The sequence below is a fragment of the Coregonus lavaretus genome (genome assembly GCF_964263955.1).
Source record: "Coregonus lavaretus genome assembly, contig: HAP1_SCAFFOLD_1485, whole genome shotgun sequence".
NCBI lineage: Eukaryota > Metazoa > Chordata > Actinopteri > Salmoniformes > Salmonidae > Coregonus > Coregonus lavaretus.
Window position 1 is genome coordinate 52,161 of NW_028164039.1, and position 65,217 is coordinate 117,377.

General features: G+C 42.7%; 1 protein-coding gene and 1 pseudogene across 2 annotated transcripts; one reads left to right on the forward strand and one right to left on the reverse strand.

The window, feature by feature from the left end:
- Positions 1–16,799: 16,799 nt before the first annotated feature.
- On the reverse strand, positions 16,800–52,648 carry LOC311117520 (ceramide kinase-like; annotated as a pseudogene). The gene is made up of 13 exons: positions 52,419–52,648; positions 27,712–27,846; positions 24,215–24,337; positions 21,318–21,443; positions 20,563–20,629; positions 20,176–20,321; positions 19,862–19,936; positions 19,207–19,359; positions 18,991–19,096; positions 18,750–18,835; positions 18,433–18,638; positions 17,472–17,653; positions 16,800–17,336 (listed from the first exon to the last, which is right to left on the reverse strand). The product of its transcript is annotated as a ceramide kinase-like (transcript).
- A 3,180-nt stretch (positions 52,649–55,828) lies between these two features.
- LOC311117518 (uncharacterized protein) lies at positions 55,829–58,524 on the forward strand (the record flags this gene model as incomplete). The annotated part of the gene is made up of 6 exons (XM_084192439.1): positions 55,829–56,567; positions 56,669–56,719; positions 56,819–56,890; positions 57,393–57,767; positions 58,260–58,331; positions 58,469–58,524. 6 exons carry the CDS (start codon positions 55,829–55,831, stop codon positions 58,522–58,524), a joined length of 1,365 nt encoding a protein of 454 aa, XP_084048565.1.
- Between the last annotated feature and the right edge of the window lie 6,693 nt (positions 58,525–65,217).

The window sequence follows — 65,217 nt, forward strand, 5'->3', positions numbered from 1 at the left end:
AGAAATCCTCAACAATCAGTCATGGGAAAAAAAAATATAAAAAAATCCAGATATAATTGCATCATACATGTAAGACATTAAATGAATGAAAATAAAATAATGTTTAGCACGCATTAATTTGCATCAAGACTATCTAGAGCGTTTGGCCATAAATTCTCATCCACATCAGTAAATGTCCTGATTGTTCATGCACCGCTGGAGAAACCTTTCGGCATGTTGAATCAAAGCTTGACATTGGTCTGCATTGATGTCATCACATGCCTCATCCATGGCCAGAAGGAGGGTGGCACGCTCATGGGGATGGCGATCGTACACCTTCCACCTCCATGATGAAAAAAATAATTTAATAAGGTTGAGGAAGTATGGGGGCTGGTATAGGGTCACGAATCAGGGAGCGACCTGAAACCATGCCTGAACCACCTCTGAATGGTGGAACCTGACATTGTCCCACACAATGACATAGGTGACCCCTTCACCTTGACAGGCCTGCTCAATTTCATTGAGAAACACAATGAGGTGTGCAGCGTGGTAGGATCCAAGTAATGGTCTATGTCCTACCACACCATCTTCAGAGATAGCTGCTGCTCTTGGAAATGTTTCCCCCACGTTGTCCAGGCACTTGGACGGACGCCCGTTGGTAGATGAGGTTCCGACCACGGCACCCAAGTTTTGGCCAGGTTGAAGCCTGCTTCATCAACAAAGATATACCAGTGATGGTTCACAGCAGCATCAAGCACCATCACCCTCTAAATATATATTTTGGTTAGTTATTTTTACAGTATAGTTCCAATATGATATTGTGAAGTAGCATGTTCATTAATAGTAACAGTAATACCGTATATAGTGCTGTACCTGAACATACTCGGCCCACGGTTGTTTCTCTCAGAAGGCTCCAGGTCAATGTGTTCCATAGATACCTGGTGCCTCTTCAAAAGGCAGGTGATTGTTGGTAGGCTGATGGATGCCACATTGGCAAAGGTGTCATCATTCTCCTCAATGGCCTGCTTTATTTCAGACAGACGTATGTCATTCCTGGCCCTCACCATTTCCACCACTGCCCACTCCTGCTGGTCGGTCAGCACACGGCCACCACCACCATGGGGTCTTCTGTCAATTCTGAGGGTAGAACATAGTATACTGTAAATAGATCATACTGGAAGAATACTGGAACAAGTTATGTGAATTTACATGCATTATAACATGTGATTTATTGTAAATGTAATGGTAAAGCATAGTGCATATCCTTCAGACTTACCGGTTTTCTTGGAGAAAATGTTCTCATGATCTTATTGACAGTTGATCTTTTCAGATTGGGGTGAACTAATCTGACAGCCTCTGCCATGGTAAGGCCTCTGTTTACCACATGGTCAACGACGATGGCCCTGACTTCATTAGACAAAAGAGTTCCCTGCCGTCTGTCTCCCTCTCTCTGATGTCCACCTCTTTGACCTCTCTGACCTCTTTAATGGGGCCCATCCCTCCTCTCTGATTGGCCCCTTGTCCACAAGCTCTTTGATTTCTTCCTCTCTCTTGCTGTCTATCCTGCTCCATGTTGAAAGAAATGTTCATAAACATCCTTTTATATGGTGACCAATTGTGGTTCCCACTATGTGGAATCAATTAGCAATAATGAGCAGTCATTATGTATGGTTATCATGTATCATACATGTTATCTAGATGTTTATACTTTACAAACACATTTTATTTCTGTAGTTCTCAAAATCCTTATATAGTAGACAAACCGGTTTAAAATCTATAGTTTTACCAAACGGTTAAGTGATTAACCATTAAGCGCAGTTAGATTAAGTGATGGTCAAATGTATTTAAACAAATGAGAAGAGAATCATATGAAAAGTATTGTGAGCATTGCATTGTGAAAGGCATTTACTTTATATGAAAGGTATTTCTAGATGAAACACTGATTAGGTTTGGTGAAAATGTTTCTGTGTGGTTTTGTGTTTTATATAATATATAATATGCCATTTAGCAGACGCTTTTATCCAAAGCGACTTACAGTCATGCGTGCATTTTTTGTACTTAGTCAATTGAAAATGTGCTTCAAGTTTTGAAGAAAAAAGTAACAGCCTTTTTAACGATCTGTGATGAGTTTTGTTCTAAGAGTTGTGAAATTTTACCACACACTTGTGAAAATAGTACCAAGACAACACTGGGGAACAGGTTGTCTGGAATCCAGTAACAGTGGAAATTGACCCCCTCCTCTCTCTCTGTGAGTTATCAGTGCTCTGTACAGGCAGAAGTTAGTAAGTATGAGACAATCTTTACTGAACTGATCGGGTCCATTGAGAGAATACTCACTGAGGTGAAAAGGTTGATTAGAGGCCAGGAGAAGACTGCAGTGAGACGGGTTAAAGGACTCCTGGAGCAACTGGAGCAGGAGATAGCTGAGCTGAGGAAGAGAAGCACTGAGCTGGAGCAGCTCTCACACACAGAGGATCACATCCATTTCCTCCAGGTAACTAAACTGCCTTGTTACATGTGATATGAAGTTGCATTTTTTAATAGTGACAGAATTCGAAATGTCTCCTTAGCTGAAGACCAAAGAAGAGTTGTCCCTCTGTAAATGATATTCAAACACCCTCTCAAAGACAACATACATGTTCTTTCTTTTACTTATTGGGTTTTGTTCTTCATCAGTCAGACGTCCTCCAGCTGACATTGGATCTGAATGCAGCTTATCCAGAACTCAGGCTGTCTGAGGTAAACTGGAAGGTGACAGCCACTGATAAAGCTCAGCCCTATCCTGACTACTGGAGACAGCTGCTGTGTAGAGAGGGCCTGTCTGGAGTCTGCTACTGGGAGGTAGAGTGGAGCGTTGGATGGGTTGAAATAGCAGTGTCATATAGAGGGATCATCAGGAAAGGAAAGGTCCCAGAGTCTACATTTCTAGGTAACAGTCAGTCCTGGACTTTGGAGTGCTATCCCCCCCCATTTTAGGGTTTGGCCCAACGCTAATAAAACAGAAATATCTGTCCCCTGCTCCTCCAGAGTAGGAGTGAACCAGGACCACAGGGCAGGAACTCTGTCCTTCTACAGCGTCTCTGACACAATGACCCTCCTCCACAGAGTCCAGACAACATTCACTCAGCCCCTTTACCCTGGGTTTGGGATTGGTCCAAAATCATATCTCAATAATTACCAGTAGGTACAGATGATTTCAACCATTTCAGACATATTGATGGAGAGCTTCTGGGTTATTAACAGTCTTCCAGTAGGCCTATGATTTGGTTCAATTCCCCTTTTTTAACGTTATTGTAAAATTAAAAAAACTTTAAAAATTAGACATAGCACATTCTTTGTAGCCTGGTCCCAGATCTGTTAGTGGTCTTGCTAAACAGATGGCATGATAGCACATACAGACTGACACTCAAGCTTCAGACTTTTACTGTCTACCTGATCACCTCTTGGCTGTTGCAATCCTCTGTAAATGTGTCTCTTTTTCTCTTGATGTAAACTGTAGTACTGGCAAACCAGTCAAATCAGAAACTGGGATCATTGTTGATCCATTTATGATCAGATGAGAATATTTAAATCACCCATGTCCATGTATGAATCCAAATAATTCTGTATTCTGAATCAATTACTGAATCAATGTGATCTTTCAATATAAAAGTCAAAATCGTGACATTGGAATTGCTCTGTTATTGAATTGATTGACACAATGAATCAGCTATTTCCAGTCATCTATGTAGCAGTATATCCACAGGGGGAGGAAGTGCAGGGAGATGCCTCTGATATGACTGGGTGTCAGGTGGAAGGAGATCACAGAGCCTGGAACAGAGAAGAGAGGAAGACTGGGAAGAGAAAGAAGCATTCATTTGGTTCAAACGTCTCTTGTCTGTCTCTAATACACCAGTAGGGGGCATCCTAACCCTAGCTTCCAGAGTTCAGAATAGTATCCTCCATGTTGGCAGTTGGTTCCAACACTCCACATTCTAACTTCATCTCAACTACATATGGTGTCCATTGACATTGTAAATCTCCAACGCAGTTTGTCTCTGTGTATGAATAGTGTAGCAGCAATAGGTGTGTCAGAAATACGTGCTGGCTCTCTGTCACTCACAGGCAGGGGTGACGAGGGCCTCAGCCAGCCCAAGTAGGATGTACTGGGGAGCCAGCTGGAAGCAGGCCATGGAGAACACCTGGAGCACCTTCCCTGACAGGGCCTGCTCCGTCAGAGGATAGCCCTTCCTGTGGACCTCAGACAGGCCCGCTACCAGGACAGACTGGGCCGCACACGCATGATCCAGCACTGAGAGAGGAGAGGAGGGGAGAGGGAGAGAAACAAAGAGAGAGAGGGAGAGAGAGAGACATTAACATTGACTGGCTCATTGATGAGGATGGTATTTGTGCATGTGTGTGTGTGTGGCTGTGTGTGTGTCTGTGTGTGTGTGTGTGTATCTGTGCCGTGTGTGTGTGTGCTTACTGATGACTCTGGCGTGGGAGAAGGGTGTTTTCTCCATGGACAGGTAGCAGGAGGTGACACACTCCATGAGAGGGGCCAGCAGCAGCAGAGGTAGGATGCTGATGACGTTCATGGCACCGATGGGCAGGAGGAAGCTGTTCAGGTGCAGGTTAGAGGTCATGCTCTGAATGTAGTAACCTGATGGAATCTGTGGGAGAGGTCAGGGTAACAACAGATTCTAGGACAACTTTATGGAGCATAAATAAACATTATAGATTTGCCAGTTTTACCCGCAACATCTGAAAAATAATGTATTTGGACTTTCCACTGAAAACAAACAATGACCTGAAAATGTTCTAAAAATCAATGAATGAATGGAACCATATATTTGTCTCTACAGTTTGAAGGAAGTTTCTAACTAGCATTAGCGCTATGAAGTCTATAGGAACTGCTAGCATGCCATAGACTTCCAGTCATTGCGCTAACGCTAGCTGGCATTGGCTCCCAAAACTACTACAAACTTCCTTCATACAGGATGCAGAGACATTAAAATGGTGTCCATGAGTTCATCTGACTCTGGGGAAGTAGTTAAAGGGCTTCATTGCCTAAATCCCGAAGAATCCCTTTAAATTGAGTTTTTCAGTGATTGCAATTATTAATTTTTGCATTTACATTTACATTGTAATCATTTAGCAGACACTCTTATCCAGAGCGACTTTCAATTAATGCAAAATGTGAATCACAATAAAAAAAATGGTATAGAAAAGTATTTAGTATTTTGAAAAGTTTAGTTCAGCCCAGTGTGATTCAAATGACTAAATACTCAGAAGTCATTAAAATACGTATTTCAAATAGATGTAAGAGAAATACTGAACATCTCTGGCTACTACCCAACACTCTGTCACACTTCCTTATCAAAGAAAACACACCCCCTCTACATACAGAGTACACAGTCAAGAAGGAAGCCCATCCCTGTCCTCTGGTGTAGAGTTCCATGAAACACAAAGTCATCTTTGACACTGAACAGAAAGTAATCTTTGACACTGCCATTGCTTAACCTACGGGAGAGAGCACCAAAATGGCAGAGAATCAGGAACTGTTCTGTTGCTCCATCTGTCTGGATCTACTGAAGGATCCGGTGACTACTGCCTGTGGACACAGCTACTGTATGGGCTGTATTAAAGAAAGCTGGGATCAGGATGATCTGAAAGGTGTGTACAGCTGTCCACAGTGCAGACAGACCTTTACCCCAAGGCCTGTTCTGAACAGGAGCACTGTGTTGGCTGAAGTGGTGGAGAAACTGAAGAAGACAGGACTCCAGGCTGCTCCCCCTCCTGCTCTGTGCTATGCTGGACCTGGAGATGTGGCGTGTGATGTCTGCACTGGGACCAGAAAGCAGAAAGCCCTCATGTCCTGTCTGGTGTGTCTGGCCTCTTACTGTGAGACTCACCTCCAATCTCACTATGAATCTCCTGCTTTGAAGAAGCACAAGCTGGTCAAAGCCACCGCACAACTACAGGAGAAGATCTGCTCTCATCATGACAAACTGCTGGAGGTTTTCTGTCGTACCGATCAGCAGTGTATCTGTATGCTGTGTACAATGGATGAACATAAAGGCCATGATACAGTGTCAGCTGCAGTAGAGAGGACTGAGAAACAGGTAAGACCAGAACTACTTGTTGGTGACTGTCTGATAATCAAATAATTAAAGATAGAGTAGGAACTAAGGCTGTTTGAATATGAGATCATTCAAATGATATCGATCCACGGCAGAACAAATATGAACACAAACCTTGATTATATAGATATATTAACCCAGAGTCTCCAAATGTATCACCATTTTATAAAGTCAAACACCATTGTAATTTGTTATCAAACACCCAATCAGCTCCCCTGTTTTGTGCACTGTTAAAACTATAATCATTCACATAACAACATAATAATATAATTTCACACAGACTCTTCCTCAACATTTTAATCCCTATCTTCTATGGGCCCTATGTCCCATTACTATACTATTGATCTACTGGACAAATAAAACTTGATAGCTCATTGAAGAGTGATTCTCCACAGATGCAGCTGGGGATGAGTCAGCAGAAGGTCCAGCAGAGATTCCAGGAGAGAGAGAAGGAGCTGATGGAGCTCCAACAGGCTGTGGAGTCTCTCAAGGTGAGTATTGTTGACCAGAGGAGAGGCATCATTTCACTTCTCTCCTCCAGTCAGAGAGAGAGGGAGAGGGGCCCCTCTCCAATCCCACTGTTGGGAACAGGCTGTCTGGACCCCTTTCAGAGAATAGACTGCTTAATGTAACTGACTGGTTATGAACCAGGTCTACCGCGGGAGAAAGCAACAGCTTGACCGTTACACCAAGAGGACATTCCTTATTGGGCTGAGGGCCGACACTGATTTTGAAATCGCAGGCGGGGCTACTTCATCACATAACTATGAGTAACCATGACTGACTCATGTTCCCGTATACATTAACATGGAGCTCTCTCTCTCTCTCTCTCTCTCTCTCTCTCTCTCTCTCTCTCTCTCTGTCTCTCTATCTCTCTCTCTCTCTCTCTCTCTCTCTCAATTCAAATCCATTCAAATGGCTTTATTGGCATGGGAAACATATGTTTACATTGCCAAAGCAAGTGAAATAGATAATAAACAAAAGTGAAATAAACAATCAGAAATGAACAGTAAACATTGCACTGACAAAATGTTCAAAGGAATAGAGACATTTCAAATGTTATAACTCAAGTGCAAACAGAGTGAGCCATTCGCCAGACTGAGTTCTGGAGGTGAAATGGAAATGAATGAGGGAGAGTTAAGTGAGGTAGAAGGTGTGGTGAAGAGCTCAGAACCAGAGCCTGGCATCAATGGACATGATAAAGAAGAATCTGGTGCAGTAGGAGTTACATTTTTGGAGAAAGTGGATCCATACCTTTTGGTAGATCCATTTGTGGTTTCAGGGTGGGTGGGAAAGGAGTTGGGTGCAGTTGAATCAGTGAAGGTAACCTGTAGTGGACTTGTGATATTTGTTTGTGTTTCTTCTGACCAGAGGGAGTGGGCGCTCCGTGTCACGCAACTTGGGTCAAGATCTGTTTCTTGCTTTGCTCTTAGGAACAGGGCACCATTGAAAGGAGTGATTTCTGGGGTAGCGTTAAGTGTGGAGGTGGAGAAATTGAAGATGAAGATTCCTGGTGTTTGTGATTCCCGCCGTTTGGTGCAACGTAGACCCGGTGGTCTGCGTGGTGAAACATAGGAGTCACTGTCAGTCCTTTTGAGTTTTGAGTCTTTACCCGATAAAGTCATGGTAGGATATATCAGTTATCCTTAGAAATTTGCTGATTCAGGTGCAACGTTTATGGTCATGTTGCAGCAGTTTGTAGGAGGGAGATTCCAAGATGTGGGAAGTGTGCAGGAGGGCATGGGATAGAGGTTTGTGTAGTTTCGGTGGATAAAGTTGTGTGTGTCAACTGTTGGGATGCCCATGTTGCTGGGGATCTGAAGTGTCCGGTGCGAGTGAGGCAGGTTGAGGTGGCTAGAGTCAGAGTAGTGCAGAAGGTGTCGTATGCTGAGGCAGTGAAGAAAGTAGAGGAGGATGGGTCAAGGTTGAGAGATCCTGAGAGGATCCCTGTGAGTAGTAGATCTGTGCCAGCACAGAGGGATAGGCCAACGAGTGATATATGCTTCAGTAAAGATAGCTTCTTAGCGTTCATAGCAATGGTTATCAACTGTACTGCAGAAATTGAATGTAAATCACAGAAAATAGATATTGTGGTGGCAGCTGCAGAGAAGTATTTGACTTCAGAAGATTTGTTGTTTTGTTGTTTTTATTTTTTTATTTTTCCATGCCAACCGCCGTTAAACTCAAAAGAAGAAGAAGAAATGCTAAATTATGGCTATGTACAGTGTTGTAACGATGTCTCTGTCTCTCTCATTCCATCACTTTTACGGTAGTTGGTTGTGTGGGTCTCTGATTATGAATGGGGTGCTGATATACAGTCGTTGATGGATATTTATAGAGCTCTGATCAGGTCGCCAATTGATTACTGGTGTACAGTTTATGGAACAGAGGTAAAGACTTTGCTTCAGAAGCTGGACAGAATCCAGTATATAGCTTTAAGGATATGTATTGGTGCATTTAAATCAACATCTGTATGTGCCTTACTGGTGGAGGCAGGAGAGATGCCTTTGGATATACAGCGTAAAAAATGGTCATTATCTTATTGGGTTGAAAGGCTGTGAGGTTGAGTATCCCACTGCTACTGTTCTAGATGACTGTTGGGAATATACTAGTAGACAAGGCAGTGGTTTTGGTTGGACAGTTGGAAAGCTTGCTGATGAGAGTGGTTTGAGGGAGTTGGAGGTTGGCCCTTCTGTGGTGATAGGGGATGTTCCTCCATGGTTACTCCCAGACCCTGTTGTTGATCTAACCTTGGTAGAGAAAAGGAAAGATTGGTCAGAAGTCAGTGATATAGTGAAACTGGTTGACAATTACATTGGTAGAAGTTTTTATGCTTTTTTACCGCTTTTCACAGATGGATCCAAGGACCTAGATAGTGGGCGCACAGGATCAGGCGTTTACGTTCCTGAATTTGATGTGCAGATATGTAGAAGACTAACAGATGAACTGTCAGTATACTCAGTTGAACTGTTGGTGATAATAGTTGCCTTCCAGTGGGTGGAGGACGTACAACCTGGTAGAATTAAAGTATTCTCAGATTCTCTGTCTGTATTGAATAGTTTATCATCTGGTAAATCTAATAGGAGTGACCTACTATTGTGTGGAAAGGAATGCAATTGTAGACCAGTTAGCTAAAAGAGCTTTGAAACAAGATATAATTGATATTAATGTTCCACTGGGTAGAGGTGAGGCCAAATGTAAGATCAGAGCCATTTTGATAGATGTGTGGCATAAGAGATGGTACTCTGAGCACAAGGGCCGGCATTTATATGTCCTCCAAAGAAAGGTCGGTGGACCAAGATTCAAAAGTCAGATTAGGAAGGAAGAGGTGGTGTTTACTTGATTGCGCTTAGGACATTGTACATTGATCTCGTCATTACATCTGGTTGGCAAGCATGGGAATGATTTGTGTCTGGAGGGTACGTCGATGAAACGGTGGAGCATGTGTTGTTACATTGTTGTAAGTATGTTGAAGAGAGGGAAAGATTGAAGTGTAGGGTCATTGAGGTTGGACGGGGCTGGGGGGGTTTGGAAGGGATTTTGGGGATGGGGGAGGGTCTATTAGAAGTTAGTAGGGCTCTTCTTTATTTTCTCAGAAGTACTGAGTTAGGTAGGAGGATTTAGAAATGTTGGAAACCGTGATTGACTACACACTCCAGCACAGTAGGTGGCGGCATGCACCTTTAACGTTGGTTTGTGGACCGCCATTATATCATAGAAGAAGAAGTTGTAGGTGTGAGACATTGTGGTTCGTGAGGAGGGCTACTATTCTTTTTTCTTTTGGTTCTTGCGTATTTTATGAATGTATTTCCTCATGGTGGAGTGTTTGTTTATTGGTTTCCACTGTTTATCGTTTAGAGTTGAGGGGGGAGTAGGGGTAGTTTGTTAGGGCGGCGTGATGGCCTCAACCGAGTGGAGAAGAAACGCTGTCGCTTCGGGTGCGTTCCGGAGAAAGGTGTGGAGGAAGTTTTGCTCATGGTCGGCGAACAGGTTGGAGCGGAACATCTGCACTCTGCATCCAGAATGAACAAGGCGGTGGTCGTGTTAATGAAAAAGGTTTGTCTTGTTGTGAGTGGGATTTTTGTAAGGGGTGTGTTGGTGCAGATTTCGCCTCTTTCGACAAGAGTTGTGGTGGCTAATCTGCCTCCGTTTATTGCTTACGAACAGACCGCAAGTAGTTGGTTAGTTTTGGTAAATTTGCAAGTGGTTTTCTTGTGCTCTCGTCTGGGTGCCAAGCGGAATCCGTTAAACATGTCTCTTTTCGTAGACAAGTGTTTGTTTCTTAACAAACTTCAAGGTTACATATGGGAGGGGTGGAACACAGGGTTTGCTAGCACAGATAGTTTTCGGTGTTTCTAGTGTGGGGATCATCAGTTATAGGCTACAAGCAGCAATATGATTGATAGGTAGGACAGGTATTGAACCCAAATAATCCCTACTCAGATGTGCTAACCTCAACCCTAGTAAACATGCATTATAAAAACCTTCTATATAAAATGATCATCTTCCAGCCCACCAATAAATTACATAATGCAACCGTCGCGGTTAGCATATTTACCTCAACATGCCCCTCGCTTGCGTGAGAAGGCAGAGTGCTCGATGCTGGTTGATGAATTTGACAATTAATGTACTAGGAAAATACGTTTTTGTCGACCAGAGGTGACTGAATTAATGTTTAGGCTTATTGATAATCATTATAGTAATGAAGTATAATTTCAAAACATGACCATAAAAACAGGTAATAATAAACATGACTCATCATTATATTACTTCACAGTAATGTGTTTTCAGTCCTTCCTCTTACGTTAGCAGTGTGGAAGGGACAGTAAAAAGCTCAGGCAGGAGTTTTCCTGTGAGGTGGAGTGGTGGTGTATCCAGGGAGAGAACTAAACTAATCTTCTGAAATGTCATTCATGGTCTTATGCTGCCATCTATTGGAATTATTAAGCAACTGCAGTAGTACTGAATAAAGTGTTTTTCCTTACTAAAGTAGTGATTACTCAGAATTGCAAAATAAATGGCAGGGGTAACAGGAGGGAGGAGAATATTTTTTTAACATTTTAGTCATTTAGCAGATGCTCTTATCCAGAGCGACTTACAGTTAGTGAGTGCATACATTTTCATACTGTCCCCCCATGGGAAACGAACCCACAATCCTGGCGTTGCAAGCGCCATGCTCTACCAACTGAGCTACACGGTAGTAGTGAATGGCCAAGTGGTGGTGCGCAGGCCGTGGAGAAAGCGGTGGTGGGTTGCAGCTGGGCTACATGAGCTGAGGCAGGTTTCTGTAGTAACAGAGACTCCGGTGGGCAAAGGCTTGGTGGGCTCATCCCAGGAAATATTGCCTGTCATTGGGGAAGAGGCACTGATCAGGGGGGAAGTGCAGGGGGACAGAGACTGGGGAGGAGGAGGACGGTACCGTGCCAATGGAGGAGGAAGAGGAAGAGGGGGGAGGTGAGTCTGCGGGAGCGGAGGACAAGGCGGTCTCGTTTTCATACTGCTCATTGGATCCAGAGCTGACAGCCAGTCAGGCTGAGGGCCCAGTAACTTTCTAGGTTCCTGATGGAGACTAAAGGGGAAAAATAAGGTTCTGCTGGAGTCTTATTTGATTGATCCTGGAAGGTTTGTAAGGTCAGTACAACACGTGATGAAGAATGAGGGGTTTAGTGTCCTCTCACCCAGGAAGTGGTATAGGCTGAGAAAATGGGTCATGGGTTCTTAAGGGCATGTCTTCAGAATCTGCTTAAATGGATGTTTTTTTCTGGCATGGTGGCTTTATGGGCTTCTCTACTGGTTTCTGATTGTGGTGATTTCCCTCCCACCTCTTATGGAGAATTCACGGTTAGACTTCCTTAACATGAACGGCGGCAGAGACTGGGGGAATATGTCAAACAAAAACATTTTAAACTTGATTATTTTAGCAAGAGACACACAGTGATGTGATTAATGAAGTGTATTGGGGGTCTGGTGGAAGGGGGCGCATGTGCTGAGCCATGGCACAAATCTTAGTGCAGGGGTAGCAAAATAGGTGTGTAAGGGTAGGTTGTTAGTGGTTAGAGCCAAAATCTAACCACTAACAACCTACCCTTACACACCATAGATTAGCCGCACCGTTAAAAAAAGCTGCAGGGTCGAAAAACAGGAAAAAAGGCGCGGCTTATAGTCCGAAAATTACAGTACATGTTTCCACATGTGTTATTTCATAGTTTTGATGTCTTCACTATTATTCTACAAGGTAGAAAATAGTAAAAATAAAGAAAAACCTTTGAATGAATAGGTGTGTCCAAACTTTTAACTGGTACTGTATATGTGTAGTTAAATACAGTGCCCTCTGTAATTATTGGGACAGTGATGCTTTTTTTCTTAGTTTGGCTCTATATCTGATTTGAAATGATACAATGACTATGAGGTTAAAGTGCAGACTGTCATCTTTAATTAGATAATATTTTCATCCATATTGGATGAACCGTTTAAATTACATCACTTTTTGTACAGAGTCCCCCCATTTAAGGATACCAAAAGTATTGGGAGAAATTCACTTATAAGCGCATTAAAGTAATAAAACATTAAGCATTTGGTACTATATTCCTAGCATGCAATGATTACATCAAGCTTATGACTCTACAGATTTATTGGATGCATTTGCTGTTTGTTTTGGTTGTGTTTCAGATTATTTTGTGCCCAATAGAAATTAATGGTAAATAATGTATTGTGCCATTTTGGAGTTGCTTTTATTGTAAATGAGAATATGATATGTTTCTAAACACTTCTACATTAATGTGGGTGCTACCATGATTACAGATAATCCTGAATGAATCGTGAATAATGATAAGTGAGAAACGTACATACGCACAAATATCATACCTCCAAGACCTCTTACCATTACAATAACGGGAGGTTAGCATCCACATTCATGTGGAGGTTTCTGTGGCATAGCGGCAGTATCAAGTCCTTAGATTAGAATAAAGAATACTCCACAAGCTGGTCGAGAGTTTCAAGTTCCTCAGTGTCCAGATCACTAAGGATCTATCATGGTCCACACACCAACACAGTAGTGAAGAGGGCACGACAACGCCTCTTCCCCCTCAGGACTTTGAAAATATTTGGCAAGGGCCCTCAGATCCTCTAGACTCCAGCCACCCAAGTCATTGAATGAATGTTCTCTCTGCTACTACACGACAAGCGGTACCGACGCACCAAGTCTGGAACCAACAGGACCCTGAACAGCTTCTAACCCCAAGCTATAAGACTGCCCAAGTAGTTAGTCTGGGTAGCTACAGTGGTTTGCGAAAGTATTCACCCCCCTTGGCATTTCCCGATTTTGTTGCCTTACAACCTGGAATTAAATGTGATTTTTTTGGGGTTTATATCATTTGATTTACACAACGTGCCTACCACTTTGAAGATGCAAAATATTTATTTTTCTGAAACCTACAAGAAATAAGACAAAAAAAAAAAAACTTGAGCGTGCATAACTATTCACACCCCCAAAGTCCATACCTTGTAGAGCCACCTTTTGCAGCAATTACAGCTGCAAGTCTCTTGGGGTATGTCCCCATAAGCTTGGCACATCTAGCAATTGTTTTTTTTCCCCATTCTTCAAGGAAAAACTGCTCTAGCTCCTTCAAGTTGGATGGGTTCCACTGGTGTACAGCAATCTTTAAGTCATACCACAGATTCTCAATTGGACTGAGGTCTGGGCTTTGACTAGGCCATTCCAAGACATTTAAATGTTTCCCCTTAAACCACTCGAGTGCTGCTTTAGCAGTATGCTTAGGGTCATAGTCCTGCTGGAAGCAGGTTTCCCTCAAGAATGTCCCTGTATTTAGCGCCATCCATCATTCCTTTGATTCTGACCAGTTTCCCAGTCCCTGCCGATGAAAAACATCCCCACAGCATGATACTGCCACCACCATGCTTCGCTGTGGGGATGGTGTTCTCAGGGTGATGAGAGGTGTTGGGTTTGCGCCAGACATAGCGTTTTCCTTGATGGCCAAAAAGCTCAATTTTAGTCTCATCTGACCAGAGTACCCTCTTCCATATGTTTGGGGCATCTCCCACATGCCTTTTGGCGAACACCAAACGTGTTTACTTATTAACTTCTTTAAGCAATGGCTTTTTTTCTGGCCACTCTTCTGTAAAGCCCAGCTCTGTGGAGTGTACGGCTTAAAGTGGTCCTATGGACAGATACTCCAATCTCCGCTGTGGAGCTTTGCAGCTCCTTCAGGGTTATCTTTGGTCTCTTTGTTGCCTCTCTGATTAATGCCCTTCTTGCCTGGTCCGTGAGTTTTGGTAGGCGGCCCTCTCTTGGCAGGTTTTGTTGTGGTGCCATATTCTTTCAATTTTTTAATAATGGATTTAATGGTGCGCCGTGGGATGTTCAAAGTTTCTGATATTTTTTTACAACCCAACCCTGATCTGTACTTCTCCACAACTTTGTCCCTGACCTGTTTGGAGAGCTCCTTGGTCTTCATGGTGCCGCTTGCTTGGTGGTGCCCCTTGCTTAGTGGTGTTGCAGACTCTGGAGCTTTTCAGAACAGGTGTATATATACTGAGATTTACATTTACATTTACATTTACGTCATTTAGCAGACGCTCTTATCCAGAGCGACTTACAGTTAGTGCATACATTATTCTTTTTAATTTTCATACCCCATGGGAATCGAACCCACAACCCTGGCGTTGCAAACGCCATGCTCTACCAACTGAGCAACCTCCCTGCCGGCCATTCCCTCCCCTACCCTGGACGACGCTGGGCCAATTGTGCGCCGCCCCATTGGTCTCCCGGTTGCGGCCGGCTACAGCAGAGCCTGGATTCGAACCAGGATCTCTAGTGGCACAGCTAGCACTGCGATGCAGTGCCTTAGACCACTGCGCCACTCGGGAGATCATGTGACAGCTCATGTGACACTCAGATTCCACACAGGTGGACTTTATTTAACAAATTATGTGACTTCTGAAGGTAACTGGTTGCACCAGATCTTATTTAGGGGCTTCATAGCAAATTGGGTGAATACATATGCACGCACCAGTTTTCCGTTATTTATTTTTAGAATTTTATGAAACAGGTTATTTTTCAATTTCACTTCACCAATGTGGACTATTTTGTGTATTCCCATTACATGAAATCCAAATAAAAATCCATTTAAATTACAGGTTGACATGCAAAAAAATTGGAAAAACGCCAAGGGGAATGATACTTTTGCAAGGCACTGTATTTGGTTAACTATTTGCAATGACCATTTCTGCACTAACTTTGTCTCTTCACATACACTGCTGCTACTGTTTATTATCTACCCTGTTGCCTAGTCACTTTATTTCTAGTTATACACTCAGTGGCCAGTTTATTATGTACACCCATCTATACTGAACAAAAATATGAACGCAACATGTAAAGTGTTGTTCCCATGTTTCATGAGCTGAAATTAAAGATCCCAGAAATGTTCCATACGCACAAAAAGCTTACGAAGACAATCCATCCACCTGACATATCAAGTTTTGATGTCTTCACTATTATTCTACAATGTAGAAAATAGTAAAAATAAAGAAAAACCCTTGAATGAGTAGGTGTTCTAAAACTTTTGACTGGTAGTGTATCTACCTCAATTACCTCATGCCCTTGCACATCAACTCGGTACTGGTACCCTGTGTATATAGCCAAGTTATCGTTACTCATTGTGGATTTATTCCTTGTGTTATTATCTTTCTATTATTTATCTTGTTCTCCTCTCTGCATTAAGGGCCTGTAAGTAAGGATTTCACTGTTAGTCTACACCTGTTGTTTACGAAGCACGTGACAAATACACATTTGATAACATTTGATTTGAGATTGTTTGCAATTCTATCCTTCCAAAATCAAGGCAGACTGGAGGTCTTCATCAAGCGCATCTTTTTATTGTTCAAGACACACATCTCAGATCAATCTTTTACTTTCAGGCAGACACTGGGGATGCTATGTGACCTCTACTACTAGCTGCAGTGTTAAGTCAAATGGTACGAGGGAGTATACCAGACGTTTTAGGCAAAATCACTGCACAATAACATTAAACCATCACCACAGCAGCATGACATCTAAACCAGGCTACATCACCACAGCATACAGTTGAGACTAGTATTTTGGTCAGATGGGTAAAACTTCTTTTTTTATGCTATGAACAACCATTAATTGCTACTATTTTCCTCGTCCGCAGCAGCAAAGACCAGATTGCCAGTGCAGGGGAAACGACCCCCAGAACAGTGTGTGCAGAAGGCAATATGATACGCAGGACACCAAGCACTGCGAGTGCAACAAATACACAACACTTTTCTGACAGCAACCTCAGACACCACAGCATATTAACATGGAATGACATCGCAGCAATGGCAGAAATTGCCTGGTAAAAATTTGACTGCTGCGTCTATTTTAATGCTACCAAGTCACATGTTTCAGTGCATAAACTGTGTTGATACTCTACATTGAGTTTTCAGTGTGACTCTAGCCAGTCTGGTGGTATACTGTAGCTATATAGGACATGTGTTTGTGCCATCAGATTTAGTGATGGTTTGTTTCAATGTTACATTACCACATTAAGGTGACAGGCTAGCTGACATCTGGTACCCATAGAAAGTGCTCTGATTCATCCAATATCCTATCATCCACACAAATGTATTCAAATTCATGCTTTTTATGTGCAGGGAAATAATTCCAACAAGGCAAGCAGCTAGCAACATCCTTTAATATTGGTTTTATCCAAATGGATAAATAAACAAACAAAGCTTTGTAACTGTTCATCATTTGGAGCAGAATACATTCAAACACATGCAAAAGGGAGTTGTACAACTGTTGAACAGCACTTTAAGTGCTAGGTTAACATCTCTCTATTGCAAAAGGATAGCAGAAAGGGGGGAAAAGGTTTTCATGATTTCTTCTTCACTATTAGTAAATAGCTGAACCTCTCTGTAAATGTACCAGCACCAGCACTCCTTGACCTGTGAACTTGTGACCTCCAAAATGGCCCCAGAAAACAAAAATGTCTGAAAAACCTACAAGTACATCAGAGAAATGTAGTGCACAGGGCTAAGGAAGCGACAGCAGTGGGAGCATTTGAAACGCAGTAGGACTGTTCCAGTGACTTCGATAGGGTAGGGCAGCGGAGGGAGGAGGGGATCTATAGTGCACACGGGTGGGCGAGGTCCTCAAACAAAGACTGCTCTTCGATCCCTCGCGCAAACAGCTTGATCAACTGGCAGTGGACTCTGGAAGGGCAGAAGACAAAGAAAACATTGTCAGGGAAAAACAAAGGCATGAATTAAATTCAAATGTTGAAAATAGCACAGTGCAGACAAACTTTCAGAAGTGGGTTATATTTCCACATATAGGGGGGTGCATACCCGACTTCGATGGCAGCGTGGGGGAGGATCTCGCCGTCACAGTTCCAGCTGCTATAGGCAGGGTGGCAGATCTGGCTGAAGAGCTGCTTGCCGTTCTCCCTCAGGTCTAGCTCTGAGTCGTTCTGGCGTGGCGTGAAGCGGAAGCTCCGCACACGGTGCACCTCTACAAAGGTCATGTCAAACTGAAGAGGAGAGGGACAGAAGGTCATGTCAAACTGAAGGGGAGAGGGACAGAAGATCATGTCAAACTGAAGGGGAGAGGGACAGAAGGTCATGTCAAACTGAAGGGGAGAGGGACAGAAGGTCATGTCAAACTGAAGGGGAGAGGGACAGAAGATCATGTCAAACTGAAGGGGAGAGGGACAGAAGGTCGTGTCAAACTGAAGGGGAGAGGGACAGAAGGTCGTGTCAAACTGAAGGGGAGAGGGACAGAAGGTTGTGTCAAACTGAAGGGGAGAGGAAAAGAAGGTTGTGTCAAACTGAAGGGGAGAGGGACAGAAGGTCATGTCAAACTGAAGGGGAGAGGGACAGAAGGTCGTGTCAAACTGAAGGGGAGAGGGACAGAAGGTCGTGTCAAACTGAAGGGGAGAGGAACAGAAGGTCATGTCAAACTGAAGGGGAGAGGGACAGAAGGTTGTGTCAAACTGAAGGGGAGAGGGACAGAAGGTCGTGTCAAACTGAAGGGGAGAGGGACAGAAGGTCGTGTCAAACTGAAGGGGAGAGGAACAGAAGGTCATGTCAAACTGAAGGGGAGAGGGACAGAAGGTCATGTCAAACTGAAGGGGAGAGGAACAGAAGGTCGTGTCAAACTGAAGGGGAGAGGAACAGAAGTGAGAAAGTGAAATCCCTGATACAGGGAATTAGCGAGTTAACCATCTCATGCAACCACTCCTATGGACCTGGGTTGGAGTACCCACAGAAATCAAGACACCATTGCAGTAGCCCCATCCAGTGTGGTAACCTGGTCGTCTTTGCTGGTGTGGCGTAGCAGGTGGCACAGGACGTTGAATCGGGAGCACTTGCGTACAAGGATGAGGTCGGTGGTGCCATCAGCGAGGTGGGCGGCGGGGGACAGGCCCTTGGGGCTACGGGGACAGGCACAGCTCATACTGGCCGCGTTGATGGCCAGGAACTTCCCTCTGATCACCCCTCACCCCCCTTCATTTTCTGGGATAGAGCAGAAACAGGTTGGTGCTTTGTGGTAAATACATTGTGTAGGTTTCAGTAGAGACCCATGGCGTGTGGAGTTGAGGTCATTTGGGTGTTCTATGTGCTTACCACTGTCTGAGACATCTGGAGCAGTCTTGCATTTCTCTGGGGAATCCTCTGGATACAGCTGCCCGTCGTGCTGGCATATGAAGCACCTGGAACACAGGAATGGAGTGAGGATGGGACAATGGAGTTTGCTAGCAAAGTGAACAATCTCTCCTTTGCACCATCTAGACAAACATGTAATACTAAAGTACATAACAGGTTGTGTGTATCATTGGACAGGTTGTAAGAGTACAGTCTGACATACCCAGCTCTACACCTGGTCTGGTCTCCTGGTGTTCCCAGTGTGTCAGTTGCTGGTAGAAAAGACACAATCCCTTCATAGTGGTGATGTGTCAGAAAAGTCTTAAAACCTGCACAAACGACGGCATGGCCTTTATTATTAGCAATGGCAACAGTCTACCGCAACTGTACCCAGTGGTGGTATTTCCTAAAAAAGCTAAAGCTAACTCTTCTGACCTACCGGAAAAGTCATATCTGGCTGGTCCCATCCATCGTTTCCTCACGCTGTCTGCCAGCACGTCGCTGTAGAAACCGTATCCAAGCAGGGAGACTGAGTACCTCAGGAATGTGTTGTTGTGATGGACCGAGCACACGTCCATTGGCTGGGAGTCTCCTGTGAAGACACGCACCCAAAGTCTAGTATGAGTGATCCTCCACAGATACTGTGGGGTACAGTGTCCTACAGAGGCAGAGGTGTGACGGCACACAATACGTGCTTTTACTATGAAACACACCAATGCCTGAACACACCCGCACACACACACACCCACCTACTCACACACACCCACCCACCTACTCACACACACCCGCACACACACCCACCCACCTACTCACACACACCCACGCACCTCCAGCAGTTTCCTCTTATCTCTAAACCTTTGAATCAGTAGGTCACGGCTGTCACTTGTTGGTCAGCTGAGTGTACCATAGCGATAACATGGAAGTGACAAACATGACACACATTTCTACTCACAATAAAGCTCCAGGAATGACCTGGAACAGTGATAAAGAATGCTTATGCTGTATAAAAAGGTCAGTTACACTCCATTTTTTTTTTTTAAAGGCAATTTAATTAGAAGTGCTGCCAATATTTCAATGTGGATAAATGCACTGACCCACTATGATGTGTAAGGCTGAGGTCACAGGGACGTTGATGCCGACAGTTGCATAGCAGATGCAGTCCGTCGAACCTGGATACCACACAAAACAAGACATTGATACGTTCTGTTTCTGACTACAAAATCTCTGAATCACGGCCATGGTGCGTGTGTATACACGTGTGTGTAAGATGGAAAAATGGAATGTGAAATCAACACAGTTATATATTGTCAAGACACCGAGAAAAATAATGTATGTATGCTTGCAGATGGCGTGTATAGAATGTGTCCATGCATGTGCTTGTGAATGTGTGTGTTGGGTGTTGACTAACCTGCGGGTATAATGCCGATGCGGAGAGTACAGGGTACTAGCTTCTCCTCCGGGCTGTTCTGGTCCACTCCGTTATCCTTCTGTGCTCGAAAGACCAGGCCATGAACTATCTCGCTGAACATGCCGTCCCCGCCCACACACACACCACTCTGCATAGAGGTCAAAGGTCATGTAACACACAGAGGTCAGAACAACAACAAAACTGATCTTTTTGTTTGTTGTTTGAGAGGAATATACTTGACCCGGGGTGTTTTTAGTTCAACTATGATTGGTTGAATATGATTTAGTGACGGTTGGGCTGAAAACCAGACTACAAAGAGGTCTTTAAAACAGACCTTTGATTACTGTAGCGACAATGACATTGAGAACATCTCCACCCTCGACTCACCCATCATATTGCTTTAACTCCGCCTCTGTCCTCAAGTGGTCCCTGGCATGATTGGCATGCTCTGTAACTATGACAACAAATGACCAGGAAAGAGTTAGAAGTCTCAACATGCTTCCTGTAGATGGGATACACTTGAAAAGTCAACTTGAACAGGTTTACAATTGACTAATTTATATTGCTTGATGTTCTCCTAATATGTAGCATAAATCGATATTTTGGACATTGGGAGTAATCATTCACTCGCTTGGAGCAATATATCGACCAAGCATTTTCCATAAAGAAGTCCCAGATTAAATGACATTTAATCTTCTCTAATCGTTAGACATTGTAATAATTTGTAGCCAAAGGAATAGTTTGATTTCATGTGCAAACATTTTCACATCCACCTTAGAATCTTTCTTTTTTTTTTTTACACAATTGCTCAAATACTGTATCAATATCTTGATATCAACCCAAGCAGCTGTATAGTTAAATACAATTAGTCAAAATTTGGACTTTGAAATTCCACAGTTACAAATGTAAACAGTCTTTCTGTAGTCTGAGAAGTAAACCGGATGGAAGGGGAATCCAGTATTCATCGACATCATCCGTTCCATTAAGGAACTGGGATGATGGATGGCGGCCGTAAATGATGTCATATTCCTGTGCGGCCTGAGAGAGCTTGTGTCCATTTGCCTACAGTGAACAATTTTTACTTGGCCCATAAAGACTAATCTTTTATTAAAGCAAGTTTAATGTCTTTGGCAGGAACTCACCAATCACGTCCGTGGAGATGGAAGCACAGGCGAAGAGAGGCGCGACTTTCTGCTCATAAATACGCTTGCCTTGCTGCTTGCCCCCATAAGGGTTGATGTACACCAGCAAATGCTTGGGTCTGCTGACTGCAAAAAGTCAAGTGAAAGATGTTATTGTATTTTCCAGATCAATTGTAGGCTGTAGGCTGAGTAAGTGTTGAACAATTAGTGCTTTTTGAGGTCAGTTCGGTTTCGGTTCAATTATTGAAAACATTATCACGGTTTTCGATTTCAATCATTAAAAAAAATATGAAATACATTAATAGTGAGCATTCAATTGCAAAAACATTGAAAATATTCCATTGTCTCTGCCAGGTCCACATTGGGTAGACATCAATAGAAAAATAGGAAATTACTATGAAACAATACAATATTTCAGTTGTGTATATTACAGTGGGGAAAAAAGTATTTAGTCAGCCACCAATTGTGCAAGTTCTCCCACTTAAAAAGATGAGAGAGGCCTGTAATGTTCATCATAGGTACACGTCAACTATGACAGACAAATTGAGAAAAAGAAATCCAGAAAATCACATTGTAGGATTTTTTATGAATTTATTTGCAAATTATGGTGGAAAATAAGTATATGGTCACCTACAAACAAGCAAGATTTCTGGCTCTCACAGACCTGTAACTTCTTCTTTAAGAGGCTCCTCTGTCCTCCACTCTTTACCTGTATTAATGGCACCTGTTTGAACTTGTTATCAGTATAAAAGACACCTGTCCACAACCTCAAACAGTCACACTCCAAACTCCACTATGGCCAAGACCAAAGAGCTGTCAAAGGACACCAGAAACAAAATTGTAGACCTGCACCAGGCTGGGAAGACTGAATCTGCAATAGGTAAGCAGCTTGGTTTGAAGAAATCAACTGTGGGAGCAATTATTAGGAAATGGAAGACATACAAGACCACTGATAATCTCCCTCGATCTGGGGCTCCACGCAAGATCTCACCCCGTGGGGTCAAAATGATCACAGGAACGGTGAGCAAAAATCCCAGAACCACACGGGGGGACCTAGTGAATGACCTGCAGAGAGCTGGGACCAAAGTATCAAAGCCTACCATCAGTAACACACTATGCCGCCAGGGACTCAAATCCTGCAGTGCCAGACGTGTCCCCCTGCTTAAGCCAGTACATGTCCAGGCCCGTCTGAAGTTTGCTAGAGTGCATTTGGATGATCCAGAAGAGGATTGGGAGAATGTCATATGGTCAGATGAAACCAAAATATAACTTTTTGGTAAAAACTCAACTCGTCGTGTTTGGAGGACAAAGAATGCTGAGTTGCATCCAAAGAACACCATACCTACTGTGAAGCATGGGGGTGGAAACATCATGCTTTGGGGCTGTTTTTCTGCAAAGGGACCAGGACGACTGATCCGTGTAAAGGAAAGAATGAATGGGGCCATGTATCGTGAGATTTTGAGTGAAAACCTCCTTCCATCAGCAAGGGCATTGAAGATGAAACGTGGCTGGGTCTTTCAGCATGACAATGATCCCAAACACACCGCCCGGGCAACGAAGGAGTGGCTTCGTAAGAAGCATTTCAAGGTCCTGGAGTGGCCTAGCCAGTCTCCAGATCTCAACCCCATAGAAAATCTTTGGAGGGAGTTGAAAGTCCGTGTTGCCCAGCGACAGCCCCAAAACATCACTGCTCTAGAGGAGATCTGCATAGAGGAATGTGCCAAAATACCAGCAACAGTGTGTGAAAACCTTGTGAAGACTTACAGAAAACGTTTGACCTGTGTCATTGCCAACAAAGGGTATATAACAAAGTATTGAGAAACTTTTGTTATTGACCAAATACTTATTTTCCACCATAATTTGCAAATAAATTCATAAAATATCCTACAATGTGATTTTCTGAATTTTTTTTCTCATTTTGTCTGTCATAGTTGACGTGTACCTATGATGAAAATTACAGGCCTCTCTCATCTTTTTAAGTGGGAGATCTTGCACAATTGGTGGCTGACTAAATACTTTTTCCCCCCCACTGTACTTAGTTTTTATTTGATGACTTTATTATTTATTTTTCATTCCTTAAAGTCATCATCTCATCTCAAGCAGTAGCAGTCAGCCAAACCTAACGTTATCTCTGTGCTCTCCATACTGTACTGTCTTTGAGTCATCCTATTTAGGTAGCCTATGCTGCAGACCTGTCTGATGAAATCATTTTACTAGTTCTTCAAAGTAGATAAGGCATACTTTCACGAACGGTCTCTGTCCCTCTCAGCGTTGTGTACATTCCTCTCTCATGCGGTCTGTGTGTATCTCACCTAACGTAGCAGACGTAAAAATGTATCCGTCCATAGATCTGTATATAATTATGTTTCTGCCCTAACAATGGGAGTCATTGTCACAAAGGCAGGAAGGCAGGCGACAATTTTAGGTCCAAAATAAACCCATAGAAACACATTGGGCTTATTTTGGATATATTTTGGCGACCTCTCTGGTCTCCGTCCGAAACAGAAAAAAACTGGCGCAATGGATTATGGGATTGTAGTTAATTACCACATTTCTGAGCTGAACTAGGTTGAATATTTGCTTAATGAAAACGACAACTCCCTTCAGCCCAGCGTCCCACATAGTTGACTTGATTTCTGTTGTGAATTATTTGATTTCTCTCTAGAGAAACGGCACGCTGGGCTCACATAAAAAATTAATTTAAAAAAATAGATGGAATTCAAGTAATTGAACAGACGGCCAATTAGTTGTTTAATGACCGGAAAAAATATGAAATGACGGTTAATCGCTCAGCACTACTGAGTAACTGCACAGAATGACGGCCATACTCATTTCTGAGTTAGCCTTGCAACCAGACTTCACAAAGCATATTCAGTGTCAGTAATACTCAGCCATACTCAGTGCTGCGAGCTGCTCTCTGATGGTCTGGACCCACTGCTGACACAGCGCCCCCTCTGGACAGTGGAAGGTGACGTCACTACACCGCCAGCGGTGCTGCCGCACTCTCTCCACATAAGACACTGTGGAAGAGGGACACAAAGGGGTGACAGGGTACAGAGGCTTAACAAAACAGATTTACCTTGCAGTATCATCTACCATATTGTAGGGCGTTCACTCACTGCTCTAGAATATAGAGAAAAACAGGGCAATTCAAGAGGGTGCTACGAAAGTAAAGTTCAAACGTTGTTTTCTTTGCCCCATGTCATTATAAATCACAAAGAATGAATCATTAGATTGTTCGCTACGATATTATAACCTTAATATACTTGACCACGCCGCTCTTGGTAGTATCTCTTCAATATTTGGGGTTGGGAGGTGGTACCATTTGGAGGTGTTTGCATGGGTTGGACCAATCAAAATCAACTTGATACCCTCATAATTTTCACCTACAGATCCTTGGCTTTCATTGGCGATCAATCTACGTTAAAAAGGGCAGTTTCTATGGTGATTTAAAGAGAGAATCAGAAATAGAGAATGAAAACAGGAACAGATTGTCTTCGGAGGGTGGATATTGAAATTCAGTCAGCATTGTAAATTAATATATACTTAGTCCCTATTTTGTTTTGTATTCTGCGGATTTCATTTAGAAAAAGCATGTTTTCACTAACGAACTTGCTTGTCAGTTGATGTTAGCGCCGTTCTGCCGCGGAGCCGGGCTACTGAGTTCTACTTTTTGATCGTGCCTGTGTAGATTTTTTTTGTCCCTGGCCTACACACAATACCCTATAATGTCAAAGTGGAACTATGTTTTTTTTTTTTATGTTTAAAAGTTAATACAAACTGAAAAGCTGAAATGTATTGAGTCAATATGTATTCAACCTCTTTGTTATTGCAAGCCTAAATAAGTTCAGGAGGAAACATTTGCTTAACAAGTCACATAATAAGTTACATGGACTCACTGTGCGCAATAATAGTGTTTAACATTATTTTTTTAAATGACTACCTCATCTCTGTACCCCACACATAAAATTATCTGTAAGGTCCCTAAGTCGAGCAGTGAATTTCAAACAAACAGATTCAACCACAAAGACCAGGAAAGGTTTTCCAATGCTTTGCAAAGAAGGACACTTATTGATAGATGGGTAAAAAAAAAAGCTGACATTGGATTCGATTTTGAGCATGGTGAAGTTAATTACACTTTGGATGGTATATCAATTCACCCAGACACTACAAAGATACAGGTGTCCTTCCTAACTCAGTTGCCGGAGAGGAAGGAAACCACTCAGGGATTTCACCATAAGGCCAATGGTGACTTTAAAACAGTTGGCAGAGTTTAATGGCTGTGATAGGAGAAAACTGAGGATGGGTCAACAACATTGTAGTTACTCCACAATACTAACCAATTAACAGAGTGAAAAGAAGGAAGCCTGTACAGAATACAAATATTCCAAAACAAGCATCCTGTTTGCAACAAGGCACTAAAGTAACACTGCAAAAAAAGTAGCAAAGCAATTAACTTCTTGTCCTGAATACAAAGTGTTATGTTTTGGACAAATCCAATACAACCCATTACGGAGTAGCACTCTCCGTATTTTCAAGCATAGCATGTTATGGGTATGCTTGTATCGTCAAGGACTGGGGAGTTTTTCCGGATAAAATAAGAAACGGAGCTAAGCACAGGCAAAATCCTAGAGGAAAACCTGGTTCAGTCTCCTTTCCACCAGACACTGGGAGATGAATTCACCTTTTAGCAGGACAATAACCTAAAACACAATGCCAAATGTATAATGGAGTTGCTTACCAATAAGACAGTTAATGTTCCTGAGTGGCCGAGTTACGGTTTTGACATAAAGCTACTTGAAAATCTATGGCAAGACCTGAAAATGGTTCTCTAGCAATGTTCAACAATCAATTTGACAGAGCTTGAAGATAAAAAAAAAATAGAATAAATGGGCAAATGTTGCACAATCCAGGTGTGGAAAGCGCTTAAGAGACTTACACAGAAAGGCTCATAGCTGTAATCGCTGCCAAAGGTGCTTCTACAAAGTACTGACTGAGGGGTGTGAATACTTATGTAAATGAGATCTATGTATTTCATTTTTATTTATTTTGCAACAATTTCTAAAAACATGTTTTCATTTTGCCACTATGGGGAATTGTGTGTAGATGGGTGAGATTTGTTTTTATTTTAATCTATTTTGAATTCAGGCTGTAAAAACAAAATGTGGAATAAGTCAAGGGTTATGAATACTTTCTGAAGGCACTGTATATGGTAGAGACATGGGGTTTGGACTATTGTTTTTCTGAAGCAATTCTCTATTGATAACCAGGTGGCGAATCGCATCTCTGCATGTCTGGCAGACATATCAGTATGGATGACGGATCACCACCTCAAGCTGAACCCTGGCAAGACGGAGCTGCTCTTCCTCCCGGGGAAGGACTGCCCGTTCCATGATCTCGCCATCACGGTTGACAACTCCGCTGTGTCCTCCTCCCAGAGTGCGAAGAGCCTAGGCGTGACCCTGGACAACACCCTGTCATTCTCCGCCAACATCAAGGCGGTGACCCGCTCCTGCAGGTTCATGCTCTACAACATTCGGAGAGTACGACCCTGCCTTACACAGGAAGCGGCACAGGTCCTAATCCAGGCACTTGTCATCTCCCGTCTGGACTACTGCAACTCGCTGTTGGCTGGCCTCCCTGCCTGTGCCATTAAACCCCTACAACTCATCCAGAATGCCGCAGCCCGTCTGGTGTTCAACCTTCCCAAGTTCTCTCACGTCACCCCCCTCCTCCGCACACTCCACTGGCTTCCAGTTGAAGCTCGCATCCGCTACAAGACCATGGTGCTTGCCTATGGAGCAGTGAGGGGAACGGCACCTCTGTACCTTCGGGCTCTGATCAGTCCCTACACCCAAACGAGGGCATTGCGTTCATCCACCTCTGGCCTGCTGGCTCCCCTTCCTCTGTGGAAGCATAGTTCCCGCTCAGCCCAGTCAAAACTGTTCGCTGCTCTGGCACCCCAATGGTGGAACAAGCTCCCTCACGACGCCAGGACAGCGGAGTCACTCACCACCTTCCGGAGACATTTGAAACCCCACCTCTTTAAGGAATACCTGGGATAGGATAAAGTAATCCTTCTACCCCCCCCCCAAAAAAAAAAAATTGTAAAGTGATTATCCCACTGGCTATAGGGTGAACGCACCAATTGGTGAGTCGCTCTGGATAAGAGCGTCTGCTAAATGACGTAAATGTGCCCTTGAGCAAGGCACTTAGCCCTAATTGCTCCTGTAAGTCGCTCTGGATAAGAGCATCTGCTAAATGACTAAAATGTAAAAATGTAAAATGTATTGAATGGACATACTTGTATAAACCTTGAATTAATTCAACATTTTATGGGTGAACACCCTATATATTGAATCCAATATTGCTCTAGATTACCAACAACTCCTACCGGTGAATGCACATGGATAGGCCTCAGTCAGTTTCTGGGGCATTTTCTGCCACCTGCCATCATCTTTCGTCCCGCCGTCCACATCGAGCTCCCGGACTGCTAGGATCTCAGACACGGACACGCTGTGGCTGGTACCTGTTAAGCACACCAAATCAATCTGTCACAATGTGGTAGGAACCAGAGGTTTATCCTTTATACATTAATTTCTTGGAGAAAGGGAAAGCAAACACACACACACACACACACACGCACACACACACGCACGCACACACACAGAGAACTATGGTGCCAGGATCTCAAGCCCTTTTTGACCTACCCAACCAAACTTGGCTGGCTGTTTCAATTACAGCTTGGATAGCTTCATGCTAATAAAGTTAATGTGATGAGATTGGAGCTTTAATGGACTATTAACGGTTTGATTTCAGCATTAGGGTGGAGCTAGTATTGGGCTGAGAGAAGGCAGGGAGGGGGAGAACCATTAGTGTTGTATAGCTGTTGACCACTCCTGCCATAGAAAGCACTACTGATGGATAATGGAAGGGGAGCTCATTTGGAGAAAGATTAAATCTATCACTATAGACCAATACCATATTGTTAGGGCAACTCCTACACTAATGGTGCCTGTTATTACCACCCTTTTCCTGAAGTCATTATCATGATCCGAGTCTGCATTCATTTTGATTTTGTGCCCAGCACAGTTCTATAAAAGCTCTATAGGAAATCAGGGAAGAATGAATTACTTCTGTGCTGATCAATCATTAATGCACATACAATGGCCTGGTGTGGCACCATACAGAGGCCATAAGAGTGACATTATAATAAAACACTGTTTTATTTCTGCCTGCTATCTAACTGCATACCCCAACCCATCAAGCTGACCTCGAATGCAGTTTGTGTGTCGACTGAGAAGTCACTTTTCAGCTACCAAGACCTGTCTACGACCCGTCTATGATCCATTTGTATTTGTATTTATTATGGATCCCCATTAGCTGCTGCCTTGGCAGCAGCTACTCTTCTTGGGGTCCAGCAAAATTAAGGCAGTTATACATTTTAAAAACATTACAATACATTCATAAAAGATTTCACAACATATTAAGTGTGTGCCCTCAGGCCTCTACTATACTACCACATATCTATAACACAAAATCCATGTGTACATGTGTGTATAGTGCGTATGTAATCGTGTGTTTGTTTGCATGTGTCTATGTTTGTGTTGCTTCACAGTCCCCGCTGTTCCATGATCTGTTTTTTAAATCTAATTTTACTGCTGGCATTAGTTACTTGATGTGGAATAGAGTTCCATGTAGTCATGACTCTATGTAGTACTGTGCACCTCCCATAGTCTGTTCTGGACTTGGGTATTGTGAAGAGACCTCTGGTGGCATGTCTTGTGGGGTATGCATGGGTGTCCGAGCTGTGTGCCAGTAGTTCAAACAAACAGCTCAGTACAAATACAAGTAGTGATGAAGTCAATCTCTCCTCCACTTTGTCCCTCTTTGTGGCACCTGACCACACGACTGAACAGTAGTCCAGGTGCGACAAAACTAGGGCCTGTAGGACCTGCCTTGTTGATAGTGCTGTTAAGAATGCAGAGCAGCGCTTTATTATACAGACTTCTACCCATCCTAGCTAATGTTGTATCAATATGTTTTGACCTTGACAGTTTACAATCCAGGGTTACTCCAAGCAGTTTAGTCTCCTCAACTTGCTCAATTTCCACATTTTCCATTACAAGATTTAGTTGAGGTTTAGGGTTTAGTGAATGATTTGTCCCAAATACAATGCTTTTGAAATATTGAGGACGAACTTATTCCATGCCACCCATTCTGAAACTAACTGCAGCTCTTTGTTTGAGTTTGAGTTTGAGTTTGAGTTTATTTTTACAGGGACAGTGCACATTAATCAACGTTTCAGTAAAAGTGCCGTTTTTAGCCAGCCGGCTAATTTTCAACCGCAGTCCCTGGGCAGGTTATTAAAAACAATTACAATATAGACAATAACAACATAGAACAAGACATATCATACAGACATAGCAACATAGGACAAACAAGACGTAGCATACAGACCGAGCAACATAGAACAAAAAGCAGCAAGACAAAATTCATAAAAGCAACAAAGTGTTTCCACACCTCACAAGTTACAGACAACAGACATGGAAAGCGGCAACACACAGCTAGGGACCATGTTCACAAATCTGATTGACCTTTAGCCATGTCTTCAAGCATTTTGTGAAAGTGTGATATGTGGTGCAGTTATGTGTGTCTGATGGCAGTGTATTCCAGACATGGGAAGCTCTCACAGAAAAAGCGGATTTACTAAAGGTGCTTTTCCTTAGGGGAACTACACAGTCACCTCTCATGGCAGACCTTGTGGATCTGCTGCCATATGTTTGGGTTTTCTGTTTAACAAAAATACTGAGTGGAGGGGGAGCCAAGCCATTTAGGATCTTGAATACAAGACATGCATCGGTGTATTGCACAAGATTTTCCCAACTCAGGAGCTCATGCTTTCTAAGGATGTGACAGTGATGATGGCTATTGGGCTTCCTATCAAGCACTTTGAGAGCCTGTTTGTAGACAGACTGAATAGGTCTTACTGTTGTACAGCAAGCTTGGGCCCAACTAGTCAAGCAGTATGTTAAGTGGGGGAGTATCATAGATTTGAAGTACAGTTTTGCTACCTCTGTAGTCAAACAATTTCATATAAATCGGAAATTAGCTAGGTTGAATTTGGTTATTTGAATTACCTTGAATTAAACTCCCAACTACCTTGAATTAAACATTGAACCGCTGTGGTTCACAACAATTCTGATTTCTAAAGGTGGAAGTTGGGAGAGTTTTTGTTCGGGTGGTTCAGTGAAACAATTTTAGTTTCTGAGGTAGAAGTTTTTGGTGAGGGAGGCCCTGCTCTCTCCTCTCCCAGATGCTTAGCTCATTTCATTCCGATCTCCTCTGCATTTTTGTAGCCATTTGCTACAGCCTGTCAACTATGCCTCTGCCTATCCCTGTTCTCTCCTCTCTGCACAGGCTACACAAACGCACCACACCGCGTGGCTGCTGCCTCTCTAACCTGGTGGTCCCTGCACGCACGACCCACGTGGAGTTCCAGGTCGCAGGCAGCCTCTGGAACTGCCGTTCTGCTGCCAACAAAGCTGACTTCATCCCAGCCTATGCCAACCTCCAGTCCCTCGACTTCCTGGCGCTGACGGAAACATGGATCACCACTGAAAACACTGCTACTCCTACTGCTCTCTCCTCGTCTGACCATGTGTTCTCGCATACCCCGAGAGCATCTGGTCAGAGGGGTGGTGGTACAGAAATCCTCATCTCTCCCAAGTGGACATTCTCAATTTTTCCCCTAACCCATCTGTCTATCTCCTCATTTGAATTCCATGCTGTCACAGTCACTAGCCCATTTAAGCTTAATATCCTTGTCATCTATCGCCTTCCAGGTTCCCTTGGAGAGTTCATCAATGAGCTTGACGCCTTGATAAGTTCCTTCCCTGAGGATGGCTCACCCCTCACAGTTTTGGGGGATTTCAACCTCCCTATGTCCACATTTGACTCATTTCTCTCTGCCTCCTTCTTTCCACTCCTCTCCTCTTTTGACCTCACCCTCTCACCGTCCCCCCCTACTCACAAGGCAGGCAATACGCTTGACCTCATCTTCACTAGATGCTGCTCCTCTACTAATCTCACTGCAACTCCCCTCCATGTCTCCGACCACTACTTTGTTTCCTTTTCTCTCTCGCTCTCCTCCCACACTACTCACTCTGCCCCTACACAGATGGTAATGCGCCGCCGCAACCTTCGCTCTCTCTCTCCCACTACTCTCTCCTCTTCCATCCTATCATCTCTTCCCTCTGCTCAATCCTTCTCCCTCCAATCTCCTGATTCTGCCTCCTCAACCCTCCTCTCCTCCCTTTCTGCATCCTTTGACTCTCTGTGTCCCCTATCCTCCCGGCCGGCTCGGTCCTCCCCTCCAGCTCCGTGGCTTGATGACTCATTGCGAGCTCACAGAACAGAGCTCCGGGCAGCGGAGCGGAAATGGAAGAAAACTAAACTCCCTGCCGACCTGGCATCTTTTCACTCCCTCCTCTCTACATTTTCTTCATCTGTTTCTGCTGCTAAGGCCACCTTCTACCACTCTAAATTCCAAGCATCTGCCTCTAACCCTAGGAAGCTCTTTGCCACATTTCCCCCCCCCCAACCACTTTGAAAAGAAGGTTGACGACATCCGATCCTCGTTTGTTAAGTCTAATGACACTGCTGGTCCTGCTCACACTGCCCTACCCTATGCTTTGACTTCTTTCTCCCCTCTCTCTCCAGATAAAATCCTGCGACTTGTGACTGCAGGCCGCCCAACAACCTGCCCGCTTGACCCCATCCCCTCCTCCCTTCTCCAGACCATCTCCGGTGACCTTCTCCCCTACCTCACCTCGCTGATCAACTCATCCTTGACCGCTGGCCATGTCCCTTCCGTCTTCAAGAGAGCGAGAGTTGCTCCCCTTCTCAAAAAACCAACACTCGACCCCACTGATGTCAACAACTACAGACCAGTATCCCTTCTTTCTTTTCTTTCCAAAACTATTGAGCGTGCCGTCTTTAGCCAACTCTCTTGCTATCTCTCTCAGAATGACCTTCTTGATCCAAACCAATCAGGTTTCAGGACTGGTCATTCAACTGAGACTGCTCTTCTCTGTGTCACGGAGACTCTCCGCACTGCTAAAGCTAACTCTCTCTCCTCTGCTCTTGTCCTTCTAGACCTGTCTGCTGCCTTTGATACTGTGAACCATCAGATCCTCCTCTCCACCCTCTCCGAGCTGGGCATCTCCGGCGCGGCTCACTCCTGGATTGCGTCCTACCTGACCGGTCGCTCCTACCAAGTGGCGTGGCGAGAAGCTGTCTCCGCACCACGTGCTCTCACCACTGGTGTCCCCCAGGGCTCAGTTCTAGGCCCTCTCCTTTTCTCCCTATACACCAAGTCACTTGGCTCTGTCATATCCTCACATGGCCTTTCCTATCATTGCTACGCTGACGATACACAACTAATCTTCTCCTTTCCCCCTTCTGATAACCAGGTGGCGAATCGCATCTCTGCATGTCTGGCAGACATATCAGTATGGATGACGGATCACCACCTCAAGCTGAACCCTGGCAAGACGGAGCTGCTCTTCTTCCCGGGGAAGGACTGCCCGTTCCATGATCTCGCCATCACGGTTGACAACTCCGCTGTGTCCTCCTCCCAGAGTGCGAAGAGCCTAGGCGTGACCCTGGACAACACCCTGTCGTTCTCCGCCAACATCAAGGCGGTGACCCGCTCCTGCAGGTTCATGCTCTACAACATTCGGAGAGTACGACCCTGCCTTACACAGGAAGCGGCACAGGTCCTAATCCAGGCACTTGTCATCACCCGTCTGGACTACTGCAACTCGCTGTTGGCTGGCCTCCCTGCCTGTGCCATTAAACCCCTACAACTCATCCAGAATGCCGCAGCCCGTCTGGTGTTCAACCTTCCCAAGTTCTCTCACGTCACCCCCCTCCTCCGCACACTCCACTGGCTTCCAGTTGAAGCTCGCATCCGCTACAAGACCATGGTGCTTGCCTATGGAGCAGTGAGGGGAACGGCACCTCTGTACCTTCAGGCTATGATCAGTCCCTACACCCAAACGAGGGCATTGCGTTCATCCACCTCTGGCCTGCTGGCTCCCCTTCCTCTGCGGAAGCATAGCTCCCGCTCAGCCCAGTCAAAACTGTTCGCTGCTCTGGCACCCCAATGGTGGAACAAGCTCCCTCACGACGCCAGGACAGCGGAGTCACTCACCACCTTCCGGAGACATTTGAAACCCCACCTCTTTAAGGAATACCTGGGATAGGATAAAGTAATCCTTCTAACCCCCCCCCCCAAATTGTAAAGTGGTTATCCCACTGGCTATAGGGTGAACGCACCAATTTGTGAGTCGCTCTGGCTAAGAGCGTCTGCTAAATGACGTTAATGTGCCCTTGAGCAAGGCACTTAACCCTAATTGCTCCTGTAAGTCGCTCTGGATAAGAGCGTCTGCTAAATGACTAAAATGTAAATGTAAAAATGTACCTTTTTCACATGCTTTTTAAAAGAGAGGTTGGAATCAAGTATGATGCCAAGGTACTTAAAATCAGATACCCCCTGGAGCTTCTCCCCTGACACATAGACTTCTGGCTCAGTAGCATCTGTTGCCCCCTTTGTGAAGAACATGCAAACAGTTTTTTTCACATTGAGATGCAAACACGAGTCACTGAGCCACTTTGTAACCTGGACCATTACAGTAGTGAGTTCTTGTGCAGCTTGTTGTTTGCTCTTTGCATGCACATATATCACTGTATCATCTGCATACATTTGAACTTCAGACCCAGTACAGACAGAAGGCAGATCATTAATGTACAGGCTGAACAGGAGGGGCCCCAGTATTGACCCTTGGGGCACACCCACATCATAGCTAAGAGTGGGCGACAGCTCATTGCTCACTCTGACACACTGAGTTCTGCCTTCAAGGTATGATTTCATCCATCTCAAGGCATCGGGGGAAAAGTTGAACTTGGACAATTTTGTGATGAGAATCTCATGGTTAACAGTATCAAAAGCCTTCCTTAGGTCCAGAAACACAGCCCCAACAACGCCCCCTTTGTCCATCTTGGACTTCACATTTTCCAGAAAAAAGCAGTTGGCCATTTCTGTGGAGTGTTTCGCTCTGAAGCCAAACTGCATGGAATGTAATGTGAAGGGGCTGTTGTTGAGGTGGGCAATCAGTTGTTCTGCTACACACTTTTCAACAACCTTTGACACCACAGGTAGTATACTAATGGGCCTGTAGTTACTCACGTCAGCAGGGTCGCCTGATTTAAAGATGGCCGTTATTATGGCCGACTTCCATACCCTTGGAAACACCCCGAGACCAATAGATGTGTTGGTGACCTTAGTAATGGGGCCAATGAGTGACTCTTTGTAGTTTTTAAGAAAGGTAGAGTCCATCCCAAACACATCTTTGGCTTTAGAGTTCTTTAGTGAGCTAATCACCTTGTCTACCTTTGACTCAGAAACCTCCCTTATGATGAAGACAGGTTGAGCATCATTTACTAGCACTGAGCCCAAGAAACCAGTGGAGGGGTTCTGTGTCAGTACCCTGACAGAGTCAATAAAGTAGGAATTGAAGGCTATTGCTATTTCGACTGCATCCTGTGTTAGATTGTTATTCACCATGATTTCTAGTCTTTTTGCAGTGTTACTATGGTCTTTCCCTGTTAACTTTTTTAGATTCTCCCAGATCAGTTTAGAATTTCCCTTTGCTTCACCAATTATGTTAATAAAAAAGTTTTCCTTGGCCTGTCTGATTTCTTTCATCACCTTATTTCTCAACATGGTAAACCTACGTCTGTCATGCTCTAATTTGGATCTTAGGGCTATTTTTAGATAATAATCTCGTTCTTTCATCAATTTCCAGATTTCTCCATTTAGCCAAGGAAGAGTGCTCTTTTGGCCAGGTTTGGATTTGATTTTCTTTAGGAAACCATTTAATGTAGTCTGGATTGTGGATAGAAAAACTTGACTATCAGCTTCCACGTCTGCATAGGACAAGAGATCATTCCAGTTAATTCCCTTAATTGCATTTTCAAAATAGCTTAATTCACTCTTAGGTATTCTTAGTTGATCAGGCTTTCTAACAGTAGAGAGGTTAAACCTGCTCTTAGTCAGCTTTCTGGCTATAAGTGTCAGATTATGATCAGATAGCCCAGTAACCATATTGAATGATTTAGTCACTCTCTCTGGTTTATTACTGAACACCAAATCAATCTGTGTTTTAGAGCAACAAGTCACCCTGGTTGGCCCTTTAACTAGCTGTGTAAGGTCAAAGGTATTAGTGATCCGTTTGAGGGTTTTCCTACAACACTTGTCTTCATAATTAATGTTAAAATCTCCCATTAAGATGACCTCTTTCCCAAAATCACATTCCCTAAGCATGTTATTAAACTGATCAAAAAACACACTTTTGGTGGAAGGTGGCCTATACATTCCAATGAGGGTAAAAGACATTTGGGGAGACAGTGTAATGTTCAGGCCAATACATTCTAGTTCATTATCACACGACCACTCAATTTGTTTACATCGGATATGTTCTTTAATATAAATCATCACACCTCCTCCTCTTCCTTCAGTCCTGTCTCTCCTGAAAACATTGTAGCCAGGCACAATCAAAGCAGCAGATGGAGAGTTTCTATGGAGCCATGTCTCTGAGAGGCAGAGAAAGTCAAGGTTGGAGTCTGTGAGTAGATGTTGAATTTGATCACTTTTTGGAATGACACTACGAATGTTCAAGTGCCCCCCTAGTAGTCCCTTGGGCTTAGCTCGTGGGTCCCAGATGACTCGAGAGTGATTGACACATTGAAAAAAATTAAATTTTCTGTGTTTTCTGACGGCTGGGTTTAGGCCGTTTTGTTTCGTTTTGATTAGGGGCCGTTCGGTAGCGCAATCAACAATCCCTCCCGCCTGCACTGGATGCGGGAAACCAATTAAAACAGCTTGCATACCAGAAGCAGAGTCAGGGATCGCACATAGCGACTTTGGTATGTTTGAAGAGTCAAAATCCATCCTGGAGCCGGGTGAGTCGAGAGAAACCACAGGACCATAGCACTCACCCACCTCCACAGCGGCGACGATCAGTGGACGAGGCCATCCACCGCCCTCCACTCCGGTGCGTATCGCTGGCTCGGTGATGTTGGGCCCAGGATTGAGTTGCACATCCCCGGAGAGCAGGAGGGTAGTGAACAGGTAGTTTAACAGTTTCCGATAAATGTTGGACTTGTGTTTGTTGCGCCTAAGCGGTTCAGTAGAATAAGGAGCGAGGTAGACTTGGCCATTATTCAGAACATTATGGTATGCTGTGTACTGTCCGCTCCCGTGGAACGGTGAACCAATGTGTTTGTGTTTGGTGTTAATATTCTCCGGTAGTAGACTGATTGTGTCATCCCAGCAAGGACGCACTGAGATTATCAGTAGAGCAGCTACATAACTGACAATCATGGCAGAGTACTGGAGATAAAACACATAATTGCGCTTTAACTCTTTGCATGAGTTACTTAGCTGGGGTCGGCGTACACCTGATGGTTTAGATAAAATTACAGCATTCGAATGAGAAGCGGCACCTGCCACACCACCCTGTCTTCCGTCCGCCATGTTGTAGTAAATGTCTCTGTTTGTTAAGTGTTGCTGTCATTTCAGTCACTGTGGTAGCTGACATGTATAGTGTTGAGTCATCCGCATACATAGACACACTGGCTTTACTCAAAGCCAGTGGCCTGTCGTTAGTAAAGATTGTAAAAAGTAAGGGGCCTAGACAGCTGCCCTGGGGAATTCCTGATTCTACCTGGATTTTGTTGGAGGCGCTTCCATTAAAGAACACCCTCTGTTCTTTTAGACAGGTAACTCTTTATCCACAATATAGCAGGGGGTGTAAAGCCATAACACACACATTTTTCCAGCAGCAGACTATGATTGATAATGTCAAAAGTCTAACAAAACAGCCCCCCCAATCTTTTTATCACCAATTTCTCTCAGCCAATCATCAGTCATTTGTGTAAGTGCTGTGCTTGTTGAATGTCCTTGCCAATATGCGTGCTGAAAGTCTGTTGTCAATTAGTTTACTGTAAAATAGCATTGTATCTGGTCAAACACCATTTTTACCAAAAGTGTACTAAGGGTTGGTAACAGGCTGATTGGTTGGCTATATGATCCAGTTAACCTCTACGGGATCAGTGTTCTGTATATGGGACGGTTGAGCTAACGTGAGCTAATGTGATTAGCATGACTGTTGTAAGAAACAGCAAACTCTCCAGGACATAGACATGTCTTATATGGGCAGAACACTTAAATTCTTGTTAATCTAACGGCACTGTCCAATTTACAGTAGCTATTAGAGTGAAAAAATAACATGCTATTGTTTGAGGAGAGTGCACAACAACAACAAAATTATCATGGCAACTGGTTTGATACATTCACCTCTGAAGGTAAATAATGTACTTACATTCAGTAATCTTGCTCTGATTTGTCATCCTGCGGGTCCCAGAGATAAAATGTAGCATAGTTTTGTTTGATAAAATCCATTTTTATATTCAAATGTAGGAACTGGGTTCCACAGTTTGAACCCTTGCTGTCTCTGATTTCACACCCACCCCGCCCGGCCATCTAGATGTGTGAAAGTTAGTGTATAGGCTAATGATCCATCATGTATGACATTCCTGAGAGTGTGTAAACTTACATTTTGTATTACCATATCCTTTTTGTATGTTCTCTATAGTTATGTACTTGAAAATGTATCAATTGACCAATTCGGCACATTTGGGAAGACTTGATACAAAATAGTCCAGTATTGCAATGCTTCACTGGATCAATCTGAAACTTTGCACACACATCTAGTGGCCAAAATCTAAATTGTGCCTAAACTGCAATATTATATTGTGGCCTTTCTCTTGCATTGATGAAAAAAGATACAAATAGAAAACACATGTTTTTTGTATGTATTATCTTTTACCAGATCTAATGTGTTATATTCTCCTACATTAATTTCACATTTCCACAAACTTCAAAGTGTTTCCTTTCAAATGGTATCAAGAATATGCATATCCTTGAGGTCCTGAGCTACAGGCAGTTAGATTTGGGTATGTCATTTTAAGCAAAAATTGAAAAAAAGGGTCAGATCCTTAAGAGGTTAAGGGGGCTTTACTATTCTTACGTAGGTGAATAACTTTTGCTTCCCTCCAGGCCTGAGGGCAAACACTTTTTAGTAGGCTTAAATTGAAGATATGGCAAATAGGAGTGGCAATATCGTCCGCTATTATCCTCAGTAATTTTCCATCCAACTTGTCAGACCACAGTGGCTTGTCATTGTTGATAGACAGACAAAAACATTCACCTCTTCCACACTTACTTTACGTAATTCAAAATGACAATGCTCGTCTTTCATAATTTGGTCAGATATACTTGGATGTGTAGTGTCAGCGTTTGTTGCTGGCTTGTCATGCCTAAGTTTGCTAATCATGCCAATGAAAAAAATCATTAAAATAGTTGGCAATATCAGTGGGTTTTGTGATGAATGAGCCATCTGATTCAATTAATGAAGGAGCAGAGTTTGCCTTTTTGCCCAAAATTCAATTTAAGGTGCTCCAAAGCTTTTTACTATAATTCTTTGTCATTCATCTTTGTTTCAGAGTATTCAGTTTAGTCAAAGTATATCTCAATTTGCAGTACATTTGCCAATTGGTTGTACAGCCAGACCTATTTGCCATCTCTTTTGCCTCATCCCTCTCAACCATACACATGTTCATGTTAATGACATGTCCCTACTGTGACATTGTCATATAGTCTTTGATAAAAGACCACCATTTCTGGAGGTGCCAACAACCCCATTGGCTAAAGAGGGTAAATAAAGGCCACTACAGAGGAGAGGTATGGTGCAGTGACTTGGAGGAGAGGTATGGTGCAGTGTCTTGGAGGAGAGGTATGGTGCAGTGTCTTGCAGGAGAGGTATGGTGCAGTGACTTGGAGGAGAGGTATGCTGCAGTGTCTTGGATGAGAGGTATGCTGCAGTGTATTGGAGGAGAGGTATGCTGCAGTGACTTGGAGGAGAGGTATTGTGCAGTGACTTGGCTCAACAAGTTGAGGTAGAGGTCTTCACGGATCCACCTGTACCCGAATACCCGAGGGGGTCCGGATCCAGAATTCTAACTAATGTCACGGTCTGGGTTGGATCTGATGATGATGAGTCTTACTCTTGGGTATGTGTAATTTTAACTGACATGTACGGAAGGACCCATACGAGACTGCTGCAGGGAGAGAGAGAGAGCGTGAGAGCGAGCGCTTGTATAATTTATGCTGCTGCTGTTGCTTTTCAGGAGAGTGGCACGTGTAGTTTGTTGTTGGCCAATCATAAGGCATGAAAGCGCCAACAGGCTACAGTCATAGAGCCTCAGTGTGTGGCAAAAGTTAAGAGATATCTAAATCAATGGAAGATGGAATTAAAAGTTAAAGGCAAGGAAAGGCTACAGCGACTAAGAGCCAACAGGTAGGCTGTTACTTAAGATCATCAAGGACATCAACCACCCGAGCCACTGCCTGTTCACCCCGCTATTATCCAGAAGGTGAGGTCAGTACAGGTGCATCAAAGCTGGGACCGAGAGAATGAAAAACAGCTTCAGACTGTTAAATAGCAATCACTAGCACATTAGAGGCTGCTGCTGCCTATTGAAATCACTGGCCACTTTAAGAAATTTAACACTATGTAAACATTATTAACGTTTACATATCTTGCACTACTCCTCTCATACAGTTGAAGTCAGAAGTTTACATACACCTTAGCCAAATACATTTAAAAACTCTGTTTTTCACAATTCCTGACATTTAATCCTAGTAAAAATTCCCTGTCTTAGGTCAGTTAGGATCACCACTTTATTTTAAGAATGTGAAATGTCAGAATAATAGTAGAGAGAATTATTTATTTCAGCTTTTATTACTTTCATCACATTCCCAGTGGGTCAAAAGTTTACATACACTCAATTAGTATTTGGTAGCATTGCCTTTAAATTGTTTAACTTGGGTCAAACGTTTCGGGTAGCCTTCCACAAGTTTCCCACAATAAGTTGGGTGAATTTAGGCCCATTCCTCCTGACAGAGCTGGTGTAACAGTCAGGTTTGTATGTCTCCTTGCTCGCACACGCTTTTTCAGTTCTGCCCACAAATGTTCTCTAGAGGACAGGGCTTTGTGATGGCCACTCCAATACCTTGAATTTGTTGTCCTTAAGCCATTTTGCCACAACTTTGGAAGTATGCTTGGGGTCATTGTCCATTTGGAAGACCCATTTGCGACCAAGCTTTCTTCCTGTCTGATGTCTTGAGATGTTGCTTCAATATATCCACATAATTTTCCTTCCTCATGATGCCATCTATTTTGTGAAGTGCACCAGTCCCTCCTGCAGCAAAGCACCCCCACAGCATGATGCTGCCACCCCCGTGCTTCACGGTTGGGATGATGTTCTTCGGCTTGCAAGGCACCCCCTTTTTCCTCCAAACATAACGATGGTCAATATGGCCAAACAGTTCTTTATTTGTTTCATCAGACCAGAGGACATTTCTCCAAAAAGTATGATCTTTGTCCCCATGTGCAGTTGCAAACCGTAGTCTGGCTTTTTTATGGCGTTTTGGAGCAGTGGCTTCGTCCTTGCTGAGTGGCCTTTCAGTTTATGTCGATGTAGGACTAGTTTTACTGTGGATATAGATATTTTTGTACCTGTTTCCTCCAGCATCTTCACAAGGTCCTTTGCTGTTGTTCTGGGATTGATTTGCACTTTTCACACCAAAGTACGTTCATCTCTAGGAGACAGAACACGTCTCCTTCCTGAGCGGTATGACGGCTGCGTGGTCCCATGGTGTTTATACTTGCGTACTATTGTTTGTACAGATGAACGTGGTACCTTCAGGCGTTTGGAAATTGCTCCCAAGGATGAACCAGACTTGTGGAGGTCTGCAATTTATTTTCTAAGGTCTTGGCTGATTTCTTTTGATTTGCCCATGATGTCAAGCAAAGAGGCACTGAGTTTGAAGGTAGGCCTTGAAATACATCCACAGGTACACCTCCAATTGACTCAAATTATGTCAATTAGCCTATCAGAAGCTTATAAAGCCATGACATCATTTTCTGGAATTTTCCAAGCTGTTTAAAGGCACAGTCAATTTAGTGTATTTAAACTTCTGACCCACCGGAATTGTGATACAGTGAATTATAAGTGAAATAATCTGTCTGTAAACAATTGTTGGAAATATTACTTGTGTCATACTCAAAGTAGATGTCCTAACCGACTTGCCAAAACTATAGTTTGTTAACAAGAAATTTGTGTAGTGGTTGAAAAACAAGTTTTAATGACTCCAACCTAAGTGTATGTAAACTTCCGACTTCAACTGTATGTGAGAATGCTGTTCATTGACGACAGCTCAGCGTTCAACATGATTGTCCCCTCCAAGCTCGTCACCAAGCTTAGGACCCTGGGACTGAACAACTCCCTCTGCAACTGGATCCTGGACTTCCTGACGGGCCGACCCCAGGTGGTGAGGATGGAAACATCACCTACACCACTCTGACCCTCAACATGGGGTCCCCACAGGGGTGTGTGCTTCGTCCCATCCTGTACTCCCTGTTCACTCACGACTGCATGGCCACGCATGACTCCAACACCATTGTCAATTTTGCTGACGACACCTCAGTGGTAGGCCTGATCACCGGCGACGATGAGACAGGGAGAAGGTGACCTGGCAGTGTGGTGCCGGGACAACAACCTCTCCCTCAATGTCAGTAAGACCAAGGAGCTGATGGTGGACAACAGGAAATGGGTGGGGGGCGAGCACGCCCCATCCTCTTCAACAGGGCTGCAGTAGAGCGGGTTGAGAGATGGAACACCTTCCTAATATTGAGTTGCACCCCATTTTGCCCTCAGAAAAGCCTCAATTCATTCCACATGGATGCTGGCCCACGTTGACTACAATACTTCCCACAGTTGTGTCAAGTTGGCTGGATGTCCTTTGGGTGATGGACCATTGTCGATACACACGGGAAACTGTTGAGCGTGAAAAACCCAGCAGCATTGCAATTCTTGACACACTCAAACCAGCGCATCTGGCACCTACTACCATACCCCATTCAAAAGCACTTAAATATTTTGTCTTGCACATTCACTCTCTGAATGGCATACATACACAATCTATGTCTCAATTGTCAAGGCTTACAAATTATTCTTTAACCTGTCTCCTACCCGTCATCTACACTGATTAAAGTGGATTTAACAATTGACATCAATAAGGGATCATAGCTTTCACCTGGTCAGTCTCTCATGAAAAGAGCAGGTGTTCCTAATGTTTTGTACACACGCACACACATATTTACATTTTACGTCATTTAGCAGACGCTCTTATCCAGAGCGACTTACATTATTATAATTTTTTTCATACCCCCTGTGGGAATCGAACCCACAACCCTGGCGTTGCAAACGCCATGCTCTATCAACTGAGCTACATCCCTGCCGGCCATTCCCTCCCCTACCCTGGACGACGCTGGGCCAATTGCGCGCCGCCCCATGGGTCTCCCGGTCACGGCCGGCTACGACAGAGCCTGGATTCGAACTAGGATCTCTAGTGGCACAGCTAGCACTGCGATGCAGTGCCTTAGACCACTGCGCCACTCAGGAGACGATATATACACACACATATATATATATACAGTGGGGGAAAAAAAGTTAGTCAACCACCAATTGTGCAAGTTCTCCCACTTAAAAAGATGAGAGGCCTGTAATTTTCATCATAGGTACACGTCAACTATGACAGACAAAATGAGAAAAAAATATGGGGAGAATTTGCACAATTGGTGGCTGACTAAATACTTTTTTTCCCCACTGTGTGTGTGTGTATATATATATTATATATATATATATTATATATATATATATATATATATATATATATATATATATATATATATATATATATATATATATATATATACACACACACACACACACACACACACACTGCTCATTCTGATATTTCTTAATTTCTTTCTTTTTTGGATTTGTGTGTATCGATTTGTATTGTTAGGTATACTGCACTGTTGGAGCTGGAAACACAAGCATTTCGCTGCACGTGCGATAACATCTGCAAACTAAGTGTACACAACCAATAAAAATGTGATATGAAGCAAATTGGCAACAGGAAACATGCGTTTCATTGTTCTGTTTGCTACCGGTTGTTAACAACAGATGTCATTGCTACCTCGGTGGAGGTACGGAGAGGCCAAATGAAAACCATACATCAAATGTGATGACTCAGCAAATTGTAGCTGTTAAACATACACTGCATTAGTGTTCCACGGTATACCGAAACTTCAGTACTTTTTCAATGCTAGAACATGAAAAACACTACGGTAAAAAAAAAAAAAGTTTTACTTTCGGTACTAGCCTAGCACTTTGTTTATGATAATATGCAAACCATAACGTAAAATATGCCGATTTCAAAGCTGACTGCCACCACAAACTTTATTCATTAACTTATTCGTTCTCTCTCACATCTGTACCAAAGATTATCAGCGAACTGACTGCCTTGCAAATGACGTCGTTACTGGTTAAAGATACAGCGCACATTTTTATAAAAGAAGCTACTTCAATGCAAATGTTGTTGATCAGTACCCTAAAATAAGTCCTAAATGGAAGGGAAACAAATTGTTTGTCATCTGTAGCCCCTTAAAAATCAGCCAAAACAAGCTCAATAACTCAATGTATGCACACACCTATTTACCCAATTTATCAATAGAGATTTACCATTCAAATAAATTATTACCGTTATGTAGTTGGTAAAAACCAAGTCAAATTGATTGCATGATTGTATAATTGATTCAGTAATGTATACATGGCTGTCTCTGAAAAATGTTGATGTAAAGAAATTCAAAATGTCATGATATTGAACTCAAAAGATGCACAACGATTGCTGTGGTATCATGATGGTATTGAGTATTGTGATACTAAACCTGGTATCGAAGTCAAAATTCTGGTATCGTGAAAACACTGTACTGCAAAGCATCAGCTCATTTTTAAGTCATGAGCATTCAACCTCAATGTCCACCCCCAGATCCAATGATTCCAAGTTAGAAGACATAGCAAAAAATACACTGCTCAAAAAAATAAAGGGAACACTAAAATAACACATCCTAGATCTGAATGAATTAAATAATCTTATTAAATACTTTTTTCTTTACATAGTTGAATGTGCTGACAACAAAATCACACAAAAATGATCAATGGAAATCAAATTGATCAACCCATGGAGGTCTGGATTTGGAGTCACCCTCAAAATTAAAGTGGAAAACCAGACTACAGGCTGATCCAACTTTGATGTAATATCATTAAAACAAGTCAAAATGAGGCTCAGTGGTGTGTGTGGCCTCCACATGCCTGTATGACCTCCCTACAACGCCTGGGCATGCTCCTGATGAGGTGGCGGATGGTCTCCTGAGGGATCTCCTCCCAGACCTGGACTAAAGCATCCGCCAACTCCTGGACAGTCTGTGGTGCAACGTGGCATGGTGGATGGAGCGAGACATGATGTCCCAGATGTGCTCAATTGGATTCAGGTCTGGGGAACGGGTGGGCCAGTCCATAGCATCAATGCCTTCCTCTTGCAGGAACTGCTGACACACTCCAGCCACATGAGGTCTAGCATTGTCTTGCATTAGGAGGAACCCAGGGCCAACCGCATCAGCATATGGTCTCACAAGGGGTCTGAGGATCTCATCTCGGTACCTAATGGCAGTCAGGCTACCTCTGGCGAGCACATGGAGGGCTGTGCGGCCCCCAAAGAAATGCCACCCCACACCATGACTGACCCACCGGTCATGCTGGAAGATGTTGCAGGCAGCAGAACGTTCTCCACGGCATCTCCAGACTCTGTCACGTCTGTCACATGTACTCAGTGTGAACCTGCTTTCATCTGTGAAGAGCACAGGGCGCCAGTAGCAAATTTGCCAATCTTGGTGTTCTCTGGCAAATGCCAAACATCCTGCACGGTGTTGGGCTGTAAGCACAACCCCCACCTGTGGATGTCGGGCCCTCATACCACCCTCATGGAGTCTGTTTCTGACCGTTTGAGCAGACACATGCACATTTGTGGCCTGCTGGAGGTCATTTTGCAGGGCTCTGGCAGTGCTCCTCCTGCACCTCCTTGTACAAAGGCGGAGGTAGCAGTCCTGCTGCTGGGTTGTTGCCCTCCTCCACGTCTCCTGATGTACTGGCCTGTCTCCTGGTAGCGCCTCCATGCTCTGGACACTACGCTGACAGACACAGCAAACCTTCTTGCCACAGCTCGCATTGATGTGCCATCCTGGATGAGCTGCACTACCTGAGCCACTTGTGTGGGTTGTAGACTCCGTCTCATGCTACCACTAGAGTGAAAGCACAGCCAGCATTCAAAAGTGACCAAAACATCAGCCAGGAAGCATAGGAACTGAGAAGTGGTCTGTGGTCACCACCTGCAAAACCAGTCCTTTATTGGGGGGTGTCTTGCTAATTGCCTATAATTTCCACCTGTTGTATATTCCATTTGCACAACAGCATGTGACATTTATTGTCAATCAGTGTTGCTTCCTAAGTGGACAGTTTGATTTCACAGAAGTGTGATTGACTTGGAGTTACATTGTGTTGTTTAAGTGTTCCCTTTATTTTTTTGAGCAGTGTATATTATATTACACAGAACACACATTTACAATGCATCTCCTCTAGGGCTGGGCGATATGGCCTAAAACTCATGTCTCGATTTTTTCGAACTTATTGGCGATTCACAATATATATCTCGATTTAATTTTTTTTTCTCTAAATAAGCTTTGTTGTACAATTAAATGGCCAAATACACTGCATTTAAAACAGTCAGCAATAATCGAATGAGCTTGTGAAATTATACTTAGGCTGAATATATGCCTTCCATAACCATAAGACCCACTAATCATTTAATTATTTGATCAAAATAGTTGTACCTGCTTTTTTGCAATAATCACTTATCTGGCTTTCAGGTCTGTATTTAAAAATGCCCTTTTTGTTACAAATTTAAACAGAACCATGCATAATGCATATTCACTAATAATTAACATCGGTCTCATAAACAATCTCTCAAGCACAAGCCCACGTGCTAGTGAGTAGCCAGCTAATATATAGATTTCAAGTTTAGCCAACCTCATAGCAAATGGGTTTCATTTAATCTCTCCATCTTTTCTGTCTTCTAAATCTGATCAGAGATAGAGGAACATTGATTGACAAAGGGAACCCCATCAAATACAGCTGGCAAAATCATTTCAAACTAGTCACTCTAGTGGACGTACAGTGAGCTCCAAAAGTATTGGGACAGTGACACATTTTTTGTTGTTTTGGCTCTGTACTCCAGCACTTTGGATTTCAAAATTATACAAATGATGCAGACTGTCAGCTTTAATTTGAGGGTATTTTCATCCATATCGGGTAAATCATCTAGACATTACAATACTTTTTGTTCATTGTCCCCCCATTTTAGGGGACCAAAGGTATTGGGATGAATTCACTTATATGGCCCCATATTCCTAGAACAAATGATGACATCAAGCTTGTCATGCTACAAACTTGTTGGTTGTATTTGCTGTTTGTTTTGGTTGTGTTTCAGATTATGTTGTGCCCAATAGAAATGAATAGTAAATAATGTATTGTGTTATTTTGGAGACACTTTTGTTGTAAATAAGAATAGAATATGTTTCTAAACACTACATTAATGTTGATGCTAACATGACTATGGATAATCCTGAATGAATCGTGAATATTGATGAGAAAGTTAGAGGCATAAATATCAACCCCCTCAAAAAATGCTAACCTTGTTATTGTAATGTGTCCAACTTTCTCACTCATCTTTATTCACGATTCATTCAGGACTATCCGTAACCATCGTAGCATCCACATGAATGTAGAAGTGTTTAGAAACATTATATTCTTATTTACAATAATAGTGACTCTCGATGTAATTATTGTGTGCTAGGAATATGGAAAAAAATACTAAACTTTTGACTACTTTAATACACATAAGTGAATTTGTCCAAATACTTTTGGTCCCATACAATGGGGGGACTATGTACATAAAGTTCACCCGATATGGATGAAAATACCCTCAAATTAAAGCAGACAGTCTGCACTTTAACCTCAGTCATTGTATAATTTCAAATCCAAAGTGCTGGAGTACAGAGCCAAAACAAAAACTAATGTATCACTGTCCCAACACTTTTGGAGCTCACTGTATGTAGCCCAACTCTTTGACCACATTGTGGTAAGAGTGCTCCTCCTACCTGACTCTCCTTTGCCTCGGTGCAGGAACTTAGGAAAACAGAAACCTGGAATGGGAACAGTGGAGTTATTGTGGTTTGCATCAAGATGAGCAAACACTTTTTTCACAATATTGACATACTGTATCTCTTCAGCAGAATGAAACCTTTAAAAGGTCCTACATTGGCTTGCTTCACAATTTAGCCAAGGGAGTTCAAAGTTCAACAAGTGTTTCTCTTAGAGCGTTTCTCTTCTCTTAGTCAAAGGTTATGGATATACTGACAAAATACGTGTCTCTACGTCCTAACAATGTGAGTCGTTGTCCACAAAGTGTCACAGCGGGCTGTCTAGCTCCCGCCTATCCTTTCTTTGAATTGGTGGATAAATGAATTATTTAAATGCTTTTTTTCAATATTCGATGAGGGTTGTTGACGTCAACCGACTGTATTCAATGGAGAGATGCTATGCTACTAGACTCATACCATGAATATGCATATCCATCTTGAGACAACTCCGATAAGTGTTTTTCCTCAAAGTTGCAGGGATGTTATGTGTCCTACTTATTATGAAACGTCTATTCAATCAAATAAACCTCACGTAGCAAATAAGCCATTAATTTCTTTGTTGACCAAATTCGACACTCATTGACCTCCATACAAAAACTCCTTGCTTGGTGGGCCAAAAATATATATATATATAAAAAATATTCAGCAGAGTTGGGCATCTCTCTTTACCTCTTCCTCTGTCTTAGTTCAACCTATGTTTCTCTCAGATGCAGCAGATTTTGGCACTGAAGACAGTAGTGGAGCCAGCGTTCGATCAAGCAATTTCTACTCCGAGATAAGGTCTTGCGTCATTTGATCCCTTTCAGCTAGAGAATGGAAAATAATAATCTTATGAGAAATGCGTATAAATTAATTTACCCTTTAAGTCTGAGAAAAAATTAATAATGTTATTTTATCAAAGACTCTATTCCCCTTTCATCTGGAGAGATGATTATTTTAACAACGCTGCTTGTGATTGCTCATTTTCAGGACTTTTGTCCTTCAGATATCTCAGAATTTAATGGTATTTTTTCTGCTCCTGAAATGAATAGGCTCGACTCCAAAGCCCATCCATTCTGAAATAAATGAAGAGACCTTTGACAGCCTCAAGATGAAAGATGGCAGATAGCAGGCATCCAAATGAACTAACACGATACAGGGAGGTCACTAATCTGTTTTATCTCTAGGCAGATATACTGTCCACATGGGAAGCCATTACATAAGTATGACAGGATAATTTCATTTTGGTATGACAACTTACAGCTATAACAATGTCACTGTAAGATATATAGATCTTAACATTGGCCTGCTGAATGTACACTATTGGTCATTTGTAGCCGAGGACATTATAATGGTTATTTTAGGTTAGTCATACCATATTTGATCCCAGGCCTAAATGCTACATAACACACTTGATTCTCAGATACTTAGTTGGCCCATGTTGTTATCAACTCCTTGGGTCATGGTTTATTAATATGCAAAACCATTTTTCTGGTGATAAACACGGAGTATACAAAACATTAAGAACACCTGTTCTTTCCATGACAGACTGACCAGGTGAAAGCTATGATCCCTTATTGATGTCACCTGTTAAAACAACTTCAATCAGTGTAGATGAAGGGGAGGAGACAGGTTAAAGAATGATTTTTAAGCCTTGAGACAATTGAGACATGGATTGTGTATGTGTGCCATTCGGGGGGGGGGATGCAACGCAATATTAGGAAGGTGTTCCTAATGTTTGGTATACTCAGAGTACATCATACAAGTCTGACAATGGACAACTGCATAGTCACAGAATAAGCCGAGCTATGAATAAAAAGGTCTGTAAATACCGATGTTTACTGACTCCCGTTAGCGCGAGACACACAATAAAAAGGTTTACAAGCTGCTTTAGCTGAATACCAGCCTGAGTAATCACAGACAAACTGTACTCATCAAGGCCTTCCTACCTAGTTTGAACCTAAACCATGTTCTCATTTGACAGTTTCTCAATTGAATGAGAAGATCAATACGATTGATATTTGGAATGTTTGAAGATACTCTTGATAATCTATATACTGACACACCACACACATTCAGCCATTCTTCATGACTTTCCTCCTTATACCCCTGTTGTTCAAACTGAACCCCAAGGTTGACCCCAATGACTTATTGAACATAACTCGACTGCATTAGCTCCTCACAACAAGGGTAGGTCAACACAACATACTGTACCAGCCATATTGTATGGTGCGGCTCTGGAAAATACAAGTCACTGTTTTCCTATGCCACTCAAAACACTAGCCGGATCTTTCCTAGTTGTGCAACTAGTGTACTGGTTTGGCTAATAACAGCCACAGAAAGAGAGGTGGGTTGGGTGATGAGGAGTGGGAGAAATTCAAACCCTTGGTAGGTCATGGGCCTGCCATGCAGGACACCAAATCAGACTAGCTAGCATTAGCCCTCCATGGAAATGTCAAAGTGCCAAGCAAGCAGTGGGAAAATGTCAACAGAACAGCAGGCCCTTATCCATCATAGTGTAGTGAGTGACATCATGAGTGAATGCCCTTCTGCGCTCTGATTCAGTGTTCACTGTTCATCATTATACGAATATAGATGGGCTCCCATGTTTGCATTGGACTGTTTGAAACATTACAAAAACATCTGATGGAAACATTTGCCAGGAACTACATTGTGGAAGACCCGTGCTAGGCCTTCCTCCATCTCTTGACAGTGAAAGTGATGGGCATGTTTGCTTTTGATGAGGGTGTCCTGTCCATTGTTAGAATGAGAGAATCTGAATGGCACATGGTCTACTTCAGAATTAGGCCGCAGAAAAGAGTGCAACTCAAACTGTGAAAACGATCGGCTAAACTGAAAAGGTGATACTGTTCGAGCTACTTCAAGGGTATTAATAAATAATAAACGAGGCTGCTATCAGACTATGGGATAAACTCATACAATTCCTTCAACATTTTCTATATATGTTATTAAATATCCAAATTAGCATCAAACATGTTATATTGTTGATTTCTTGACTCGGAAAGCTAAATTGTTTGACGACATAATTGTCTGTGGGTTCCTATAGATTCAACGAGGCCTATCATTGACCATAAGGAGCGTGGACCCGCTTTCTTCCCTCATATCTCTAATGTAGGCTATGCTTTTGAATTCACCACAACAAGACGCTTTGAATATCCAAAAGACATTTAGTAGAGTCAATTTCCATTTAGGCCTGCTTTCATGGGAGGTAGGCCTAAAGCCACATTCAATTCAACAGACCATACTGAGTTGAACAGTGCTGGCAGGTAGCCTAGCGGTTAAGAGCATTGAGCCAGTAACCGAAAGGTCGCTGGTTAAAATCCTTGAGCCGACTAGGTGAAACCTTTGTCGATGTACCCTTGAGCAAGGCATTTAACCCTAATTGCTTCTGTAAGTCACTCTGGATAAGAGCGTCTGCTAAATGACTCAAATGTCAAACATAAACACATTCCATACGTCACCATGTGGATATGTTATGCTCCCATAGAGAATGATAGAGACTAAAAGGCCATATTAGCATGGGGAGCGCCATTGAGGCCTTCCACCATGTAGTCAACTGGGTGGTTCTTCCACTTCATGATCTCTCTTGGTGACCCTGTTGGAGTCATGTCCAATCAGGTCATCTGGACGGATCAGCCAATCATGAAGAAGAAAAATGACTACTTTAAAATGGAGGATAGCCTTAATGGCACTGGCCATGTTGTTAGACACTATAATGTCACAGACACAAAGAGGAGTCTTCTGTCTCTATGTTTGCTCCTCATCTGAATCTTGGGTGACAAGGGATGTGGTACTATGGCTGCGTTTACACAGGCAGCCCAATTCTGATCTCTTTTCACTAATTGGTCTTTTGACCTGAAAAATATCTAAGTGAAAATATCTGATGTTTAGGGTCAAAAGACCAATTAGTGGAAACAAAGCTCAGAATTGGGCTGCCTGTGTAAGTAAACGCAGCCTATGTAGCATCTACCATTCAGACATGTTGGCTCATGTAACCTAGTAGGCTATAATTACAATTTCATCAATAAATAACGTTTAATCTAATTAGCCTATAATAAAGACTAACACATAATGAACAGCCTATAAGTATGATGCTTTGTGCGTTTAAATGCAGTGGGAATAGACTGACAACATGAAGGCTACCGTGCAAGCGCTATAGCGGTTATTAGGCCTACCGTATGAGGTGATTGCAAACTCCAAGAACAAATCGCGTAACATCCAATTGACCCGACATAGTGAATCTACCCAAGCCAGGGCCGCCGCCGCATTCCGCGGCCCAGCTGTCAAACATTCAACAACTCAGAATTGGCTTGCTTTCAAAACTAAGTTCTGGGCAATGGATAGTCTCGCTGCTATGATACAAATGCATCTATAAAATAAAAACAAAAGACTGCACTAAACTGTCCTTGTTGTCTGTTTCAGATAGGCCTATAGAGTGCCCTTTACATCTACGCCTAATTTAGGCTTTAACATACCATGTCATTCGTTGACAATAACAATAATGTATTGTCTTTCATCAGCAAAAAGGTTAGGGGCAGGCAACAAAACATGTATATATTTTGAGACTAAGATCCAGAGAATTGTGAATGCGCACGTTACGTGTTTACGCGAATGTGGATAGCGAATATATCCAACAAAGAGAACATACTATAGGCTATAAATCACCTATCTGTCCCTAGATGTCTCAGTCGGAATATATTAGTAGCATATATCTTTGCACTTAATACCCAGTTTATCTTTTGACACTTACCGACTTTGAACGGGTGAAACGCATTTTTTATTGGCCGGAATCTCTTTCCATGTCAGAATCACACGGTTTAACAATACTTCGAAGACGCTGTTTTTCAGGAGGAGTTGGGATGCCAATAACCTCGGTTGTTTTTCCATGTCTTCACCAATAAGTCACCGCACTAGGTGACTTAGAGAGCGTATCAATGTTATCTTAATCTAAGCATTTCTTTAGTAATTTATCGGGTTACTGAGACCCTTTCTCTACACAAGGAAACAATGTTGCTGTTTTCGACTGCCACAATTGGATAGCGGATTCTCCATTCACCAAAAGGGGACGGGCTGAAATTACGCCTGACGTCACGACGCATTCCAATTTTGGTGCTAGAGAAAGAGGCTTTAAGATGAGCTTGTTCAGAGAGCAAATATTTCAATAAAATAAAATATAATTAATATGATTGTAGGGCTATGTGTATATTTGTAAAATAAATACAAGTAAATAAGTGTTATGTATTTTAAAAACGTCAGAATGACACTCAAACGGACCATTATTATTTCACTTTCATGTTAGGCCTACTACTTCTGTCCAATAGAGATAGATAGAGGACTCTAGTGGCCAAAAGCCTGATCGTTTTAGCATGGGCAGCACCATTGAGGACTTTCACCATTTTGAACTAGTGAACTGGATGGGACTTCCTAGGGGTTAAGGAAGGATCACATAATTCCATCCAGGTCACCAAGAGGGATCAGCCAATGAATTATACTTGTGAGCAAACATTCCATAACTACAGGTGCCAGTAAATCGCCAACCTTGGCATTATATATGTTCAAACAACACACTCCAGGTGGCAGTATGCACCCTTTCAGTTTGTTTACCAACTCATAAAAGTAGTAGTTGAAGAAAATGGACTACTTCAAAATGGAGATGGCCTTAATGGCAGTGCCCGTGCTCTCACAGACGCCATAATGGGACAGATACAATGATGCCATGTCTATCTAAGTCTATGTTCTATCCAGCACTTATAGTCCTTGATTTTGTGCCATAGGTGGACAAAAAATGAGTTTTTTATTTTGACATGAGGTAAGCCGAGAGGAAGTGGTTCTACAACAGACCCACGTTTGTAAAGTCTGTTCAACAATATTATCCTTTAGATATTTTCTCTCAAATTACCCCTCTCATAATTACCAACCACCCTGCCCACCGGCACATTAAGTTTAAATGGAATTGTATTTAACTTCTGGCTTCCCACGGACTGTTGTTGTGCAACCGAGTACATTTGAAAGCAACGCTAGTGTGTGTACTGTAAATACAGCTGTGTTGCTAAAAGTAACTAGTACATTGGGTGCAGTAGGTCTTTAGACTCTCCTGGAGGTGGTTTGTAAATCTTCCCTAGCGTGAGGTCATTTTTTTCTTATTTCTCGGGACTCTCATTTGAGGTCAAGCAGGTCATAAACAGTTTCTCTGTATTGTAAAATTATGCTTTTGTTAATTCCATGAAGTTTGGACGTTGAAAGGGATTGAATGCATTTCTCACAAAATGTATTGCTGCAAAGCAGATCAATCTATGTGCTAGTTAGTCACTGCAGTAGATCATTCAAGAAAACAACGTCTTCAATGGCCAGTACTGTATAATCAATGATCTCACTAACAAAGCATCATTGGTTTAATTGGAACACAACACATCTCTGTTATGTAGTGGCTGTGTGAGCAATGACAGCTTTGTCAGAGTCCCATTACAATGAACTGTGAGTCTGTAGTTGTACATAGTGAAGCATTGAGGATGAGTAGAATGCCATCTTGGAGTGATGTCATAATGGGGTCATAAGAAGATAGAATCCTCTTGCCATTAGGCTAGAATCTTAGATGGGAGAACATTCAGAGAGAAGGTTAGTTGGAGAAAGTCATCATATTGGTAAGTCATGTTTCTAAATTGTTCCTAAAGTTATGGTGAATCTACTATAATGGAGAGGACGGTTTTAGGCAAATATGATAGAATTTCATATCACTTTGCGTAGCCTACTGCAAGTATCAAATTCCTGTCTTATGTTTAAATGAATATTTTCATGGTTAAATATTGGTATGCATTCATTTATCTAAACTGATTACTGTATAATCTAGATTACCGAACCTGAGAGTGATTTCTGATGAGATTGAATTGATTAGTACTGTCTTAAAACACATTTAACAGCATAGTGTACTATACTATAAACATTTTTGAAAAGATTTACACAAAATCTATAGTAAAAAGAGTTTGCATAATTGGTTGGTCACAGCTTGTTTAGTTTGGATACAGGGCTGTTTTATGGTGAGATGCAAAATAATGTGTTAGAGGCACTAGAAATGTAGGCATTGATGAAAGGCACCACATAGGGTAATAGGCTTTAATAGTAGTGTGAATGGCTATAGGGACACTGGGAGGTCATGTTTATTGGACATACTGTCACTATAATCACAGGATGCATAGCCGCGGGAAGTAGTTGTCACGATCGTCGGGAACAGAGGAGGACCAAGGCGCAGCGTGGAATGCGAACATATTTATTAATTGATGATCACACGAACAAAAACAAAACGAAAACGTGACGTCCCTGGTTACATTCACAAACCAACACGGAACAAGAAACCACACCAAATGAATGCCTAACGGCTACCTAAGTATGACTCCCAATCAGAGACAACGAGCTACAGCCGTCTCTGATTGGGAGCCACCCTGGCCAACATAGATATACAAAACCAGAACAAACACAAATGAAAACTCACACCCTGGCTCAACATACTAGAGTCCCCAGAGCCAGGGCGTGACAGTACCGAGTGGAGGACAGAGGAGCCTCTTAAAGAAGAAGTTACAGGTCTGTGAGAGCCAGAAATCTTGCTTGTTTGTAGGTGACCAAATACTTATTTTCCACCATAATTTGCAAATAAATTCTTAAAAATCCTACAATGTGATTTTCTAGAATTTTTTTTCTCAATTTGTCTGTCATAGTTGACGTGTACCTATGATGAAATTACAGGCCTCTCTCGTCTTTTTAAGTGGGAGAACTTGCACAATTGGTGGCTGACTAAATACTTTTTTCCCCCACTGTAAATGTAAATTCTGTCAATTTGGAATTTACGTTCATGTCAAATTAATCTTTGGCAATTGGGTAAAAAATCAATGTGGAACTGTTAAAAGTGATTTGCTTTATTTCTTTTGATGCCGATGCTGTCTTTAGGTTGTTTAAGGATTTGTTTTCCATTAGCAGCATCCTGTAGGTTGCTAACATTTAGGAACTCTCTTTTAGAGCTCATTCGTATTGGAAGTGCACAGTTTTGGTCAGGGCGACTTGCATGTTGAGGTGGGCCTGCTAAGGAAGGAGGTGGGCCTGCTGAAGCAATTGGCCTGTATGGGGGAGATGAGATGGATAGAGAGACAGTCTCTGGAGATGAATAGAGAGATGGTGTTGAAGGAAGTGGAGAGGGACAGACTTGAGAGGATGAAGAGGGAGGAGAAGAAGGAGCATGCAAAAATAAATCAGATGAAGGATGAAGAGTTGCTGTTGATGGATATTAGAATGAGGGAAAGGGAGAGAGAGATGGAGGAGGAAAGGAGGAGGTTAATGGAAAAATCTGAGAGGCAAAAGGTAGAGAAACAGATGGCGCTCCAGAAGAAAAGACAGGAGGAGAGAGACAAGTGGGAGATATCTGAAAAGAAGAGAGTGGAGGAATGGAAAGAGTTTTACTGGAAGGAAGAAGAAAACCGAAAGGAAGATGCATGGATGAAAGCAGAGAGGAAGGCAACGAGAAAGGTGGAAGAAGCAAATAGAAAGGTGGAAGAAGCAAAGAGAAAGATGGAAGAAGCAAAGAGAAAGGTGGAAGAAGCAAAGATAATGATGGAAGAAGCAAAGAGAACGGTGGAAGAAGCAAAGAGAAAGGTGGAAGAAGCAAAGAGAAAGGGGGAAGAAGCAAAGAAAAAGATGGGAGAAGAACAACAGATGCTGAAAAAGCAAGCCAGGCTAACGGAGACCCTGAGCGATAGAAAAAGAAGAGACGGGGAAGAGAGAAAGGAAGATGAAAATAAGTGTGTGAAGGAAGCAAGGGAAGGAGACAGGAGAGAGCTCCTGAAAGAAAAGAGACTAAGTGCAGAAGAAAATATGACACACATGGAGAAACAAATGAGAGAGCTGGAGGTCAAAGGTAAAAAGGAGAGGGAATAGACAGAGAATAAAGTGTGATATGTGAGGTTAGCTTCAACACCTTAACTTATACTGTCTGTTTCCCAACTCCCTCTCTCCCAGATTCCTCCATCTTCTCAGCTGGTGCTGAGGTCAAACAGACCCAGTGCAAAGGTCATCTTAGTTTACAGTTCTTTTGTACATTGAAAGTGTTATACAACTGCACACATGGAGTGTGGTATTAACATCCTCCATTTTCCTTTGTCTTGTCAGATGTCTCCATGGTTACTGCAACTGAGTCAAAGACTCTGAACCCTCAGAAGGACCAGCCAGCAAAGTGCAAAGGTAAAGACCAGGGCCCGGTTTCCTGATAGCGATGGAACTTAAGCTTACTAGTGTTTTAACGATGTATCGTTTTTATAATGGCCGAAGATGTAAAAAATTACAGACAGTGTAGCCTACAAATAGAAGTAAATTGACTGAACATGAAATTGATTTCAATATGATTGAAATATAGGCCTATAAGCCTACTGGATTTATTTTGTATTTGTAGTCAACTTCCTGCCGAAGTTATAGTCAGTCACAGAGAGACAGATAAACAGCTTGATTCTATGTTTAGCAGATGTCTTCTGTGTAGAAAGTGACGCGGAAGGGCAAAAAATTATCTAACAACGCATTTAGCTGTCTGATATCAGTGGAGTTTTCTGGTTGAATCACCCTTCTTTCCACCCAATTTTGTTTTTATGTGATGACGTTGAATCAACATCTCTCTCTCTCTCTCTCTCTCTCTCTCTCTCTCTCTCTCTCTCTCTCTCTCTCTCTCTCTCTCTCTCTCTCTCTCTCTCAGAATTCTCTGTGTTTTCCACGAGCAGTCAAGGCGTGGCCAAGGTCCCCCAGGTTCTGCAGGTCAAAGTGAGTAATAAAAGTGAGAGTGTCCAAAAGAAAGATGGGAATGACAAAGTAACAGCGCCAAAGACAGAGGCAGAGCTCCTTATGGACAAATTTGAGAGGATGGCAGAAGAGGAGAGAATTTGGCCTTGTCAGAAGGATAGGAGAGATAAAGACCAGGCCAAAGAGATAGAGGGAAAGAGAAAGGATAAGGAGGTGCTGTCTAAAGAAGAGCAGCGCAGGCTGAGGAATGAGAAGGCCTTACAGGAACACCTGGACAGGGTAAAGAATCCGGAATTGACAGGCAAACAGACCAGACAACCACAATGTAAAGGTAGGACCAGGCAAAGTGACAAGGGACTCAAACATAAAACATTTCATTCTCTGTGGGTTAAAAGCAAAGAGCACCATCGTGCTCTCCCTAAAGTTAGGTTGGTGCGTAAAATCCTTAAATTCAAATAAGCAATAAAGTGTGATGGTCCGCACTCAAAAAGATGTCGCAGAAAGCTGACGTCATTTTTTTTGTTTTTGTTTTTGTCTTTTTCACTGCATGAGGGATAGCGTACACAGATGTTTCTGCTTTGCATCCTTCAGGGTGGTTTAGCATTACGTTGTACTCAGACGATGCCATCTTAATCCCCATGGGGAGGCTAATAAAACTGTATTACATTTAAGTAACAGCAGTGTATCTCACTAAGGTACTGAGTTATGTGTGACTACTCCTCTGGTGCATTGAAACAGCCTATAGGACTTAACTCTACTTTTACTGCTGTGTGTTATTGTCCTATCAAATCTCCATTCATATATATTCCTTTTCTGTCCTTAGATTACTCTATTTTCACTGCATCAGGGCTAAAGAGCAAGGACCCGCATGATCAACAGTCAGCAAAATGCAAAGGTAAAACATGAAGGGGGATAGAGAGGGACATACTTTTCACAAAGAAGAGCTCAATGATTAAAGTTCAGAATGTGAAGTAAGCATGAAATCCTTCAGTATGTTTATCTATCTCTCTTCTTTCCCACCTCTCTCTGCAGATTTATCCATCTTTTCAGCTGATGCTCAGACGCAGCAGTGCAAAGGTAAGAAATAGGAGGGGTGCAGCATTATGAATTGCTGTGTCATATAAGACCCACTACCCACTGGGCACAAACTGGTTGAATCACCCTTCTTTCCACCCAATTTTGTTTTTATGTGATGACGTTGAATCAACATGGAAAACTGCTTGGATTTGCAAAACGTCATCAATGTAAAGGAATTTCAGTAATGTTTGTATTTTTTTTCACCCAACTTTTAACCTAAATCCAATGACAAGGTTCACATTTATTTGATTTCACGTTGAATTCACGTTAGTTGACAATTCAGTCAAATGTAAATCAAAACTAGATGTTGAACTGACGTCTGTGTACAGTGGGAATCGAACCCACAACCCCGGTGTTGCAAGCTCCATGCCATACCAACTGAGACACACTAGGCTCTAAATAATAGCTATGATGTTTATTTCCAATCTCTCTCTCTCTCTCTCTCTCTCTCTCTCTCTCTCTCTCTCTCTCTCTCTCTCTCTCTCTTTCCCTCTCTCTCTATCTCTCTCTCTCTCTCTCTCTTCTCCTCTCTCTCTCTCTCTCTCTCTCTCTCTCTCTCTCTCTCTCTCTCTCTCTCTCTCTCTCTCTCAGAATTCTCTGTGTTTTCCACGAGCAGTCAAGGCGTGGCCAAGGTCCCCCAGGTTCTGCAGGTCAAAGTGAGTAATAAAAGTGAGAGTGTCCAAAAGAAAGATGGGAATGACAAAGTAACAGCGCCAAAGACAGAGGCAGAGCTCCTTATGGACAAATTTGAGAGGATGGCAGAAGAGGAGAGAATTTGGCCTTGTCAGAAGGATAGGAGAGATAAAGACCAGGCCAAAGAGATAGAGGGAAAGAGAAAGGATAAGGAGGTGCTGTCTAAAGAAGAGCAGCGCAGGCTGAGGAATGAGAAGGCCTTACAGGAACACCTGGACAGGGTAAAGAATCCGGAATTGACAGGCAAACAGACCAGACAACCACAATGTAAAGGTAGGACCAGGCAAAGTGACAAGGGACTCAAACACAAAACATTTCATTCTCTGTGGGTTAAAAGCAAAGAGCACCATCGTGCTCTCCCTAAAGTTAGGTTGGTGCGTAAAATCCTTAAATTCAAATAAGCAATAAAGTGTGATGGTCCGCACTCAAAAAGATGTCGCATATAGCTGACGTCATTTTTTTTGTTTTAGTTTTTGTCTTTTTCACTGCATGAGGGATAGCGTACACAGATGTTTCTGCTTTGCATCCTTCAGGGTGGTTTAGCATTACGTTGTACTCAGACGATGCCATCTTAATCCCAATGGGGAGGCTAATAAAACTGTATTACATTTAAGTAACAGCAGTGTATCTCACTAAGGTACTGAGTTATGTGTGACTACTCCTCTGGTGCATTGAAACAGCCTATAGGACTTAACTCTACTTTTACTGCTGTGTGTTATTGTCCTATCAAATCTCCATTCATATATATTCCTTTTCTGTCCTTAGATTACTCTATTTTCACTGCATCAGGGCTAAAGAGCAAGGACCCGCATGATCAACAGTCAGCAAAATGCAAAGGTAAAACATGAAGGGGGAAAGAGAGGGACAGACTTTTCACAAAGTATTTGATGACACAGTGCAAAGATAAAAAGGACGAGAGATCTAGAGAGAGGGAGACAAAGAAGGACAAGAGAGAGAGACAGAGAGAGAGACAGAGAGAGAGACAGAGAGAGAGACACAGAGAGAGAGAGAGAGAGAGAGAGAGAGACAGAGACAGAGACAGAGACAGAGAGAAACAGAGAGAGAGACAGAGAGAGAAACAGAGAGAGAGACAGAGAAAGAGAGAGAGAGAGAGAGAAAGAGCGAGACAGAGAGAGAGAGACAGAGAGAAATTCATTATTAGAGAGCGGACCCCATACTTCGCTGCCATATAGAGCACTTGGTTCTATAACTGATTGAGCCAGAATCTAATTGGAATTTCGATTTTAATATTCCTTTTAATGGCTCTTCTTGCTTTGTCTCTCAGCTCATTCACAGCCATGTGAAAGCTACCTGTGTTGCTGATATTTAGTCCTAGATACGTGTAATTTTTGGTGTGTTCTAATAGAACTGTGTCCAAATAGAATTTATATTTGTCATCCTGATTTCCTGACCTTTTTTTGGAATATCATTATATTCATTTTTTTTTTAGATTAACGGTCAGAGCCCAGGTCTGACAGAACCTGTGCAGATGATCTAGATGCTGCTCTAACCCCTCCTAAGTGGGAGACAGTTGCACCAGGTCATCTGCGTACAGCAGACACTTGATTTCAGTGTTGTGTAGGGTGAGACCAGGTTCTGCCGATTCTTCTAATGTTTTTGCCAATTCATAGAGGTTAAATAGTGTTGCACTTATTGGGCTGCCCTGTTTCACTCCACGTCCCTGAGAGAAGAAGTCTCGGCTTGTTGCCGATTTTAAGTTGTTTTTAGTGTACATTGATTTAATAACATCATATGTTTTCCCTCCAATACCACTTACTATTCGTTTGTAATAAAATACCTTAGTGCAAAATTGAATCAAATGCTTTCTTGAAGTCTACAAAACACGAGTAGATTTTGCCTTTGTTTTGGTTGACTTGTTTGTCAATTAGAGTGTGGAGGGTGTAAATGTGCTCTCTTTCTCTCTCTCTCTCAATTCAATTTCAATTTAAGGGCTTTATTGGCATGGGAAACGTATGTTAACATTGTCAAAGCAAGTGAAGTAGGTAGTAAACAAAAGAGAAATAAACAATAAATATTAACAGTAAACATTACACTCAGAAGTTCCAAAAGAATAAAGACATTTCAAATGTCATATTACGTCTATATACAGTGTTGTAACGATGGGCAAATAGTTCAAAATTCTTTTTGGGTCTGTGTAATCTGAGGGATTCCACCTCATTTTGTGGGCCGGCGGCCTCTCTCAATAGCAAGGCTATGCTCACTGAGTCTGTATATAGTCAAAGCTTCTCTCTCTCTCTCTCTCTCTCTCTCTCTCTCTCTCTCTCTCTCTCTCTCTCTCTCTCTCTCTCTCTCTCTCTCTCTCTCTCTCTCTCTCTCTCTCTCTCTCTCAGAATTCTCTGTGTTTTCCACGAGCAGTCAAGGCGTGGCCAAGGTCCCCCAGGTTCTGCAGGTCAAAGTGAGTAATAAAAGTGAGAGTGTCCAAAAGAAAGATGGGAATGACAAAGTAACAGCGCCAAAGACAGAGGCAGAGCTCCTTATGGACAAATTTGAGAGGATGGCAGAAGAGGAGAGAATTTGGCCTTGTCAGAAGGATAGGAGAGATAAAGACCAGGCCAAAGAGATAGAGGGAAAGAGAAAGGATAAGGAGGTGCTGTCTAAGGAAGAGCAGCGCAGGCTGAGGAATGAGAAGGCCTTACAGGAACACCTGGACAGGGTAAAGAATCCGGAATTGACAGGCAAACAGACCAGACAACCACAATGTAAAGGTAGGACCAGGCAAAGTGACAATGGACTCAAACACAAAACATTTCATTCTCTGTGGTTTAAAAGCAAAGAGCACCATCGTGCTCTCCCTAAAGTTAGGTTGGTGCGTAAAACCCTTAAATTCAAATAAGCAATATAGTGTGATGGTCCGCACTCAAAAAGATGTCGCATAAAGCTGACGTCATTTTTTTTGTTTTTGTTTTTGTCTTTTTCACTGCATGAGGGATAGCGTACACAGATGTTTCTGCTTTGCATCCTTCAGGGTGGTTTAGCATCACGTTGTACTCAGACGATGCCATCTTAATCCCCATGGGGAGGCTAATAAAACTGTATTACATTTAAGTAACAGCAGTGTATCTCACTAAGGTACTGAGTTATGTGTGACTACTCCTCTGGTGCATTGAAACAGCCTATAGGACTTAACTCTACTTTTACTGCTGTTTGTTATTGTCCTATCAAATCTCCATTCATATATATTCCTTTTCTGTCCTTAGATTACTCTATTTTCACTGCATCAGGGCTAAAGACCAAGGACCCGCATGATCAACAGTCAGCAAAATGCAAAGGTAAAACATGAAGGGGGATAGAGAGGGACAGACTTTTCACAAAGTATTTGATGACACAGTGCAAAGATAAAAAGGACGAGAGATCTAGAGAGAGGGAGACAAAAAAGGACAAGAGAGAGAGACAGAGAGAGAGACAGAGAGAGAGACAGAGAGAGACAGAGAGAGACAGAGACAGAGACAGAGATAAACAGAGAGAGAGACAGAGAGAGAAACAGAGAGAGAGACAGAGAAAGAGAGAGAGAGAGAGAGAGAGAGAGTGAGGCAGAGAGAGAGAGACAGAGAGAAATTCATTATTAGAGAGCGGACCCCATACTTCGCTGCCATATAGAGCACTTGGTTCTATAACTGATTGAGCCAGATTCTAATTGGAATTTCGATTTTAATATTCCTTTTAATGGCTCTTCTTGCTTTGTCTCTCAGCTCATTCACAGCCATGTGAAAGCTACCTGTGTTGCTGATTTTTAGTCCTAGATACGTGTAATTTTTGGTGTGTTCTAATAGAACTGTGTCCAAATAGAATTTATATTTGTCATCCTGATTTCCTGACCTTTTTTTGGAATATCATTATATTCGTTTTTTTTTAGATTAACGGTCAGAGCCCAGGTCTGACAGAATCTGTGCAGATGATCTAGATGCTGCTCTAACCCCTCCTAAGTGGGAGACAGTTGCACCAGGTCATCTGCGTACAGCAGACACTTGATTTCAGTGTTGTGTAGGGTTAGACCAGGTGCTGCCGATTCTTCTAATGTTTTTGCCAATTCATAGAGGTTAAATAGTGTTGCACTTATTGGGCAGCCCTGTTTCACTCCACGTCCCTGAGAGAAGAAGTCTCGGCTTGTTGCCGATTTTAAGTTGTTTTTAGTGTATATTGATTTAATAACATCATAAGTTTTCCCTCCAATACCACTTACTATTCGTTTGTAATAAAATACCTTAGTGCAAAATTGAATCAAATGCTTTCTTGAAGTCTACAAAACACGAGTAGATTTTGCCTTTGTTTTGGTTGACTTGTTTGTCAATTAGAGTGTGGAGGGTGTAAATGTGGTCTCTCTCTCTCTCTCTCTCTCTCTCTCTCTATCTCTCTCTCAATTCAGTTTCAATTTAAGGGCTTTATTGGCATGCGAAACGTATGTTAACATTGTCAAAGCAAGTGAAGTAGGTAGTAAACAAAAGAGAAATAAACAATAAATATTAACAGCAAACATTACACTCAGAAGTTTCAAAAGAATAAAGACATTTCAAATGTCATATTACGTCTATATACAGTGTTGTAACGATGGGCAAAGAGTTCAAAATTCTTTGTGGGTCTGTGTAATCTGAGGGATTCCACCTCATTTTGTGGGCCGGCGGCCTCTCTCAATAGCAAGGCTATGCTCACTGAGTCTGTATATAGTCAAAGCTTCTCTCTCTCTCTCTCTCTCTCTCTCTCTCTCTCTCTCTCTCTCTCTCTCTCTCTCTCTCTCTCTCTCTCTCTCTCTCTCTCTCTCAGAATTCTCTGTGTTTTCCACGAGCAGTCAAGGCGTGGCCAAGGTCCCCCAGGTTCTGCAGGTCAAAGTGAGTAATAAAAGTGAGAGTGTCCAAAAGAAAGATGGGAATGACAAAGTAACAGCGCCAAAGACAGAGGCAGAGCTCCTTATGGACAAATTTGAGAGGATGGCAGAAGAGGAGAGAATTTGGCCTTGTCAGAAGGATAGGAGAGATAAAGACCAGGCCAAAGAGATAGAGGGAAAGAGAAAGGATAAGGAGGTGCTGTCTAAAGAAGAGCAGCGCAGGCTGAGGAATGAGAAGGCCTTACAGGAACACCTGGACAGGGTAAAGAATCCGGAATTGACAGGCAAACAGACCAGACAACCACAATGTAAAGGTAGGACCAGGCAAAGTGACAATGGACTCAAACACAAAACATTTCATTCTCTGTGGTTTAAAAGCAAAGAGCACCATCGTGCTCTCCCTAAAGTTAGGTTGGTGCGTAAAACCCTTAAATTCAAATAAGCAATATAGTGTGATGGTCCGCACTCAAAAAGATGTCGCATAAAGCTGACGTCATTTTTTTTGTTTTTGTTTTTGTCTTTTTCACTGCATGAGGGATAGCGTACACAGATGTTTCTGCTTTGCATCCTTCAGGGTGGTTTAGCATCACGTTGTACTCAGACGATGCCATCTTAATCCCCATGGGGAGGCTAATAAAACTGTATTACATTTAAGTAACAGCAGTGTATCTCACTAAGGTACTGAGTTATGTGTGACTACTCCTCTGGTGCATTGAAACAGCCTATAGGACTTAACTCTACTTTTACTGCTGTTTGTTATTGTCCTATCAAATCTCCATTCATATATATTCCTTTTCTGTCCTTAGATTACTCTATTTTCACTGCATCAGGGCTAAAGACCAAGGACCCGCATGATCAACAGTCAGCAAAATGCAAAGGTAAAACATGAAGGGGGATAGAGAGGGACAGACTTTTCACAAAGTATTTGATGACACAGTGCAAAGATAAAAAGGACGAGAGATCTAGAGAGAGGGAGACAAAAAAGGACAAGAGAGAGAGACAGAGAGAGAGACAGAGAGAGAGACAGAGAGAGACAGAGAGAGACAGAGACAGAGACAGAGATAAACAGAGAGAGAGACAGAGAGAGAAACAGAGAGAGAGACAGAGAAAGAGAGAGAGAGAGAGAGAGAGAGAGTGAGGCAGAGAGAGAGAGACAGAGAGAAATTCATTA